The sequence below is a fragment of the Lagenorhynchus albirostris genome, chromosome 17 (genome assembly GCF_949774975.1).
Source record: "Lagenorhynchus albirostris chromosome 17, mLagAlb1.1, whole genome shotgun sequence".
NCBI classification, from domain to species: Eukaryota; Metazoa; Chordata; class Mammalia; order Artiodactyla; family Delphinidae; genus Lagenorhynchus; species Lagenorhynchus albirostris.
The window spans coordinates 38716323-38788411 of record NC_083111.1 but is presented as its reverse complement, the minus strand read 5'-3'; positions in this window follow the sequence as shown (position 1 = coordinate 38788411).

The following is a 72089-nucleotide window of genomic DNA, read 5'->3' as shown; positions in this document are numbered from 1 at the left end:
TTCCCACCCAGACAGAATGCAGGTGAAACATCAGTACAGCAGGATCCCAGTCAAAGGGGGACATGTGGAGTTTGGAGAGTTTTAGAAAATTTTATTGCAGGAACGCATGTGTTAGTGGAGCAGATGGAAGCAATTATGGCAGGAAAACTTTGCCCCATCCTTAAAACCAAATTCCAATAGTGTGAGCTCAGGCTAATGACTATCCTTGAGGACAAGTAAAATCAGACCACAGTGAATTTTGAAGATCGACTTCACATTGCATCAGGTCATGATCTGCCTGCTAAAAACTCATCAGAACTTGATATTATCTCTACCTCATTTCTCATTGGAAAGCGATGCGACCTCAAACTCACTCATCTAAGATTAATATGCTTTCCTGTAGTCTCTGTTATAAACCTCATCTGACATTGGCATTTTATACTCTGACTGGTAGGAAGTACAATTATGAATAGCTTGATTATTCCAGATAGGAGAAATTCACCTTGGATATTTCTGTGCATGTAGTCCTTTCTGACATGTTCTTCTCTATGAAGGAGACAGGCAGTTACCTGCCATCTCTCTTAATAAATAGTATCACAGGAGTTAAGATGAAGAAAATGAAGAAGAATGAGATTGAGTGCTAAATCTCTGACCTATAAAACAGAAGGTTTAGATATAAATCCACCTCCATGAACTCTCTTGTCTAAGGGTTTATTCTGCAGACTTGGGCACTAAAGTAATTTTTCTCCCTCTTTGGCATTGTCATATGATTGTCTCTCCTTACAGGTAACTCTTAAAAAGCCTGGCTTGTAATGATTATGGATGTATAGGTGATGTTTGTTTCATAGTAATATAGTATCACTTGCCAGAGGAGTTCAACTTCTTTACTCTCATGGAAACCCTGGCTGAATAATTTGCTGAAAAAGGAACAAAAGGACTAGAAAGCTATGAAAATTCAGGGTCCAGAGGAATAAAATAGATTTCTCAGTTTCTAAATTAGTCTTCTGTCAATATGCACAGTCTTCCTTCCTATCAAAAGATGAAGTAATTTAGATACTTAAGATTTGACTTTTTAAATATTTTAGTACTCTAAGTAGAGGAATGAATGATAGTGTAAGTAAGTGTGTCTGTATAACATTGCTTTTGAGCTATTTCATTTAAGACACAATGCAAAATTCCAGAGGTAGTTCAAACAGTCATGCCAGCTCATTGCATATACACAACTGGGAGGAAATGTGCGCACAGCATAGCAGAAATGGCACAGACCAAAAGTTAGAAAGTGCAGCTTCCATTCCTGGTTTTTCCAGAGATCAGGCTTGTTACTTTGGACAAGTGACTTAACTTTCCATTTCTCAGTGGCCTCATGCAAAATGGGAAGAATAAAACCTGCCCTATTTCCTTAGGTTAATTAAGTATGGAAATGAGAAAAATACATTTGAAAGTGTAAATGGAAGTGTGTTTGGCTAGGTGACCCAAACAGCTATGGTCTCCCTTAGGTGACTAAATCTGTAACTCTCATTTTCTAATCTACTTCATTAGGACCCCTAGATAATGATGTCTGTTTCATTTGGGTACACCAAATTGAGCTACCTCCTCTTAGCAAGATCTAAATAAATTATTTGGAAATATATAAACTCAGCAAATGCAATTGTTGGGAATAACCAAATCCTTACTGTGAAATTAACTACTATATTGAGTTTATTGGCAATTAACTTATACATGCATTCGTTCAGCAAATAATCCAGAGCACCTGTGATTTGTCATACTTTGTGTTAGATTCTAAGGATACAGTGATGAGGAAAATAGGGTAACCATAGCTGAAGTCAGAACAGCTGCTCAACAGCAGCTGGGGGCGAGTAGGAGAAGGAGGTGAGCAGCATCAGGAAACTCCCCAGGCTTGGTTGCTAACCAATGGGCTGAAGGGCCTCAGATTAAAATCATGTGGTCCAAATGAAAAGGCAGAGACTGATTTCTTGATTAGCCAAATCTGAAACACTGAGAAGTTATCCCATCATCCCTTTTGTAACTAGCAAACCCATTGGCCAGCATCTGAAGCCCAAGCCTACAAGGATTAGGCCTTATTATTTGCCAGCTGACTTTGTCACTTCTAATTCAAGAAATATTTCAAATCCATTTAAGTCTCCCCAACTCCCCAGTACCAACTCTCTGGTGTATGGTGCCATTATGTATCCACAGGGTTACTGAAGGTCTTCCCATTTCATTTACTGTACTCATGACCCAACTGATTCTTTTTTTTTTTTACAAGAGCTAGACTAAGGTATTTAATCAAAAAAAAAAAATCAAAACATATTAGCCCTCTGCTTTAAATCCCTTTCATAGTTTTCTATTCCTTGAAAAATAAAATATAAATCCCACCATGGCCTCCAAAGCCCAGCTTTCTTTTTAGTTTTATCTCCTTCCACATCCTACCCTTTAGTGAGCTGCTGCCACATTGACCTTTATTTTCTGAGAATCCAGCATGCTCTTTCTAGTCTATAAGCCTTCAGCCTACTTAGTCAGCCAGAACTATTCTTCCCCTTATTCTTCAAATAGTGGGCTTCTTCTCATCTTTCAGGTTTCAGCTCATGTTGCCTCCTCAGAGAGGCCTGCCTCGAATATTCTATATAAAGTAGCCTCTTATGCTACTCTCTGCTGGGCTTCACTCTGCTGACTTGCTTGCCGGATGCAATATTATGACATATAAGATATATATAAATATATGTATAATTCAGATGACCAAATATATATTTCTCATATACATATTGTCTTCATCCATGTTTCCTGGCTCAGAGCTCCTAAAACCCTAGGAATTCCCTCTAATAACAGCAATAAATGTGTCTTTTGTTATGTTAATGAGGTGACTTTTGGAAAGCCCTTAGGTAACCTAAAACTGGGGAACTAATTGTCAAGAGAACCAACCTTGTGATTAGAGGGTTGGAATTTACAGTCCTCTCACTACTACCTCTGGGAAGCAGAGAGGGGCTAGAGATTGAGTTCATTTGCCAATGACCAATGATTTAATCAATCATGCCCATATAATGAAGCCTCCATTAAAACCCAAAAGGATGGGATTCAGAGAGCTTCCAGGTTGGTGAACACATGGAGATTTTGGGAGAGTGGCGCCTGGAGAGAGCACGGACACTCTGAGCCCTTTCCCCACAACTTGCCCCTATGCACCTCTTTCAGCCGGCTGTTCCTGACTTATATCTTTTTATGAAAAACTAGTGATCTAGTAAGTAAAATGTTAGTCTGAGTTCTGTGAGCTGCTCTAACAAATTAATCAAACCCGAGGAGGCAGTGGTGGGAACCTCTGACTTACAGCTAGTTGATCAGAAAAGCACTGGTAACTACGTGAGCTTGCAACTGGCATCTGAAGTGAGGGAGGGCGGAGCAGTATTGTAGGACTGAGCCCTTAACCCGTGGGCTCTACTGTTATCTCCAGGTAGATAGTGTCAGAATTGAATTGAATTTAGGACACCCAGCTGGCATCCTGAGAACTGCTGACTTTTGGTATGGGAAACCTCCCCTCCACATGTTGGATATTTGGTCTCAGAACACCAAAAGAATGGTATATGCCATAATCTGTCATTTGCTTATCTTTCATCTCCATCTCCCCCATATTTTAGCTCCATGATGACACAGCCTTTGTCTATCTTCCACATTGTTTCATTCTCAATGTCTTGCACAGTGCCGTAAGCACTCAAAGACTGAAAGAATAACGTAAAACAAAATTTGTTCATAGTTCGTTATAAACAAGGGTGTAAGAATATAAAAGAAGGTGCAAGTAACAATGACTTGGAAATAGTAAGGACATAAGGAGGCAAGGAAAGAAAGCTTCTTGAAGCAGGAAAATTAACAGCTGGGTGCAAAATAATAAAATAACTGTTTCCAGATCAAAAAAATATATAGATATAAGGGACTATTCCACATTGTAACAAAAATGAGTAATGACAAAATGTGAGTAACAAAATGTGAGTAATGACAAGGCCTTATTCCAAGGACTCATACATTTTAGGTTCAATATAAATAGAGCATAGAGTGGATTGATGGAGTGTGGTCTATGAGGCCGAAATTGATCATGAAGAGTTTAATGCAACATGTTAAGATGTTTGTGCTTTATTTAATGGACAACAGGAATCAGCAAAATTAGAAGGCGAACATATAATTGCATGACTTTTAGGAAAATAGATGTGATAGAGGATGCAATGGAATGAGCAGAGACTGGAAAGAGGAAGATACTTGAGAAGTTTTCAGTGGAGCATGGAACAAGTGATGAGCACTTAAAGAAGGCAGTGGTGGCAGGAATCAAGAAGGGGGGTCAGACAGAGAGAAAGAGAGAAATAGGGAGGGAGGAGGTGGGAGAGAGAAACAGAAGACCAACCAAATGGGGTAAAATGTTAACATAGGTGACCCTGAGCATAGAGAATATGAAGTTATTTATACTATTCTTGCTACTTTCTATAAATTCTAAATTATCGTAAAATAAAATGCTTTAAAAAGTTAAAAAAAAAAAAGAAAGAAAGAAAAGGGGTCAGAAAGGAGACAAGTGATGGATGTGATGGCCTGTAGCGAGTGAGCCGAGAAGGAAAATCAGAGGCGAATCCTGGTTTCTAATTTATAAAATCTAGTGGATGGTGAGTTTAGATGTAATCTCAAAAACAAAGAGAAAAAGCAAGTTTCAGCAAAAAGAATGTGACATCAATTCTTTTTTCTATTTTATAAGAACTTTTTTTTTTTCCAGATAGGCAGAAAACTTGGAATACACAGGAGAAATGCAAAGGGAAAAAAAACAACTGGATTCCCATCTCCTAATTGCTATCATTAATAAAAGTTTGCTATGTGGCAGTATGTGCACGCAGACACATAGAAATTTTTGTTTGTTTTATGTAAATGGAAGCATAGCTTGTTTTTTCATATCACAATATATTACAGCATTTTACAAAATAAAAAGAATGTTTACAAAGTAAATAAAATGTTTTTCTACCCCATAATTTTTTAATGGCCTCTTAATATAATATATTGTCATATGGCTACACCAAATTTTACTTGACCAATTCCCCATCGCTGAACACTTAGTATTTTTCAATTTTTATTGTTGAAAATAATGTTACAGCAAACATTTTTTAAAAATTCACTTTGAAAATACTAAAAGAACCTAAAAGGCAACTATAATAAATAAATAACTTCTGTTTTTAAAGCACTATGTTCTAAATATTGCACTAAGAGCTTTACAAACATTATTTTATTCAATCCCCACTACTATTGTCAACCCCATTTCACAGGTGAGAAAACAAAGGCATAAAGGGGATAAGAAATTTGTGCAGGTTCACACAGTTAAGTCCCAAAACAAGGATTCCATTACAGCAGTGGTCCCCAACCTTTTTTTGCACCAGGGACCAGTTTCGTGGAAGACAATTCTTCCACGGACTGGGGGTGGGTGGGGGGGATGGCAGGGAATGGTTTGAGGATGATTCAAGCGCATTACATTTACTGTGCACTTTATTTCTGTTATTATTACACTGTAATATATAATGAAATAATTATACAACTCACCATAATGCAGAATCAGTGGGAGCCCTGAGCTTGTTTTCCTGCAACTAGATGGTCCCATCTGAGGGTGATGGGAGACAGTGACACCCGAAGTGTGTTGCTATGTCCAGTCTACTCTGTAATCTCATTTTGGTTGCTGTCACTTCAGAAAACCCTGCCTCACAAAGATAGGATGTTGGAAATGGAAGCAGGCTTCTCAGTGCTTTTGTGGCAATCTCAGGATATTCCGCCTTGACTTTAATCCAGAATGTATGGAGATTTGAAGTTGTCTCAAACATACCTTTAAAGGCACCGTCATATGTGATCTCAAGCAGTTGATCCTCTTCCAGCACGGGCAAAGTCAATTCACCTGGCTTATTCACAAATGGGTTGCAGATCCATTCCTTCCCAGTTGGGGGGTCTTTTGTGGTTGGGAAGTAATGCTCAAACTCTTTTGAAAGCTGAGATAGGTGATCATGCCCCAGCTGGGAGAAAGAAGGCCCTGGCTCCATCTCTTTCAAAATCTCTGCTAATGTTTGAAACATGACAAAAATCCCAATGTTCACTCATTGCCCCCATAATTCCAGTTTGGCTTTGAATGCCACCACTTTGTCTGCTGACTTGAACACAGATGTCATTCTCCCCTGAAGCGACAGATTTAGTTCGTTGAGCAGGTTGAATATATCACACAAGTAAGCAAGTTTTGTGACCCATTCTGTGTCACTGAAATGTGCTGCCAGTGGTGACTGTTTTTCTAAAAGAAATCTCTGGAGCGGCTCTCATAACTCAAAGACCCTGGCCAGTGATCTGCCTTTAGAAAGCCATCTCACTTCTGTGTATAAGAGAAGACGTGTGTGCTCTGCGTCCATCTCCTCACAGAGCTGCGTGAACAGATATGAGTTATGGGCATGTGCTTAATGTGGTTGATAATTTTAATCACATCCTGCAAAATGTTGTTAAGTTCAGGTGACATTTTTTGGCTAGCCAGCATTTCTCTATGGATGACACAGAAGCAACCTCTTTGAAATGAGTAGTGAAACCAGAAAGATGTCCAGTCGTGGCAGCCACTCCGTCCGTGCATATCCTGACACAGAATGACCATTCAGTTTTCCTGATATGTAATCATTCAAATAATTGAATAGTTCTGCAGCTGTAATGTTGGTTGGCAACAAAAGTGCACATAACATATCCTCATGCACATCCTCTTGAAAAATATATCGCACAAAAACAAGCATTGTTGCCTCGCTGTCAGCATTGGTAGATTCATCAACCTGGATTGTGTACCACGGTGACTCATTAATCTCTCTAATAATTGTGCCTCAATATCCTGCTATCTCATCAGTTCGTCTAGTTATGGTGCTGGCCAAAAGAGGAACATGTGCCACCTTTTGAACTGCAGCCTCTCCTAAAAGTTCACAACAAATGTCCTTAGCAGCAGGCAGGATCCACTCTCTTCACCAATAGCAAAGTGCTTCTTAGCTTTAGCAATGTGGTTAGCCACTAAGAATGATGCTCTCAGTGCAGATACATTTGATGAAGTGGTGGCCTTCAATAATTGCTTCTTTTCTTCATGTTCACATTTTTCTCTTATGAAAAACTCCAAAGGCTTATCTTTTAATGCAGGGTGCTTGGTCTCCCTGTGGCGAAGCAGTTTCAGAGGTTTCATGGCTTCACTGGATAGCTGGTCATTACATATTATACAAAGCAGGCTTGGAGAATGTGAATCACCTGTTGCAATGAAACCGCAATTTAAGTAGGACTCTTGGTATTGTCTTTTAAATGCACCTTTCTTTTTGTTGGCAGTCTTAGAGTCTTCTGCTGTCTCATCATTGAGACTTTCCCTCTTTTCAAAGAAGCTCTCCAGCGATGTTTGCTTTTTACTCATTTTGGCTAGGGTTAGCTCGTGGGCTTACCAAAACTGTGACTGAGACAAGTATGCAGTGTGGGAAAGAGGCACGGATGGAAGTGGTAAATAAAATATTGGGCAGGCCATGCACGGACTAGAATAAGTGTTGGATTCTGACTTGAAGCCTGCCAACAGATGCAGCTTAATTGCCACGTGTCACTCACTGATAGGGTTTTGATATGAGTCTTCAAGCAATTGATTTATTATGGTCTCTATGCAGTCAAACCTCTCTGCTAACAATAATCTGTATTTGCAGCCGCTCCCCAGTGCTAGTATCACTGTCTCAGCTCCACCTCAGATCATCAGGCATTAGATTCTCATAAGGAGTGTGCAACCTAGATGCCTGTCATGCACAGTTCACAGTAGGTTTTGAGCTCCTATGAGAATCTAATGTCGCTGCTGATCTGACAGGAGGTGGAGCTCAGGAGGTAATGCAAGTGATGGGGAGCGGCTGTAAATACAGATGAAGCTTCGTTCCTTGCCCTCTGCTCCCCTCCTGCTGTGCAGCCCGGTTCCTAACAGGCCACAGACCAGTACTGGTCTGTGGCCTGGGGGTTGGGGCATTACAGTACAAAAACACACATTCTCAATCACTGCCCTATGCCACCTCACAGATAGCATTAGGAAATATGATCTACAACTTAGTAGAAGGTAGAAAATAAATATTAAGTTTTGTGAGTCATCAGCATCTACATGAATAGATTGCAATTCAGCGGTTGATTATCACCTGGGGAGATTTCAGATCACGTGGCTGGCCCCAGAACACTTCAATCAGAATCTCAGGTCTAGAGAGAGTAGAGCCCAGGTATTAGTAGGTTTTAAAAGTTCCACAGGTGTTGCTAATATGCAGCCAGCACTGAGAATCATTGATCTAAGGCAATTGAAGCCTGAAGCCAAGGACTGGATGAGATTGCCATGAGGCTACACCTAGAATGGAAAGTAAAGACACTACAGAACAATTATAATATATTTAAGAGGCAAACAAGGTTTCAAAACAAGGTTCCAGTCAGCAATAGCAGACAGAAGTAAGAAGCTCTCCAGAAGTGATTATTCTGGGGGTTATGGAAGAGAGAATTTTAGCAATAATACATATATGAAATCTAACACATGCCCACAGCTGTCATTCAACAATTTCAAATAATTTGTTGTAGTGATCTCAGGGTGATATTGATATAAACTGCCAATCTTCCTCGACTTGCCAACTAAACTTCACCAGGATAGTTCAGAGTATGAGTCCTTTGTCATCCTGTTTCTGCATTGCTCTGTGGTAGCTCTGGTTAGTTCATTTCTATATCCCATAATGGTCCACTCTGACAAGGTTGCTTATAAGCTGGTAGAAAATACTGTATCTGAGTAAATAATTACTTTCAGTTCAATGCAGTGACTTTCTGCTACTTGCCTCAAATAACCATACATTTTGATATATTAAATCATTTATTATATTATATAAAGAATATATGTTATAGAATGGTATATATAACTTATTATGTAGTCATATAAGTAAATCATATATATGATATCACATATTTTATGTTAAATATTTTAATTAAACAATTATAAAATAATATGTTAATCTCCCCCTCTAACATTTCATGAAACAATTTTATTTCAGCTTTTCACCAGCATATTCAGCATCCGTCTTCATCATCATTAGGGACATTTTAGTCATCTAAAATATTCTTCGTAGCACAGCATGCTCATTTCTGTTTTTAAGTTAAAACAGAATGTATTTTGAAACTAGGTATAAGGCTGTGACTAGGAATTCCAAGCCATAAAATCTCTTTTCTATAACATCAATACAACTACTTTATTTATCCTAATTCTAATTTTTTAACTTATATCTTATAATTTTTTATATATGTTTTTTATTTTGTTTGGATCCTCATGCAGCCAGGGCTGAGACAAGCACTAGGGTGTAGAAAGTTTACCGTGAAGGTGATTCCAGGAAGCAGGAGTGGGAGAGCAGGGATATTGAGACAGGAAGGAGAAAAGATTTGGTGTCGCTATGGTGGGCAACAGGAGTGGGACTAGAAGGTCAGTTCCAGCAGGACCTCCTGAGAAGTATCCAGAGTATCTCCAGAATTATCCCCTGAAGGCTGACTCCCAGCCCCCATCCACTGACTCCCATCGCCCATCAATTGAGGGTAACCCTGGGGGTGTTTATTTCCCATTACTTGCTCTTCACAGATAGTCCTGTGCAGTGGTTCCGGTGGGCCCCAACAGCTTCTGAGAAGTCACTGGGGCAGAAAGTCTATGCTTGAGATTGGACCCTATTGGCATCAGGTGTGTTTGCCCTCCCAAGAAATGGCCAAAATTAGAGTTGAGCTCATGTGATGATGTGATACTGGCCACCAGAGACCTCCATCCTCATTCTAAAATTCAAATGGTATTGCATCGTTTATTCTGAAAATGAGCAATGAGTACCCTGCCTCATACTTCCTGATCCCTCATTTCCTGTAACCCAGAAAATCATTTTCAACTCATTTGACTATTTATAATTTTATTTCCAATAAAATGCTTATTCTACTATTTATTGATTTGTCATCACTTTTTGATATTTTCTTGTGACTTCCTATTACAAGTAATATTTACCCTCTTCCCAACATATGCTCTCCACATGTAGAAAATCCATTGCTCATCCTCCCAATAGATTTAGATTACAATTTGAGGTATTATTATAAATATTTTAAGTATCATTAAATATCAACATATATATATATATATATTATTCACAGCTGAGTACCATAGTGCTATGATTACATATCCTTTCCTGTCCAACTTCTGTTTTCCTAGAGTTACAGGGATTATTTTTTTTTCCAGTTGCCTTTTGCCATCAAAGATTTAGCCTTATAATTTCTATAGAACTAAAAATCTCCACTGCATGTTCTTTCAGATTTATTTTTCTTCATTGGAAGCACTACTCCTGGAGTCCTCCATTCCTTCTTCCAGGCTGGAAAAGCTGTCCTAGTTCATCCTGAACTTTTCTGCACAGTCATCCTGAGTTTCTCTTTTCTTCTTATCTGGGTTCTGGGTTTTTTTTCCTTCATCTCTTGTTTCCTTGAACCCATGTCTTCATCTTACTTATGTTCTCTCTGAGAAAGAGCATACAAGAGTTTTTATTTTTCGAGTCTTGTGTAACAATATCTTTATTTTACCTCACTGATACATGGTTTGGCTAGATATAAAATTTTAAGTTGAAAATTCTCTTTGCTCAGCATTTGAAAGCCATCACATTCTAGATTTCAGTTTTGCTGTGATACCCTAGAGTCATCCGGATTTCTAATCCTTTCAATATATTCTGCTGATTTTTTACTTACTTTCTTTTCTTACCCACAATAATTTACATGCAGATTTTCATACAATGTGTTGAGCATTTCATGGGTAATTTCAATCTGAAAATCCATGTCCTTCAATTCTCAGAAGCTTTCTTTTGTTATTGTTTAATACCATACTTTTATTATTGTGTTTCTTAATTCAACATTGTTTTGTTTTCTTTTTATTAATTAATTTTATTTATTTTTGGCTGTGTTGCATCTTCCTTGTTGTGTGGGCTTTCTCTAGTTGCTGCGAGCGGGGGCTACTCTTTGTTGCAGTGCGTGGGCTTCTCATTGTGGTGGCTTCTCTTGTTGTGGAGCATGGGCTCTAGGCACACGGGCTTCAGTAGTTGCAGCATGCAGGCTCAGTAGTTGTGGCATGCAGGCCCTAGAGCACATGGGCTTCAGTAGCTGTGGTGCATGGGCTCAGAAGTTGCAGTGCACGAACTCTAGGGCACATGGGCTTCAGTAGTTGTGGCTTGTGGGCTCTAGAGCACAGGCTCAGTAGTTGTGGCACACAGGCTTAGTTGCTCCATAGCATGTGGGATCTTCCCAGACCACGGATTGAACCTGTGTCCCCTGCATTGGCAGGTGGATTCTCATCCACTGCACCGTGAGGAAAGTCCCTGCTTTGTTTTCTTGATCTATTTCCAGGATGCTTTCCTTTTCCATTATTTAAATTTTTGTTTCAACTGAAACAAAAAAGTGTTTTCTCAGTCTCAGATTTGTCCATTGTGCATTTTTGTTGCTATTTACTGACTTGTTTTTTAGTATCCTACACTTGTTCATCCTGCCTTGCCCTGAGGCTAATAGTGTCTTTTGCTGTTAACTCTTTAGTGCCTCCTGAATTGCTATACAAAAATAAATTCTCTAAGGTTATACTTATGGATATTTTGGAAGTTTCCTTCTACTCCCTGCACTGTCTCTGTTTCATACAGATGTCCCTTACCTCTTTATTTAGGCTTGGATCTTTCTTGTTCGAAGCATGCCATGAACGTGTGGTGATCTTTGGCAATTCACTAATTCACAGTACCAAGTCAATAAAAAGTTGATTGAAAGGGTGTGTGTGGGAGCAGCATTTGTCACTCAGCGAGCTTCATTGTAGGATGGTTAGAAGGAATTCTGGACATTTTGGTGGGGACTTTAAATGTTGGAATCTCAAAATCTTATTTGTCTAACAGTTTCTCCAGGGATATATTCTCTAACCCCCCCGCTTATATCTTGAGGCTTGACTGTCCAATTGCTAGGAGCAAAGAGAGGAGAGAAGGCTTGCAGTTTCACTGTTCAATGTCTACTTTCTCTTGCTATTTCTTTTTCCCTCTAGCACTTCAACTCCACTCTTCATTGTGCCAGGGATCTAGAGACTGGTAATTCTGTGGTTTAGTTTCTCCAGAGAATATGGCTCTGCCTTCATAGCAGGATGAAGTAAGAGTTTCACTTTACTGGAGATGAGGCAAGGGGTGGGAGAGTGATAGGATCTGAGGGTCTGACTGCTTCTTATATAGATAATCAGACTTTCAGGTAACCTTCCTATTTTCACTTCACCTCTCACGCTCATCTTCTAGGGAAGAAAGCCAGTGCTTCAATCCTGGGTCTTTCTGACTTTCTTTTACTTGAATAAAGCTGCTTTCCATTGGTATCTGTTTCTGCGATGGTGTTTGGAGTTCAGCATTCTTTGGTCTCCTAAGTTAGATACTTCTCATCCATTCACTTCCCAGCTCCATATATGTGCCAGCACCTCTCATCCACTTTCACCTCCTCTCCTGTTCCCTTTGTATTTGTGAGATTTTACTTTTAAAATTCCTTTACAGTAATTTTAAAAGGGTTTCAGACATACAAATACATGTGATCATGCCACCACAGTTAGCCGAAAGTCCCAACTTCTGTTGCTTCTGTTTGTGCTGCTCACATTTTGTTGCTAATTGTTATTGAACAAATTCATAAAACAAAGGAGCTGTAGGGTGGGCAGTGGAAAAGAAATGACATTCATCAAGTTATGTCTCTATGACAAGCACAATGCTAGGTACTTCCCACATAAAGTCTTATCAGATCCTTCCAGTCTCCATGTCGTTCTATAATGGCCATTTTACAGATGGGAATCAAAGCTCATAAAAATTAAGTAATTTGGCGAAGATCACAAAGCTAGCCAGTGGAAGATCGAAGAATTCAATTCGAAGCCTATGTTCTTATCAGTGCATCAGCAATTGTCCTCCAAGTAATTTCTCTAAAATGCAAGGGAATGTCTCAGAATGTCAACTTATACCCATTGTTGAACAAAATTATAAGCATCTGATATTTCACAAAGATTCAAAGCTATTTTTATGCTAAGGGCTATCTCAAAGATTTTGTCTTAAAAATATTCCCTGTCTCTCTTTAGAAATTATTATTATTATTATTATTATTATTTTTTTTTTTTTGCGTTTCGCGGGCTTCTCACTCTTGTGGCCTCTCCCGTTGCGGAGCACAGGCTCCGGACGCGCAGGTTCAGCGGCCATGGCTCACGGGCCCAGCCGCTCCGCGGCATGTGGGATCATCCCGGACCGGGGCAGGAACACGTGTCCCCTGCATCGGCAGGCGGACCTTAAACCACTGCGCCACCAAGGAAGCCCTAGAAATTACTTTTGCTTGACTGATTGGTGGGGGAGGGCAAACCTCTCCTGGTTCTTTGCCCTGAGGTGTATAGTTTGGTTTTGTTGTTTAACTCTTTCATATCCACTGAGTTGCTGTATAATCATAAGGCATTCTTAGGAAACCAGGAAAGCAAGATGTTACCACCCTTAGGGATCTGGCTGAAGAACAAGAGCCTTCCTTAGATGAAATTCCAAGAAAGCAAAGCTTTAGTTGCTAATCCTCAAATCAGGGAGCCAATAGTCTAAACCCGGAAATGAAGGGGGCGGTGAGAACATCTAGTCCAGAGCCTGGGGGACTGATAAGACAGAGCTGAGAACAGAAATGTGAGGGAGACTCACTTATAATCTTCTTCATTAGCTGCTTTTTGCCTGAGGCCATGAGGGGTGTAATGTGCTGGGTTTTATGTTTGTTCACTTTTTCAACTATGTTTATCCCACTGGTTCGGTGATTTGCCACACACACTTACTGAAGGGTAGAGCTTTTTTCTCTTGGTCCCCTCCAAGTATTGTCAGCTGCCTTAGGAATACAGAGTTAGTGCCAGCATCCATTTTAGCCATTCATGTAGAATCTCCTTTAATTTGATAACTCATTGCCCCTCTGAGGAACCCTTATACACTTTATCTTTATACAGGTGATACATTCCTTTCTTGTGTATTTCTGTTTTTCTGTGTCTTACAATATCACCTCCTTACCTTATCCCTAACACATGTGAACACACACAAACTCACATATACAACAGAATGTGGATGTAAATCAAAAGCTTCATCCCCCAAGGCCCTAAATTATGCATAGGAAACAAGTTCCTTTCCCTAGTGGTAAACCTCCCATTTTCCTCAAGTAAAATCTCTTCTGAGTACAGCTATATGTCCTCATTTTCCTTCCATTCAGGGAGACTTCATTCAGAATAGCCTTTTTTATCTTCAGTGAATATGCTACTGGATTTGAAAATGCATTAGGGCTTTCATTATGGTTTGTAAAGACACATGCACAAATATAGTTAATATATTAAATAAAGACTATAATACACTTTTATAGACATTGTTATGGCATAGAGTTGAGAGGGTAATTTTATCTGACACTGTCTTTTAGCAGAGCAGAAATAATGTTACACTCAGCACTCCATGTGTAAAGAAACCAGGGTGGTGAAGATAAAAATACACAAGGGTAAGAATCTGTGACAGCATAGTCTCATGACATGTTGCTTTATTATTATTCTTAATAAGAATATTGATAGGGTAGGAAGTATTTCTGCACTGGAATATCCATATAATTATTTCTCAGCTGCATTATATAAAGAAAACCAAGTATTTAATATGTTTCATATTGAAAATAAGAGGAGGGAAAAAAAAACAAAAGCAGCAAAATAAAATAAGATAAATGCCCTGACTGAAGGCATTATTTCACCAAGTGTTATTAAATTGATGAGAAAATCTAATGCAAAATTCCCAGTGCTAAAGGACTAGGGATGCTCTGGGGACAGAAAGTGATTATGGTCTTTTCACCTTTGTGTTGTTGACGTTAAATGCAGAGCAGGTTTGTAAGTTAGAAACTGCTGATGCTGTGTGAGGCCAGTTGAGCGATCTCTGTGAAATGATTTATGGTGGTCTTAGGCCCGTTGTTTGTGGGCAAGAGCCACATTTCACGTGTGATTGGTGTAAGTAGTTCTTCATGACAGTACCTCTATTGGTTTTCCCCATTTTTGCATCATTATTCAACATTTTCTAAGAACAATTCTTTCACTTCCTGAGCAATAAAAGAAGCCGTTATTATTGATTGCCTATAATGTGCCAAGTTCTGTTTTTGACACTTGACTCCTGTTATTTCTAATCCTTAAGACAATCTTGCAAAATGGGCATTATTCCCATTTTACCCAAGAGGGGACTAAGGTTCAAAAGGATTAAACAATATAACTAATAAGTGATAGAAGCATATTTCAAACACGCTCACCACACTCAGAATCTTGCACAATTTCTAGTAAATTAACACATATTCTCATTTTAAATGCAACCTGGAAACTCACATTTTCTCACTTTCTATAATGATTTCTGTAAAATGCCATGATTTTGATCCTAGGGACCAGGGGACCAAGTATATCCAGATACCTCCCTCCACAGTGTAAGTAAAGATATTTGTACAAATCTAGCTGACCTCTTAAAGAAAATTAACTTTGGGTAAAAAAAAAAAATGAGTAGAAGTAAAAGACACATACAAAAATATAGACAAACTGAAGCAAACTTAGAGAAGGGAAATCAAAACAGTGAGTGGCCCTAAAACCATGTAACAAGAGCAGTTAGTGAATAAATCAGGAGTGTTTAGTTTGGAAAAGAGTAAATTCAGATGGCGTTTTGTCATTTCTATCAATACTTGAAAGGCAGACATAAGGAAAAGAACGTTGACCTGTGCATATATGTCCAAAGGGGTAAGAATGGAGAACTTGGGAAGGTCTAGGTCAGCAATAAGGAGGAACTTTTTAAGAATCAGTTTTTAGATGGAACAGGCAGCCTAGAAAAGTAGCAAATTCTCAACTTTTAAAGGTGGATAGGAAAATGCCAGCCTGTCAGCTAAAAGGAATTAAATACAAGGAATTCAAGAATCAGAATGGTGATTGAAATAGATTTCCTTTGAAGTTTTCTTTCAGTCTTGGATGAAAATTGGCAATCCTGATGCTTCTTGCCAAATATGTGCCACAAACACTTTGAGACACTTATACTGGCACATAACAGTGCACACAATAGTTTCTTCCTGATAAAATTGGATGACCTTATCAAAGTGCTCTGTATTTCTTTCCTTTTTCTTTTTCATTCATTTTCACATTCGTGTGTCCTGCCACAGGTTTTCAGGGCAAAATGGTTAATTAATGCTCAGTCAACACAGCCTCTGCGTTGATTAGTTAATTCTATATTTGTGTCAGTGATGAAGAAAGTGACAGATTGAATAGAAAATTCTAGACAGGGTTTTAAAAATAAGGCAGGATGTGAGCCCTACACCTGGTCCCGTCACAGGTCAGGACACACCCTTCTGCCTTCCGTTCAGTGATTCTTTTTTACATGCTTTCTGTGCATTTCTGCTTTGCTACACACAGCCTTGAGCTAGAGAGAGCAGTGCATGCTAAAATGCTTGTCTGCTACAGGCATTGCCTGATTTCCTTCATGTGTGACTGCCAGCTCTTTTAAAAAAAGAGGCAAAGTTGGAGCACATCGCAGAGTTCAAAACACGTAAGAGTGTTAGGTTCCTTTCTGTATCCTTGAAGGAGAAGGGCTAAGAATAAGAGAGAACAGAAGATCTAAGAATAGCTGAAACAAGGCAAACTAAAACTGGTCTACTTTTTAATGGGTCAGGTTAATTACGGTCATGAGCTGGATAGGCCCTGTTTTATGAAAGAATGAGGAACTTCTGCAGGTACCTTTTTTCCCCAATGCTGGGAACTGATAGAGTTGTTGGATCTACCTAAAATACATATTTCTGGTTTAGCACCACAGTGATACTGCTACAATATGTTTTTAAAATAAATTTATTGCTGGACATCAACACCTGTACTTAAATTCTTCTTAGGCAGAATATTTCTTTTCTGTGACTAAAAACTTTTCTAAAGCTGTTTCTGCCAGGATGACTCTTGCATTTGTTTGTGATAATTCTGGATAATCCAGTAACTGTGTGCACATAAATACATATCAAAGTCTATTTTTATGGAGAACACTTTGCCCTTCACCCTGATCAACTCTCACACGTGCTCCATATATTTCTGAACATGTAAATACTGTCACGGGACCTGTAAACTGCTGTTCTTCTAGGTGAAGAGACATCAATTATTTTCTCCTATTGTGTTTTTCTTGGAGAGAGAAATACAGCTCATCCAGAATGCAATTTATTTTTTCTTGACAGTAAATGAATTTAATGAAAAATCTCAAAATATTTTGGCCCAATTTTTGTATTTGTTTAATCGCTTTAGGATGCATACAGATTAAAGGCTGAATAAAACCATTAGCCAAAGAACAATAAAATGCTCTGGATTCTATAAGAATTGTTAAGAACCAACACATCCTCCTTTGTGTTTAAGAACTAGATGATGGGACCTTATGTTTGCTTAGATTGTGATCTCAGGGCTGATTCTTCACAGACAGAGAGGGAAAAAATTATGTATTCAAAAGCATTACTGAAAAGGTAAAATTACAGAGATTATATTTTTCCCCAGGAGGAGTCATTTCTACAGAAATATCTCCTGTCTTCTCCCCTCCCCCTTTCCCAAGATTTGCAGCATACTTTCAAATATGCTATCTTTTTCTTCTGAGAAATCACCTCCATGTTTCTGTGTGAGCCTGTGCGTGCGTGCGTGCGTGCGTATGTGTATATAAACCTGTGTCTTAAAAAACTATCTACACTATCAAATGAAATACAGAATTTTAATCATAAATTAGACCGGAGTTCCCACTTCATGAATGAGATGACCCTCCCTTGTGTGGTTGCTTAGGTACATGGTGAGATTCAATGAGACAAAGTAAATATTTATATGTGTACAGTGCTGTGGTTTGAACTGCTTTATTGAAAAACAACCGATATTTTAAACTATTCCTATCAGGACACCTGAACTTCGAATACACAGCAAACACTCAGAAGATCTTGAACACTACCCGCAAGATATCCTGCCCATTGGGAGTTAAGAAAAAACAAGGTATTTCTAAAAGAAAATTGTGCTGTTTTGACAGCGAGAATCCTCCAGGTTCTTAATCCCCACACTACTTCTACCCAGCATAAACATAACCAAACTGCTGTTCAATTATATACTGGCCATGTGAAGTATTATTTTGTTTAAGTCAAAATGCATATGAGCTCCCATAAAGCTAATTTGTATCAGGAAGGTAAAACAGGGGAGCTCCAAAAGGCGAGCTTTCCTGCAATGCCACAAGGGTCTGGGTTTTAAGGTGGTCCTCTGTTTCTCCCTGGTCAATTGGCAGGTCTCTTACCATTTTATTTCAATTATTACCAAAATCTATCCATGCAGGAATAGTTCCATAAAACTGAAAATTGCAGTTAAGTTTACATCTTAACAGCATTTCAAGTGCACATTGTAACAGAGACTCCCAGTAATCAAGTTGCAGGAAGGCTGTTATAATAGTCTTTCTCTCTCTCTGAATTGCAGCAGGAAAGGCAGATGTGGAAATTATGAGTAATGTAATTGATGATCTTAAAGCTTTTAAATACCCAAGCTCTCAAGAATCAAGATCTATTTGAGTTCAGAATCTAATAAGAAGTAAATACAATAGGTTTCAATAAGACATTTTATCAAGAGCTCTGCAGCACTCTCACTCCTTCTGCTTTTATGGGCAACATTATCATCTCATCAGCAGACAAGCTGGAGAATTTTATTGTGACACATAATCATTTTTAGTTCATCATATTTCTGCTTTTCCTTGTGCAGCTTTTTTAAAAAAATAAAGCTTGTTTATATCTATTTTATACCTATTAGATTTAATAAGAAAGGAAGCAGAGTGTTGTTAAAACAAGCTGTTTATTGACAACTAATTTATTGTGTTCCACAGTAGGAGGCTCTGTATCACACATCAATGTATTAAAAATAATGCCACTAAGATATCTTCTAGATACCTAGGTTCACAAAGCCTAGCTAGTAACAATTATTTGCAAATTCATCCTGCAATTTATTCACTACCCTGGCTCCAAAGAACTTGTATGCCATTAAGAGTTAATTCAAATGCCACATTAAATACACCTCAATATTATTTTCGTTAATATGCAAATCATTCATAATATCAGGGTGATCTTACATTCAGTGGGAACAGCAATAATGCCTGCTTAATGATGTATTCATCAGTGCTGTAGGTGTCTTCATACTATTACTATTATATATTGTTTTCAGAAACAGACTTGACTACAAAGAAAGTTGTATTGTCTCTGCAATAATGGTTTCAAACATTTTTTTTTTCTCTTTTGGTGGAAAAATATCTTTGTTAAGCACGCAGAAGTACTGGTAATTTTTCCAGTGCTATCATTTTCACATCCAGATATATTGCTACCAACTAACCTGGCTTCTGAGATCTGCAATTATTATCATTACATTTTCACCATGTAGGAAACATACACACAAAAAAACTTTTTTTGTTTACTTAGGAGAAAAAATCATTTCACCTTTCCATCGTTTTTTTCTCCTGCATTTTCTAATAAGACAATAGGGAAATTGTTTATAGATGGTGGTTTTTCTAGGCTGAAACAAAACAAACGTGTGTGTAAATGAATAAATAATTTCTTGTGAAATAACGTAAACTTTTTGTGACAATAACTTAAATTATAAATTAACGTTTATTTTTCTGAACATGTTTTGTCACTTTCCAATGGAGCAAAAAAGATAAAAATAGTTTATGGAGAGGGAAATGTGAAATTTGGTCGTGACTGCTCTGTCCTCTAAAAACTTGTATGTGTGGTAATCAGGTAAATCAGCAAAAACCTCAAGAAGGCTTTTACATAGCTCTCTCTCTTGCATTTATGACTTTATTTTATACAAAATTTAATAATTAAGTATCCCAAAATTCCAAAGTTTTCTAAATATATTTTTTAAAAAAACACTTCTTGTTATTGTAAGCCCCAGGTTAAACCACGAACCATGTCAAACCTTAATGCCTTTCATCACAATGTTGACTTTCGATCAAAAGCCTTCCTGCCTTGGTTGTGTACTCAGCTATAGATGACAGGAAGAGCACATCGATTGATTATAAATAACATTCAAATTAAATGTACAGTTATGAAAGAGAAAGATAAAACAAATGGAAGAATCTCTCCCCTTCCCAAGCTCACCGTCCCAGGATTTCCCAAGAATAAGAATTAAAGCTAACCAAAGAATCTTTTGGAAACAGGATTGTTTCGCCATGGATGAGGGATTACTGATTGGCTTTTTAACTTCAGCTTTTCCAAATAGTTTTTCAGTTATTTAATTTACTCTACATGGAGTCTATTGATTATTCAAGTTGGCAGTCAATTTTATAGGGCACCCCGCTGTTTCTTTGCTTAATGTAGTCAATGATTGTAATTGCTTGATCAGTGCAGCCCATGAAATAGGTTTTGTGTCTTTTTTACAATGCATTGATGGCTTTATCTGATGCAGCCTTGGCAGGGCCGGGTTTTACAGCACTACCCGGAACTCCCAGAGGTCTCTAGATTAATGGCTATGGTGAGCTGCTGATGCTACTCTCCAGAATGTATTCACACATCTGGCATGCCACACTTGGCGTCGGCGCCAGCTTTGTGTTGTGCAGCTACAGAATCTCTCACCAGTGCCTAGTTAACTGTTTTCACTAAGGGAATGAGATAAAAAGCCATCCAGAGAGCTGTTGGCACCCATTCTCTGTCACTGTAGTCACACATTAAAAAAATTTTTTTCAGTCTTTTTTTTAAGAGGCAAATGATGTATGGAAGCAACAAATTACGTGGAATGTTTATGTTTTGAACTCTGTTTGGATTCTGAAAAGCATCCCATGGGTGTTCAGATTTCCTGTAAACCAACAAGCGGCCCCCCTCCTTCCCTTCACCACCACCTTCCCTTGGATGAGAACATGATACTATTAAACACATCCAAGTTTTCTGTACAAGCTGACAGGGGCTTTAGATTTCGAGAGAAAGGTGGAGAGCAGAACCACAAATGTGAAAAAGCAGCCTGAACCACCCTCCACAGCTCATTACAATGAAGGTAATTCTCCTGTCCTTCAGTGAATCAGGTGAAATTGCCCAGGCATCATTTCCCTGGACCTGGGTGTCAGTGTTTCATATTTGGTACAATCTGAATTGCATTATTAGACATGTAAAATGTAGTTTTAATAAGTAGAGCAAGCAAAAGTAATGAAATATGCAACAGAGTTGCATGAATCCATGGACAATATAATTATATAGTACACATGCACGATTTACAATGCCCAGGATGACTTCCACCAAAAAAAGCAGAAGTGTGATAGACTTTTTTAGACCAGCTGGACTCTGAGTTGATTTTCTCGGCAGAGTCTGACATCGAAACAGGACAGGTACAGTTTCTTTAGTAATACCTTTCTCTCTGAGTAATAAACTATAAATGAATAATGCATCTCTGAAAAGTCTACTTAGAAGGCAGGAAATAATACTTTAAATTCCTAGGTCTACATGGAACTGAAATTTCCATCAACGTAAGCAACTGTATAAGAATACCGTATATATGTATGTGCAGTATTAATCTGCAGCCTGTAAAATATTGCACTTTCCTGAAAGTAACCATTCTCATGTTTAGACTTTACAGTCATTGTGTGATGTCATTGCTAGGATAATTTCACCATTAATTCAGATTTTAATGCCTTTACAATAGAAGTGTCTCCAGCAAATTTCCCCTCTCCATCTTTACTTTCTTGGCCTTTAGACACAGTCTAAATATATTTTATCTATTTCATGCATAGCCTTATATATTACACAGCTCTCCTTATACAGAATGTTATTATTTAATAAGCTGAACGGAAAGAAGCCAAGTCAGCAATTTATACCAGTTTACTGCCAGTCCAGGCTTTAAAATATGAAGAAATGCCTTTTTCTTAAGGACTGTGAAAAGCATCTTACTGCTCTTCCACTCCTAATTTCATTTTACCTTGAAATGTTATAAAAATGAATGACAGTCATTTTGAAATGGATGTATGAGTCACTTTTCCATTGCTATATGCATCGAGGGGGTCTGCGTGACTGCAAGCCTGGCTCCCACTCCCAGTGTCCTCAACACACACACATACGATGAGTGGCACCGCAAAGAATGACATAATAGCTAAACATAATACTCAGAGGAACTGAAGGACTCACTAATACGACAGCTGATGAAAAGCCTTGCTTCAAACTGATTGAAGATAAGTCATGATGGTGGATGAGTAAGGAGACTGGGCATACCTAAAATCTGAGGAGATTGTCACTGTCCAAGTTAGAATGGCCACATCCCACCCTCCACCATCGTTCCCTCACCGTGACAGAAGCTCAGCTAGTCAGTCCCTGAGGGAGACCCTGTGTATTCATTCGGGACCATCCTGTGCTGGGACTAGCTTAATTCTGTGTCTCCAACCATTTCTCAGCCTGCCAAGCACTTATTTGAGGGCTGGGTCCCCCTTCCATACCTCTGGCCCATCTGTTATTGATTGTAAATTTCCAGAGGGCAGGGCCTTTGTCATTTTCACTTGCATTTTATTGTTCCTTCTGGTAGCAAGGTGTTATGCAGATGTGGACACTTAATAAATACTACAGTGCAGAGCTTTCCTGTTCTAAACGAAAGGAAACACGGCCCAAGTGCAAGGCAAGTGAGCTTATTCATCCACCTGAAAAGATAGGGGAAGTGTTTGAACAACAGCAGATGTTAATGAGGATGACAAGGCTGCCTCTGTGGTTTACTTCTTCCCAAGGTACAAACTGTGGAAGGGGCAGCCGGGATAGGCACAGTTTCGTTCAACAGAGGTAGATTCGAATTCCTGCTCTGGCAGTTGTTGCCTATGTGACCTTGGGCAAATTACTTCATCTCTCTGAACCTCAGTTTCCTTTGAGGTAAAGCACTCAGATTGCCCAGGGCTGCTGAGAGGATGAAACAGACATCACACTTCGCTCAGGTTCTGCCACATAAAGGTGTTCCGTAAATGGTAGTTCCACCCAAACTATGCTTAGGAGAGAATGAAGTCCAATCCCTTGCTCTTCTAAGCCTGAGCGTCCGTGGTGTTCCTCCATCTGTGGTCTCCTCTGTTTCCTTTTTGCCTTTGGTCTTTATTTTAATCCAACTTTCACTTCCATGCTTTGATTATACCAATTGCTCCCTGAAGATATAATCTAAATGTAATTCAGAACAACAAATCTAATACAAAATACGATAGGTAAATATCATCAGGTTTGGGAGAACATTACTGTTTCTCCTCTACTACATATATTTTAGAAAATATTTAATTTTTTTTTTAGTTTACTGCAAATATTACTGTATTTTTATTTGTCTCATTTATGGATGTTCCTTTGTTGCGGCAGCTGCTAGGGGAAAGAGAAAGAAAAAGGGGAAATTCTCTTCATAAACCACAAAGGTGGTGATATTGACCGAAGATGGCGAAATTTTTCGATGTGCTCACACCGGCTCAGGCCTGCCTGCGGTGAACCTTGGACAGAAGCGAATTCCAATGCCTGGAACCGGCCCAGCATGGGGAGTGAGGAATCCGTCCCCTCGCCGGTAGTCGTACCTCGCCCAGGGACATTCAAGAAAAATGTTGCCGCGTCCCTGTTCCATGAGACGCGGCCGTGACTGAGCAGAGAAACGTGCACCAGGAAGATCGGGTCCGGCAGAGTGCCCGCCACCCACCGATCCCGATGCGTCCCGCTCACTCGACGGCCGGTTGTGCTAGAAAATATTAAAATTTAATTGATTTTGTGCCAGTACCACACTGTCTTGATTACTGTAGCTTTGTAGTATAGTCTGAAGTCAGGGAGCCTGATTCCTCCAGCTCCGTTTTTCGTTCTCAACATTTCTTTGGCTATTTGGGGTCTTTTGTGTTTCCATACAAATTGTAAAATTTTTTGTTCTAGTTCTGTGAAAAATGCCAGTGGTAGTTTGATAAGGATTGCATTGAATCTGTAGATTGCTTTGGGTAGTAGAGTCATTTTCACAATGTTGATTCTTCCAATCCAAGAACATGGTATATCTCTCCATCTATTTGTATCATCTTTAATTTCTTTCATCAGTCTCTTATAATTTTCTGCATACGGGTCTTTTGTCTCCTTAGGTAGGTTTATTCCTAGATATTTTATTCTTTTTGTTGCAATGGTAAATGGGAGTGTTTTCTTGATTTCACTTTCAGATTTTTCATCATTAGTGTATAGGAATGCCAGAGATTTCTGTGCATTAATTTTGTATCCTGCCACTTTACCAAATTCATTGATTAGCTCTAGTAGTTTTCTGGTAGCATCTTTAGGGTTCTCTATGTATAGTATCATGTCATCTGCAAATAGTGACAGCTTTACTTCTTCTTTTCCAATTTGGATTCCTTTTATTTCCTTTTCTTCTCTGATTGCTGTGGCTAAAACTTCCAAAACTATGTTGAATAAGAGTGGTGAGAGTGGGCAACCTTGTCTTGTTCCTGATCTTAGTGGAAATGCTTTCAGTTTTTCACCATTGAGGACGATGTTGGCTGTGGGTTTGTCATGTATGGCCTTTAATATGTTGAGGAAAGTTCCCTCTATGCCTACTTTCTGCAGGGTTTTTTTAATCATAAATGGGTGTTGAATTTTGTCAAATGCTTTCTCTACATCTATTGAGATGATCATATGGTTTATCTCCTTCAATTTGTTAATATGGTGTATCACGTTGATTGATTTGCATATATTGAAGAATCCCTGCATTCCTGGAATAAACCCCACTTGATCATGGTGTATGATCCATTTAATGTGGTGTTGGATTCTGCTTGCTGGTATTTTGTACAGCTACATATAAAAGTATGAGATTAGATCACTCCCTAACAGCATACACAAAAATAAGCTCAAAATGGATTAAAGACCTAAATGTAAGGCCAGAAACTATCAAACTCTTAGAGGAAAACATAGGACACTCTATGACATAAATCACAGCAAGGTCCTTTTTGACCCACCTCCTAGAGAAATGGAAATAAAAACAAAAATAAACAAATGGGACTTAACGAAACTTCAAAGCTTTTGCACAGCAAAGGAAACCATAAACAAGACCAAAAGACAACCTTCAGAATGGGAGGAAATATTTGCAAATGAAGCAACTGACAAAGGATTAATCTCCAAAATTTATAAGCAGCTCATGCAGTTTAATAACAAAAAAACAAACAACCCAATCCAAAAATGGGCAGAAGACCTAAATAGACATTTCTCCAAAGAAGATATACAGACTGCCAACAAACACATGAAAGAATGCTCAACATCATTAATAATTAGAGAAATGCAAATCAAAACTACAATGAGATATCATCTCACACCAGTCAGAATGGTCATCATCAAAAAATCTAGAAACAATAAATGCTGGAGAGGGTGTGGAGAAAAGGGAACACTCTTGCACTGCTGGTGGGAATGTGAATTGGTACAGCCACTGTGGAGAACAGTATGGAGGTTCCTTAAAAAACTACAAATAGAACTACCATATGACCCAGTAATCCCACTACTGGGCATATACCCTGAGAAAACCATAATTCAAAAAGAGTCATGTACCAAAATGTTCATTTCAGCTCTATTTACAATAGCCTGGAGATGGAAACAACCTAAGTGTCCATCAACTGATGAATGGATAAAGAAGATGTGGCACATATATACAATGGAATATTACTCAGCCATAAAAAGAAATGAAATTGAGCTATTTGTAATGAGGTGGATAGACCTAGAGTCTGTCATACAGAGTGAAGTAAGTCAGAAAGAGAGAGACAAATACCATATGCTAACACATATATATGAAATTTAAGAAAAAAAATGTCATGAAGAGCCTAGGGGTAAAATAGGAATAAAGACACAGACTTACTAGAGAATGGACTTGAGGATATGGGGAGGGGGAAGGGTAAGCTGTGACAAAGCGAGAGAGAGGCATGGACATATATACACTACCAAACGTAAGGTAGATAGCTAGTGGGAAGCAGCCACATAGCACAGGGAGATCAGCTCAGTGCTTTGTGACCGCCTGGAGGGGTGGGATAGGGAGGGTGGGAGGGAGGGAGTCACAAGCGGGAAGAAATATGGGAACATATGTATATGTATAACTGATTCATTTTGTTGTGAAGCAGAAACTAACACACCATTGTAAAGCAATTATACTCCAATAAAAAATTTAAAAAAATATTTAATTGATACTGTTTGTTGCCTGGATTTTTTTCATTGGGACCCTCCCTGGGGTACCAGACAGCAGACAGAGCTAAGAAATGAGAGCCAAAGGTCCAGCCAAAGCATGGCGTACTGGCCAAAAGACTCTAACTTGAAGTGAAAAGAGCCACAGAGATGAGTCTTAACTACAATTCCAAAAATAAAATAAAAGCAAGGGAAGCCAATAGCAAAGTCGAAGGTATGAGATATGGGGGCTAATGTGCTGGTGGACATGGTAATGGGAAAGAAATGAGGCAGAGAGTCCTGGATATTGAACTCTGAGTCAGACTGCATGTGACTCTGCCTTCATAGAAAGCAACTTGGACGTGGTCCTGGATGATGAGATTCCCTGTTTCCTATGCGGGTCAAAGAGGTCCTTCAGTGAAGGGAAGTGCCTGACCCTCTCATACCTTTTGACAATCCCAGGATCTAGCACAGATTCCATGGTAGTCAGAGAAGTAGTCTACTGTGTCTTCTATCGGGTCTTCTAGCTTCTTAGATGCTATGTATCTCCAAATTGACTGCCCATGACAGCAGTTTTCTGAAAGTCCATATTTCCTAGTATTTCTCAGGAGAGTATACCTCTGTCCACAGAGAATTTGGGGGAAAACTCTTTATATATTCTGACATCAATGGTTATAATATTCTTGTATACAGAGTAATACCGGCCCCATTCTCCTAGATTTGTTGTAACCACTGGTGAATATCACAACATGAATATATTTTTATATATTTTTATATTTAATAGTAAACTGAAGTTTTACCCGTTTTCTGTGAATCACATTGTTGGTGGTATTTCCATCATTAAGTCAAGGGCATTCACACTGCATCAGGAAAGGACAAATATCAACAAGGTCACAGAAGACAGGGGTGTAATAGGGCTACATCTGCAGTCACGACAAGTTACAAAAATTCTAATTGTAACCAGATGCCATTTTTTAAATGGGGAAAGAGATGTCATTGAGAGAAAACCACCTTAGTAAGGAATAAATTTTAAATTATTTGACTAAAAATTTATCAAAAGTGGCTGTCATTTTAACTGCCCACTTTGTCATCATTCCACATCAAGCAACATCAACCATTCCTCACACTAGCCACCCATTTCCACCACAACCAACAAGAACAGGGACTGAAGAACAGGAGAGGCAGACTCAAAAGTGAGGAACTTACTTTTCCCACAGTTCTGAGTCATAGTGAATACACTTCATTTTTACAATAAAGGCCAGTCAGTGAGAGATCTACAGAAAGAATGACCCTTTCTCTCTTACTTTAATTCTGGTCCTAATAGGATACTCTACCTCATATTCCAACAGAAAGGAAGGGAAAGGATCTAAACCAGCATTTAATGATCACTTAGCATGTTCAAAAGATAATTAAATATGCATACATGCTACACATACACCTATGTGTATGTATGTAGGTATATGTGTATATTCTCTGAGTTAAGTTCCTTTCAAAACTATGAGATAGATGTTATTACATCCACATTATTGATGGGAAACTGAAGCTCAGATGGAGGCTAAGTGACTTCCCTGAGGTTACATAGCTAGTAAGGGATAGATGCATGATTTACACCCAGGGTGGTTTACTTCAAAACCGTGTCTTTCACCCTTCTTCTTGCTGCCTTGTGTTACCAGTAAGTGGTGAAGTTGTGATTCAAAATGAGTGCTTGAGCTCTAGATCATTTGAGAACTTCTTTGTGGGTCTGATTCCTGAGTATGATAAACATGTCTGCTATGTAAGTCTTGGACATACTTGTGTGGATATGTCCTGAAAGGAGGTGCCTCAGTTGTTCTCTGCTGTGACCTGCTCTCTGTGTTGTCATGTGGAACTCCCATCTTGACATGAATCAAGTACAGTTTGGACATTCTGGACTTTGAATATTTAGGGAAAAAATATCTATTTATAAAGAAGTTTTTTAAATATTCAATATACAATTACAGAAGACCTAGTATTCAGATATTACTCAGAGAATAGTTTCATTCCAAACACGCTCACCTCAATTTTTAAATTTAAAAAGTTTATTATACATGGACATAATGCATCTGATACAAAGCACATATATTTAATGTGAATTAAATATTTTGAAATTCTTTGCACAATAACTTAAACATTGTCCCCAGTTCTTGAAAAATTTCTTCTCCCCTCAAATCAAAGAATTCAAACTTATTTTTAATCAAGATGATATGTTTTTTATTTGGGTTGAATGTCTTGAAGGTGGTTTCAGCCTTCTGCAACCTGTGGGTTGAAAGAGTCATACTGTCTTCACGTTGGTGGTGAGAGTATTTGCTCACACTTTGGTTTCCGAAAACATCATGTCCCTGAGTCATTTACCCTGGTGGCACATTCATCCCCACTGTGGAAACTTACCCTGACTGAAACTCAAACAGTCTTCATAAAGGGCTATTAAAAATATGTTGTCATAAAAAAAAATGTCATGGCAGAGGAGACCTTCAAGATGGTAGAGGAGTAAGATGTGGAGATCACCTTCCTCCCCACAAACACATCAGAAATACATCTACATGTGGAACAACTCCTACAGAACACCTACTGAGCACTGGCAGAAGACCTCAGACTTCCCAAAAGGCAAGAAACAACCCACATACCTGGGTAGGGAAAAAGAAAAAAGAGAGACAAAAGAATAAGGATGGGACCTGCACCTCTGGGATGGAGTTGTGAAGGAGGAAAAGTTTGCACACACTAAGAAGTCCCTTCACTGGTGGAGACATGGGGTGGGGGGTGGCAGGGGGAAAGCTTCAGAGCCACAGAGGAGAGTGCAGCAACAGGTGTACAGAATACAAAGCGGAGAGATTCCCGCACAGAGAATCAGTGCTGACCTGCACTCACCAGCCTAAGAGGCTTGTCTGCTCACCTGCCGGGGCAGGCGAGGGGTGGAAGCTGAGGCTCAGGCTTCGGAGGTCAGATCCCAGGGAGAGAACTAGGGTTGGCTGTGTGAACACAGTCTGAAGGGGGCTAGTGAGCCACAGCTAGCCAGGAAGGAGTCCAGGAAAAAGTCTGGAACTGCCAAAGAAGCAATAGACCATTGTTTCGTGGTGTGCAAGGAGAGGGGATTCAGAGCACCACCTAAACAAGCTCCAGAGACAGGCACAAGCCATGGCTATTAGTGAGGACACCAGAGAAGGGTGTGAGACATTAAGGCTTCTGCTGCAGCCACCAAGAAGCCTGTAAGGAACAACAGGTCACTATCCACACCTACCCTCCCGGGATCCTGTGCAACCCGCCACTGCCAGGGTCCCATGATCCAGAGACCACTTCCACGGGAGAACACACAGTGCACCTGAGGCTGTTGCAATGTCATGTCAGCCTCTGCCACCACAGGCTCGCCCCGCATTCCGTACCCCTCCCTCCCCCGGTCTGAGTGAGCCAGAGCCCCCTAATCAGCAGCTCCTTTAACCCCATCCTGTCTGAGCAAAGAACAGCTGCCCCCAGGCGACCTACACGCAGAGGCAAGGTAAATTTAAAGCTGAACCCCAGGAGCTGTGCGAACAAAGAAGAGAAAGGGAAATTTCTCCCAGCAGCCTCAGGAGCAGTGGATTAAATCTCCACAATCAACTTGATGTACCCTGCATCTGTGGAATACCTGAATAGACAACAAATCATCCCAAAATTGAGGAGGTAGACTTTGTGTGATTATGTCTGTATAGCTTTACTTTTACCTAGGGTCCTAGGGTTCTGTCTGTCCATTTTTTGTTTGTTTGTTTGTTTTAGTATAGTTCTTAGCACTTGTGATCATTGGTAGATTTGTTTTTTGGCTTGATGCTCTCTTCTTTCTTTCTTTCTTTTTTCTTTTATTACTTTAAAAATATTTTATTTAATTTTTTTTTTATTTTTTAATAAATTTCTTTCTTTCTTTGTCCCTTTTCTTCTGAGCTGTGTGGCCGACAGGGTCTTGGGGCTGTGGCTGGTTGTCAGGCCTCTGAGGTGGGAGACATGAGTTCAGGTCACTTGTCCACCAGAGACCTCCTGGATCCATGAACTATCAAACAGCAAAAGGTATCCCAGAAATCTCCATCTCAATGCTAAGACCCAGCTTCACTCAATGACCAGCAAGCTACAGTGCTGGACACCCTATCTCAAACAACTAGCAAGAGAGGAACACAACCTCACCCATTAGCAGAGAGGCTGCTAAAATCATAATAAGGTCACAGACACCCCAAAACACACCACCAGATGTGGTCCTGCCCACCAGATAGGCAAGATCCAGCCTTACCCACCAGAACACAGGCACTAGTCCCCTACACCAGAAAGCCTACACAACCAACAGAACAAAACTGACCAACTATGGGCAGACCCCCAAAACAATGGGAGCTACGAACATGCAGCCTGAGAAAAGGAGACCCCAAACACAGTAAACTAAGCAAAATTAGAAGACAGAGAAACACACAGCAGATGAAGGAGCAAGGTAAAAACCCAGAAGACCAAACAGATGAAGAGGAAATAGGCAGTCTACCTGAAAAAGAATTCAGAGTAATGATAGTAAAGATGATCCAAAATCTTGGAAATAGAATGGATAAAATACAAGAAACTATTAACAAGGACCTAGAAGAGCTAAAGAGCAAACCAACAATAATGAACAACACAATAAATGAAATTAAAAATTCTCTAGAAGGAATCAATAGCAGAATAACTGAGGCAGAAGAATGTATAAGTGACCTGGAAGATAAAATAGTGGAAATAACTACTGCAAAGCAGAATAAAGAAAAAAGAATTAGAATTGAATTGAATTGAGGACAGTGTCAGAGACCTCTGGGACAAAATTAAACGCACTGACATTCAAATTACAGGGACCCCAGAAGAAGAAGAGAAAACGAAAGGGACTGAGAAAATACTTGAAGAGATTATAGTTGAAAATTTCCCTAATATGGGAACAGAAATAGTAAATCAAGTGCAGGAAGCACGAAGAGTCCCATAGAGGATAAATCCAAGGAGAAACATGCCAAGACACATATTAAGCAAACTATCAAAAATTAAATAAAAAGAAAAAATATTAAAAGCAGCAAGGGAAAAATAACAAATAACACACAAGGGAATCCCCATAAGGTTAACAGCTGATCTTTCAGCAGAAACTGTGCAAGCAAGAAGGGAGTGGCAGGACATACTTAGAATGATGAAAGGGAAAAACCTACAACCAAAATTATTCTACCCAGCAAGGATCTAATTCACATTCAGTGAAGAAAATAAAACCTTTACAGACAAGCAAAAGCTAAGAGAATTCAGCATGACCAAACCAGCTTTACAACAAAAGCTAAAGGAACTTCTCTAGGCAGTAAACACAAGAGAAGGAAAAGACCTACAATAACAACCCACCAAATTAAGAAAATGGTAATAGGAACCTACAAAAAAAAAAAAGCAGGAAACACAAGAGAAGGAAAAGACCTATAAAAACAACCCCCCAAATTAAGAAAATGGTAATAGGAACATACATATTGATAAAATCCATTTACACTTAAAGTAGTGTGTACTACTACTTAAAGTAGTATGTGTAAATGGATTAAAGTGTACTTTAAGTGTAAATGGATTAAATGCTCCAACCAAAAGACATAAACTGGCTGAATGCATACAAAAACAAGACCCGTGTATATGCTGTCTACAAGAGACCCACTTCATACCTAGGGACACATACAGACTGAAAGTGAGGGAATGGAAAAAGATATTCTATGCAAATGGAAATCAAAAGAAAGCTGGAGTAGCAATTCTCATACCAGACAAAATAGACTTTAAAATAAAGGCTATTATAACAGAAAAGAAGGACACTACATAATGATCAAGGGATCAATCCAAGAAAAAGATGTAACAATTGTCAGTATATATGCACCCAATATAGGAGCACCACAATACATACAACAAATGCTAACAGCCATAAAATGGGAAATCGACAGTCACACGATCATAGAAAGGGACTTTAACACTCCATTTTCACCAAGGGACACAAGATCCAAAATGAAAATAAATAAGGAGACACAAGCTGTAAATGACACACTAAACAAAATTGATATATATAGGACATTCCATCCAAAAAGAACAGAATACATTTTCTTCGTAAGTGCTCATGGAACATTCTTCAGGATAGATCATATCTTGGGTCACAAATTAAACATTGTTAAATTTTAAAAAATTGAAATCTTATCAAGTATCTTTTCCGACCACAACACTATGAGACTGGATATCAATTACAGGAAAATATCTGTAAAAATGCAAACACATGGAGGCTAAACAATACACTACTAAATAACCAAGAGATCCCTGAAGAAATCAAAGAGGAAATAAAAAAACACCTGGAAATGAATAACAATGAAAACACAACAACCCAAAACCTACGGGCTGCAGCAAAATCAGTTCTAAGAGGGAAATTTATAGCAATACAACCCTACCTCAAGAAACAAGAAACATCTCAAATAAACAACCTAACCATACACCTAAAGCAATTAGAGAAAGAACAACCCCCCCAAAGTTAGCAGAAGGAAAGAAATCATAAACAGATCAGAAATAAATGAAAAAGTAACAAAGGAAACAATAGCAAAGAACAATAAAACTAAAAGGTGGTTCTTTGAGAAGACAAACAAAATTGATAAACCATTAGCCAGACTCATCAAGAAAAAAAGGGAGAAGACTCAAATCAATAGAATGAGAAATGAAATAGGAGAAGTAACAACTGACACTTCAGAAACACAAAGGATCATGAGACATTACTACAAACAATTATATGCCAATAAAATGGACCATCTGTTAGAAATGGACAAATGCTTAGAAAAGCACAACTTTCTGAGACTATACCAGGAAGAAATAGAAAATATAAATAGACCAATCACAAGAACTGAAATTGAGACTGTGATTTAAATCTTCCAAAAAACAAAAGCCCAGGACCAGGTGGCTTCAAAGGCAAATTCTATCAAACATTTAGAGAAGAGATAACACCTATCTTTCTCAAACTCTTCTAAAATATAGCAGAGGGAGGAACACTCCCAACCTCATTCTACGAAACCACCATCACCCTGAAACCAAAACCAAACGAAGATGTCACAAAGAAAGAAAAAAACAGGCCAATATCACTGATGAGCATAGATGCAAAAATCCTCCACAAAATACTAGCAAACAGAATCCAACAGCATATTAAAAGGATCATACACCATGATCAAGTGAGGTTTATCCCAGGCATGCTAGGGTTCTTGAATATATGCAAATCAATCAATGTGATACACCATATTAACAGATTGAAGGATAAGAAACATATGATCATCTCAAGAGATGCAGAAGAAGCTGTTGAGAATTCAAAACCCATTTATGATATAAACTCTCCAGGAAGTAGGCACAGAGGGGACTTACCTCAACATGATAAAGGCCATGTATGATAAACCCACAGCCAACATCATTCTCAATGGTGAAAAACTAAAACCATTTCTACTAAGATCAGGAACAACACAAGGTTGCCCACTCTCACCATTATTATTCAACATAGTTTCAGAAGTTTAGGCCACAGTAATGAGAGAAAAAAAAGAAATAAAAGGAATCCAAATGGGAAAAGAAGAAATATATCTGTCACTCTTTGCAGATGACATGATACTATACATAGAGAATCCTCAGGATGCCACCAGAAAACTTCTAGAGCTAATCAGTGAATTTGGTAAAGTAGCAGGATACAAAATTAATGCACAGAAATCTCTTTCATTCCAATACAATAATGATGAGAAATCTGAAAGAGAAATTAGGAAACACTCCCATTTACCATTGGAACAAGAAGAATAAAATACCTAGGAATAAACCTACCTAAGGAGGCAAAAGACCTGTATGAACAAAACTCTAAGGCACTGATAAAAAAAATTAAAAATGATACAGATTGAGAGATATACCATGTTCTTGGATTGGAAGAATCAACACTGTGAAAATGACTATACTACCAAAGCAATCTACAAATTCAATGTAAACCCTATCAAACTACCACTGGCATTTTTCACAGAACTAGAACCAAAAATTTCACAATTGTATGGTAACACAAAAGACTCCGAATAGCGAAAGCAATCTTGAGAAAGAAAAACGGAGCTGGAGGAATCAGGCTCACAGACTTCAGACTATACTACAAAGCTACAGTAATCAAGACAGTATGGTACTGGCACAAAAACAGAAATATAGATCAATGGAACAGGATAGAAAGCTTGCAGATGAACCCACGCACATATGGTCACCTTATTTTTGATAAAGAATATACAATGGAGAAAAGACAGCCCATTCAGTAAATTGTGCTGGGAAAACTGGAGAGGTATATGTAAAAGAATGAAAATAGAACACTCCCTAACACCATACACACAAATAAACTCAAAATGGATTAAACACCTAAATGTAAAGCTAGACACTATAAAACTCTTAGAGGAAAACATAGGCAGAACACACTATGACATAAAGTACAGCAAGATGCTTTTTGACCCACCTCATAGAGAAATGGAAATAAAAACAAAAATGTACAAATAGGACCTAATGAAACTTAAAAACTTTTGCACCGCAAAGGAAACCATAGACAAGATGAAAAGACAACTCTCAAATTGGGAGAAAATATTTGCAAATGAAGCAACTGACAAAGGATTAATCTCCAAAACTTACAAGCAGCTCATGCAGCTCAAGACCAAAAAATACAAACAAGCTTATCCAAAAATGGGCAGAAGACCTAAATAGATATTTCTCCAAAGAAGTTATACATATTGCCAACAAACACATGAAAAGATGCTCAACATCACTAATCATTAGAGAAATGCAAGTTAAAACTGCAATGAGGTATCACCTCACACCAGTCAGAATGGCCATCATCAAAAAATCGACAAACAATAAATACTGGAGAGGCTGGAATTTAAGAAAAAAAAAAAAAGGTCATGAAGAACCTAGGGGTAAGACTGGAATAAAGACACAGACCTACTAGAGAATGGACTTGAGGATATGGGGAGGGGGAAGGGTAAGCTGTGACAAAGTGAGAGAGTGGCATGGACATATATACACTACCAAACATAAAATAGATAGCTAGTGGGAAGCAGCCGCATAGCACAGGGAGATCAGCTCGGTGCTTTGTGACCACCTAGAGGAGTGGGATAGGGAGGGTGGGATGGAGGGAGACACAAAAGGGAAGAGATATGGGAACATATGTATATGTATAACTGATTCACTTTGTTATAAAGCAGAAACTAACACACCATTGTAAAGCAATTATACTCCAATAAAAAAATATATATATATAAAACTAAAAAAAAAAAAAAAAAACAGAGGAACCTTCTTGCACTGTTGGTGGGAATGTAAATTGATACAGCCACTATGGAGAACAGTATGGAAGTTCCTTAAAAAACTCAAAATAAAACTACCATACAACCCAGCAATCCCACTACTGGACATATACCCTTTGAATATGGGAAAACCATAATTCAAAAAGAGTCATGGGGCTTCCCTGGTGACACAGTGGTTGGGGTTCCGCCTGCTGATGCAGTGGGCGTGGGTTTGTGCCCCAGTCCGGGAGGATCCCGCGTGTTGCGGAGCGGCTGGGCCCATGAGCCGTGGCCGCTGGGCCTGTGCGTCCGGAGCCTGTGCTCCGCAGCAGGAGGGGCCGCAGCAGTGAGAGGCCCATGTACTGCAAAAAAAAAAAAAAAAAAGGAGTCATGTACCATAGTGTACATTGCAACTCTATTTACAATATCCAGGGCATAGAAGCAACCTAAGTGTCCATTTACAGATGAATGGATAAAGAAGATTTTGCACATATATACAATGGAATATTACTCAGCCATAAAAAGAAACAAAACTGAGTTATTTGTAGTGAGGTGGATAGACCTAGAGTCTGTCATACATAGTGAAGTAAGTCAGAAAGACAAAAACAAATACCGTATGCTAACACATATATATGGAATCTAAAAAAAAAAGAAAAAAAAGTGGTTCTGAAGAACCTAGGAGCAGAACAGGAATAAAGATGCATACGTAGAAAATGGACTTGAGGATACAGAGAGAGGGTAGGGTAAGCTTGGACGAAGTGAGAGTGTGTTGGACATATATACACTACCAAATGTAAAATAGATAGCAAGTGGGAAGCAGCCACATAGCACAGGGAGATCAACTCAGTGCTTTGTGACCACCTACAGGGGTGGGACTGGGAGTGTGGGAGGGAGATGCAAGAAGGATGAGATATGGGGATATATGTATATGTATAGCTGATTCACTTTGTTATAAAGCGGAAACTAACACACCATTGTAAAGCAATTATACTCCAATAAAGATGTTAAGAAAAAGAGTATGTTTTCATGGCAATCTTAACCAATGCTTTCATAAAATAATTCGTTCATAATGCAATGGCCATTTTAATACAATAGAATTTTTAACCAAAAATAATGTCTGTGATTGGGGGTAATTTGTTGGATAATTTAGAAATAAAAAGGAAAAGTTTGATTTATCTGCACTTGCATCTTTCAAGTAACTATTAGTATGTTAGCTCTATATTTCACTTACTATATTTTATCAATGTCTAAAATGATACTTATATGCTTAAACTCACTTATTAGTGAGCAGCTCTTTGAAAAATGCTGCCTTTATAGAAAAAATTCTATTTTTTAATACCAATAGCATCTCTTTAAAAAATATCATAGTTTTTAATAAATTATTTTATTTTTTTAAGATCTTTATTGGAGTATAATTGCTTTACAATGGTGTGTTAGTTTCTTCTTTATCATAAAGTGAATCCACTATACATAACACATATATCCCCATATCTCCTCCCTCTTCTGTCTCCCTCCCACCCTCCCTATCTCACCCCTCTAGGTGGTCAAAGCACTGAGCTGATTTCCCTGTGCTATGCAGCTGCTTCCCACTTGCTATCTATTTTACATTTTGTTGTGTATATATGTCCATGCCACTCTTCACTTTGTCCCAGCTTACCCTTCCCCCTCCCTGTGTCCTCAAGTCCATTCTCTACATCTGCATCTTTATTCCTGTCCTGCCCCTAGGTTATTCAGAACCTGTTGTTTGGTTTTGTTTTTTTTTTAGACTCCATATATATGTGTTAGCATACAATATTTGTTTTTGTCTTTCTGACTTACTTCACTCTGTATGACAGACTCTAGGTCTATCCACCTCACTACAAATAACTCAGTTTTGTTTCTTTTTATGGCTGAGTAATATTCCATTGTATATATGTGCAAAATCTTCTTTATCCATTCATCTGTCAATGGACACTTAGGTTGCTTCCATGTCCTGGTTATTGTAAATAGAGCCGCAATGAACATCGTTGTGGTACATGACTTTCTTTGAATTACTGTTTTCCCAGGGTATATGCCCAGTAGTGGGATTGCTGGGGTGTATGATAGTTCTATTTTTAGTTTTTTAAGGAACCTCCATACTGTTCTCCATAGTGGCTGTATCAATTTACATTCCCACCGGTGTTTACTATTCTTTCAGTTTGCCAATCTGTCTTGTTTGTGCTAAGTCAGCAGTCTTTAATTTTAAAGTTTTTTCCCACATAGATTGCACTGAATCAAAAGTTGATAACTGTAAGTCTATATGGACATCCCATATATTCTGACTTAAAGACCTGTGTTGACAATGAATCATGGAGTGTTGGCTGGGCATCAGTTATATCATCAGGGAAACTGTGCTCATATGGTCAATGTTCTCGTGGATTCTAGCCTTGTTAAATGTACTCCCCCAACATAGTTTGTGGTCCCGATTTGGGACTTTTCAGTCAGTTTCAATTTCTATGTCCCCCTGCATGTCCAGATTCTGGATGTGCCTTACAGAGGAGGTGCCAAAATTCCATGAGGAAAACAATCCCTATGGAAATTTTGGCTTGACCAGAAGCAGGAAGGACAGGAAACATTATTTTTAAAATCCCAGTTTTCACATTGTTGATGTCTGGAGAGTCAAGATAAGCTTTGAGCCTACTTCCAAATCTTTGGGTGCCCCTCCAAGCATGCTCTAAATGGGGTGTGAAACTTAGCTTGCTGGGGGGTTGGGAATTGGACAGCAAGCAAGATGAGACAGAATTGGCAGTAGGTCTTTTCTCCGTTTAGTTTCCAGGATGATGGAGGTGAAGCTGGAGGTTTCCCATCCTTAATGCCTTATCTAGGAGACAGCTCTGTGAATACTGGCCCAAAATGTTACTTTTCTTTTTCGTAAATATTATACTTTGAGTTTTTGAGTTTTAGTGAGCCAGAGAGCACATAAATAGTCTTTATTCTTGAAATATTTATACATAGAAGCATTACTGAAATAAGAATGTATGATTCCTTGGATTGCATTACAAAGTTGTGACATAATTACTTTATTTTTAGCTCTTAGTGCTTAATGGAAACACAACATGGAAGGGACTGTTGGGGCAGAAACCAAATTGTGGAAGTGACTGTGAATGGTTAAGAAACTGTTATTGACTTCCCCAAGGTTCTACATCCTTTTGCTTCATCAAATTATCAACTAGAGTCTTAATTTTACCTGTGAATTTGGAAAAGATGTAAATCATCGCATGTTTGGCAAGTGCCTGTGATAAAGTACTATAGTGGGCTCTACAGAGATTTTTATTTAATACATGAGTATTTCCAAACCTGAAACTATATTGTATATATCTTAGAGCTGTTAAAAATCTATCTCATATATATATATATATATATATACACACACACACACATATGAGGAGGGTAAAATGTTCTTCCAAGTTTGGTAAAGAAAAGCATCACATACATAGCTCAGTTTTAAATCGGAATATTATCCTTTATAACAGGACACATATATTTACCTACTTTATAACCAATGTTCTTTAAGCAAAATGGAGAGAAGTACATTACTCCAGAAATGTACAATTCTGCAAATAATGCTGGAAGTGGTCATTTACTTTCTCTAAAAACATACTGGATTTATGAACATTTTATTTTCAGTTGTCTAGAAATTCATGAGAATAGAGAAGACTCAAGAAGGATTTGAGACATTGGACACTGTTGCATGGCAATAGTTAAGAAAAAATTTCATCCACCTCTGCTAATATCCAATGCTACTCACTATTGAATTAGCAAGTGGAGTGATTGAGTAATTCAATGATAACATTTACTAAGTGGAATCCTCACAGATGCCCATGCTTAGGGCTGAAATAAAGGACAATTTCTTACCATGGGCAATGTGAAATTGAATACTGTTTTTAATTTTCTCCTCATTTTTCTACTCTTCAATCAAAAGGATAGATTTCTTTAGTGTTTCCTTAGTATGTCCAGTCTCTGGGCTTTAACTTGGTTATCTATAATACACTCTCTTATATTTTCTCTGAATTCTCAAGTCATATTATGATAGATGATAGATAGATAGATAGATAGATAGATAGATTGATGTGTGTGTGTGTGTGTGTGTGTGTGTGTGTGAAAGAGAGAGAGAGAGAGAGAGAGAGAGAGAGAGAGAGAGAAGGAACTGATGATATTGCATCTTAATAAATCAGGAAACAATAAAACCCATAAGGTCAGTTTTCCTATGGATTTATTACCATAGTTGAAGAAGATAGTTTCTGTAAGCAGAGGCTTAAGTTTTATCTACTTAATGTTTTCACGATGAAGTCATTTAGGAATAGTCCGTATTGAGGTCACCTTGTCCATTACTTGAAAAGAAAAGATTTTAGAATCCAAGTAAAACTACAAAGTTTGCCTAAATATTTGATGGCAAAGTCCTGATTTTCAGAAGCAAGGAAATGCTAAAGGTACAGGTTATTGAGGAGGTCTCCTTCTCTGCAAATGCAATCATGTCAGCACCATCAGCCTGGTTTACTCAATGACTCACATAGCGTTTCCCTTCTTTGTGAATATTAAATGTACCAATGTTATTTAATAAACAAGTTTGTGATCATGGACAATATGAAAGATAGAGAATAATGAACACAGAATTAATTTCTTATAGGACAAAATGAGTGCATGAGAGGTCTTACTTCTGCAGCTGGACATTAGCATGGTGTATTTGGGAAGAAATCTTTCCAATCAACTATAACTTGAAATACCACGTGATTTGAGACATAAGTACATAAATGCATAAACAAGATGGCCTGATAGTTTTTGAAGTGTTTTATAATCTTTAACATGCTTTCACATACATGTGCCTCAAATGCATGAAAGGGAAGAGTAAAGTTTATAGAAAACAGAGTCTGAGAAGTAATTAACAGAGCTGGGTCTAGAGTCAAATTTCTTTAACTCTCATTATTTTCCTGTTTCCATTTCACCATAAACCTTCTCATTTGAGAATGACTAGGATAAAAACATGATTCTGAATTTCTCAAGGGCAACAGAAGTAGTATTAGCATAAGAACTGCATATAGTTTTAAAAAAAAGAAATGATTGATTCCTTTGGTTTCATAGCAGTGACATTTTTAGGTAAACCCACACAAGAGTGCACCCTTGAAGAGTTTAAAATGAGTTACTGCATTTATTCGCTTACCTTGGCATCAGTTGCAACATGACTTAAATGCAGTGACCTGTGGCAGAGAGAAATCAATAACTAGAAAGAGTTAGCTATGCCATGGCTTTAGTTTGAAAGGTCCATCATTTCATTTTTCTTTGGTATTTCATGGACTTTGTTACTCTAAATTAAAAGAAAGAAGAAATCAAAGTGGATGTTAAAGTTTAGTATATATTTGAGAACTTCTTATTAGAGTAGCTAGCAGTCTTCCCTGTTTCTTGTTTTTAGTCTATTGTGTCCAGTTGTGAGTATCATGTACATTTCACAAGAACTAATTCTGTGATTTAGGAAGAACTCTTAGGTTTATTTGCTTGGCCTTGATTAGATTAGACCTGGCCATAACGGCTGGGTCATTGTGCTTAACTCCTTATACTTATGTTTTATAACATTATAATAAAAGAATGAGCACTGCCCATCAGTGCCTGTTCACAATCATTTATCCTTAATGTGCCTGAAAGAAACAGAGAGAAATGAAAGGAGACACTTTCTCATTCATGATTCTTTTAAAAACTGTTCTCTCGTCTTCCCCCCTCCCATCCTGATATCGCATGCATGGCTTGTTCTCAGCCTGCTCTGAGACAAGCTAGGGCAGACCCTGTAATATGATTCAAATTGCAATCTCATGTCTTGCATCCCCCAAACACCTCATCTCCGATGCAACCTGGAACCTTCATTCCAGTCCCCAATTAGACTAATATATCTGCCCAGCTCCGATTGGGGGTGATGGATCGGCTGGGAGAGTGGGGGGAGACAAGGAGATTTTCTCAGCTCCTCTGCATTCCCATAGGCACGCAGCATTTGACAGATTGAGCAGAACTGCCACGAAAGAGTCTGACACAGATGGTGTAATTAGAAAATGCGAAGTGCGAGTGTGAAATTTATCTTTGATCAGCACCTCCTTGCCAGATTGTCATCTATGTTAATATGATGATGGCTTCTTGGAGATGGATAGAAGGAAACAGCAGCCTTGAAGAGGAAAGGGAGACTGTTCACTCCATAGAGAAGATTTTATATTTACTTCTGAAATCCAATCAATTTCAACAGGCCAGAAAGAAGTAGTATTTATTTAATTCATATGGAAAGTGAGCCTAACCTGATTCGCACACTTTATTAAACCTATGATCAATGTGGTAAAACTTGAACTTTAGTTGGAAGGGAGATGTTAATTTTTTATGGAGTAATAAATAACAAAATACAATCTATAACTGTAGGAGCTGTTAAAGGCAATGTTCATCTCTGTTTATCAAGACTCTATGAAAAATGTATAGAAAAAAATCACTACACTCCATAGCATGAAAACTTCACACATTGCCAGCAAAGTTTTATTTTCCATCTTTCCTCTACTCATTCTGCTCCCAAAATAATACCTATGATTTTTATTCAGTGAAAAGTACACAAGCTTTATCTTCTCCAATGTTTTAGATTTTATACTTATTTTTCTGTATTTAGCAATTTGAAAAAATTAATAAATTCATTGCTAGTCAGAACTTGAAGAAATTGCTTCCTTTGAATACTATTTTTCTGAAAAATCAGGATATTTACCCTGAGGGGGGCCAAGTGTAGCCATAACCCATTTCTTAAGTTTGCTGTATCCAAGAACAGTAATATTCTCTCTGGATGGATCAGAAGGTTCAGGCTTACAAGCAAACTATGATAGACTACATTTTGCCATAATCTGCTCAAATGTTCACATTGATGGTGCTAACTTTCAGTAAGGTAAATTAGCATAATTAATGACCAGCCAAATTTGGGGGTAATACAGTATGTAATTAACATTAGAGAGTTCTGTTGTACCACCTGCCCTCACATTTCATTGTTGCAGGGATCGAACTGTACAGGAGGAAATTTTCCCCTTTGCTGCACTGAGCAGAAAGCAGCTTTCTTCATCAGAATAAGCCATTAGCTGTAATGGCATGTAGGTGTAATGGAATGTGCTCGAAACATCTGTGCTGAGAGCAGGGGAGAAATTGCTGCATGCAGTCGTAGGCCTTTGGGGAGCTTGATTAAGGGTTGCTTCAAAGAACTTGAGATCTGGCTTGGGATGAAAAAAAAAAGAGAGAGAGAGAGAGAGAGAGAAAGGAAAATAATGCTAATAGATTTACGGATGTACTGCAGGGAGAACAAAGGATTTTTAATTTTTTTCTTCCTTTATTGCTCTTACATTACATCTGTTCTCTGTTGGGTTTTCACTTATTGAAGTGATCTGGAAAAAATGTTAACTCTAAATGCAGTTTAGAGGGAAAGATCATAGCTGTAGAAATAAAATAGTTTGATTATTTTCCCTTTTGGGCAGCTAATGGAAAGTTTCTCAAAACCTGTGAAGAAAAATTCTAAATATTATTTATGCTAAGTGTTATCTTAAAATTCATCTCAGAAAATGAAACGAAAATCCAGATTTAGGGTTGGGAATAAATTTTTGGTTTTCATCAGTCTACACACAGCAGTTCTTACACTGTATCAACTAACTGGCTGATTCATTTCAGTATTTCAAAGAGTGCCCTGAAATGATTTTTTAATTAACCTTTTCCACAAAAGTTTCATAAATATATGTATTATAGGTAATAACATTTTAACTTCTGAGGACAATGGGGAAATTTTTTGAGTCATTTGTTTTTTTAGCAAATACTTATTGAGCACTTGCTATGTGAAAAACACAGTTTCTGTACCTGGTGTTTGGTCACCATTGATGGGAATATAATAAATTACATTTGGCAACCAGCATGGTCAATTGTATCACCTCAGCCATCTCCTTATTCCATGCTGACTGCTGAAGTTAAATCCATCATGCAGTGATACATATTGACTGCTAAAATAACTCAACTGAATGCATTGATTCTGATGAGCTTTGACCATTTAGAAGTGTTTAAAAAAACAAACAAACAAAAATAAAAAAAACTAGCTTTTAACCACAGCCTTCATGGTAAAGATTAGCCAGAAGAGAGTTATATTTAGATAATGGGTAAGAAAAGGGTTAAACATTTGTAAGACTAATGCATCCAAAAGGGAATTAGCATTCTGCATGGGACAGATGTGAATGTATTGCTTAGAAAATTAGAAACAAACCTGAAAATATTGGGTGATTTTATGATTAGGTAAATCTTATACTTTCTAATTATAAATGACAATGAACCACTCTATTCGCTGGAATCTATCTTCCTTATGAAATAAGAAACTTGCTGAGCTGGTGCCAAAAATTCCTTACACTGAAGTTTAAAATATGTAGGGAGGCAAGAATGTAATAAAAATTCAAAAGCTAATAATATTATGGTGACTGGCATTGTTTACAATGTAGAGCACCTGCTGTTTGGGAAAAAAAAAGGAAGAAGAAAAAGTGAAATCATCAAACTGTTCCTAAATGGAAAATCTGGGCTCTCTGCCAATTACACAATGTGTTTCAGGTGCACTGTAAACAGGAACAATCAAAGGTGCAGAGGAAAGAATATGAAATGTTAAATCTCAAAGACATGAGAATATTAATATGATGTTTCTTGAAAGAAAATCTTAGGGCTCTTCCAGTGTTCTCCTGTGGAAGGAGGGGCTTTAAAAATTTTACACAGCATTATGTAAAGTTCTAGAACTTTTAATTACCTGTATCTTAAAAAGAATATATATGAATGCAAGACCACTTGCTTCAGCAGCATTGCCTTCAGTTGTTTTAGGCAGAAAGATCCATCTAGACCTGCAAACATGAATTGCATTTCTTCCAACCTCTCTTTATTACTTTGCACGTGTGTGTGTGTGTGTGTGTGTGTGTGTGTGTGTGTGTGTTTTGTGGTTGGCAGTGTGGAGAATTAAATCCTGAGAATAAGAAGATAGGAAAAAGTAGCTTCTGTTGCTTATTGTTGAAAACCAACTTTCTACATCAAAATTAGCATTATGAGCCACTGAAAAATATCAGACACAAACGGTGGTGGGATGTTGTATTTCTATTTTCTCACTATGAAGCACTTAATAATGGATTCCTCCAGAATTAGACACCTATTTTTACCAGCTAACAACTCACACGTGCCAAATTTCCCTTTCTAGTTCAAATGTTTTCCCTTTCTCAATGAGGCATTTTAAAATCAAGTCATCTTTGGAATGTCTATTACATTTTCAAATGCCAATCCTTCACGAATCAAACTGAAACATCATCTTAATGCATATCTTTTAAAAATAATTTCTAATTATTTTTAATTATTTCTAAAATAATTATTAGAAATAATAATTATCTAGAAATAATAAATAAAATAATAAAATAAATTATAAATAAATAAATATAAAATTTATTTATATTTATAAATATAATAAATATAAATAAAAATAAATTATAAAAAAATAAATTATAAATAAAATAATTATCTAGAAATAATTATTTCTAATTATTTTTCTAAAAATAATTTCTAATTGTGTCTAGGTGACACAATTGTCTTACGGTGATAACTGGAAACTAATCTTCAAGAATCAAACACCTTTCAAATATCCAATGTTTCAGAAACTAGAAATAAAATGTGTTTCTCAGACACTGAAAATTGCTAAGAACTAAACAGTTACAGAATATTTGAAATAAATTTTGTTTCTTTTGAGTGGGGAAATAAATGAAACCGTGGGAGACCTCCCAAATGTCCCTAGCAGAGGTAACTATTAATACAAAGAGATGGGTCCTCCAATGAAACAAAACTTGTAAGAACAATCCTTGCCTTTTTACACAAGTTCCATATGGAAACATATTTACTTTTCACCATTTACTGTGTCATCCTGATGAATTTACTTAAACTAGGTTTCTCATCCTTAAAAATGGGTTAAAATAGTAACTAACTTGTGTGATTTTTATGAAGATTAACTGAGATAATTAAGGTAAAGCACTTCGTCTAATGACTTACATACAGTAAGGGTTTTAAAGATTTAGCTAGTTTAGCCAGTGTTATTACTATTATTATTTCTTAAATATTCTGAGTTTTCTGTGTCACAGCTGTCAAGATAGAGCATTTGCAGTTGGCACTGTTTCAAAGATCTCCAGCAATGGAATATTATGAAGAAATAGAGATCAACTCTATAGAGAGTTCCTTGCAGAATATGAATCAGAACTGTTAAGAAGGTGAAGGAACTAGCAGAATAGGAAATGCACATACTGGCCACAAGAATCTGGAAGTGCACAGTGTAATATGGTAGAAGATTAGAAAGGAGAAAGATTAGAAAAAATTAGAAGGTTAGAAAGAAGATTAGAAAGTGAGCTTTGCTTTAGAGAGACTTGCATTTGATTCCTGATTCTATTTCTTCTATCTATGGGCCTTTGGGTAAGCGATTTATCTTCTTTTTAGCCTCAGTTTTTCATTTGTAAGATGGGGGTTTTGATACACAACTCACTGTGAGAACGAAAGGGCAAAATGGCTGGTAAATTGCATGACAAAATATGCACATGAATATTCCTTCCTTTACCTTCAATTGTCTGTGACCACACCTTCTTTTCTAGATTTATTTTCACAATTCTACATGCATATACTACCTGCACAAATATGTACACAAAAGCACTTTTAATAAAGGGTCTTCAGCTCTTTTGATGAAAACCAATCAGGAAATTTATTTCAAAAATAGTTACATGACAAAGGTTTAAAATATCAGGCCTTCACCATGTTCAATCAATATATTCTGATTCTACAATCTACAACAATTACACTACATCTACATATTTCATCATGTGAAAATGTTAATATAACTTGACAATTTACTTCTTCCAGACTTGGAAATAGTAAAACAACAACAACAAAAAGATATTCAAGACAGCAATATTTTAAAAATATACAGTAACGACCATGGCATTAAACTTCTCACTATAGACTTCTAAGTGGGCATGTATTTTTTTAAACATTTTTATTGGAGTATGATTGCTTTACAATGGTGTGTTGGTTTCTGCTTTATAACAAAGTGAATCAGCTATACATATACATATATCTCCTCTCTCTTGCTTCTTCCTCCCACCCCTCTAGGTGGTCACAAAGAACCGCGCTGATCTCCCTGTGCTATGTGGCTGCTTCCCACTAGCTACCTATTTTACATTTGGTAGTGTATATATGTCCATGCCACTCTCTCACTTCATCCCAGGTTACCCTTCCCCCTCCCTGTGTCCTCAAGTCCATTCTCTACGTCTGCATCTTTATTCCTTCCTGTCCTGCCCCTAGGTTCTTCATGAACTTTTTTTTTTTTTAGATTCTATATATATGTGTTAGCATATGGTATTTGTTTTTCTCTTTCTGACTTACTTCACTCTGTATGACAGACTCTAGGTCCATGCACCTCACTAAAAATAACTCAATTTCCTTTCTTTTTATGGCTGAGTAATATTCTATTGTATATGTGTGCCATATCTTCTTTATCCATTCATCTGTGGATGGACACTTAGGTTGCATCCATCTCCTGGCTATTGTAAATAGAGCTGCAATGAACATTGTGGTACACGACTCTTTTTGAACTATGGTTTTCTCAGGGTATATGCCCAGCAGTGGGATTGCTGGGTCATATGGTAGTTCTATTTTTAGTTTCTTAAGGAATCTCCATACTGTTCTCCATAGTGGCTGTATCAATTTTCATTCCCACCAACAGTGCAAGAGTGTTCCCCTTTCTCCACACCTTCTCCAACATTTATTGTTTGTAGATTTTTTGATGACGGCCATTCTAATTGGTGTGAGGTGATACCTCAATGTAGTTTTGATTTGCATTTCTCTAATGATTAGTGGTGTTGAGCATTCCTTCATGTGTTTGTTGGCAATCTGTATATCTTCTTGGAGAAATGTCTATTTAGGTATGCTGCCCATTTTGGGATTGGATTGTTTGTTTTTGTGATATTGAGCTGCAAGAGCTGCTTGTAAATTTTGGAGATTAATCTTTTGTCAGCTGCTTTGTTTGCAAATATTTTCTCCCGTTTAGAGGGTTGTTTCTTCGTCTGGTTTATGCTTTTCCTTGCTGTGCAAAAGCTTTTAAGTTTCATTAGGTCCATTTGTTTATTTTTGTTTTTGTTTTCATTTCTCTACTAGTAGGGTCAAAAAGAATCTTGTTGTGCTTTATGTCATAGAGTGTTCTGCCTATGTTTTCGTCTAAGAGTTTGATAGTGTCTGGCCTTACATTTAGGTCTTTAATCTATTTTGGGTTTATTTTCTGTATGGTATTAGGGGGTGTTCTAATTTCATTCTTTTACATGTAGCTGTCCAGTTTTCCAAGCACAACTTATTGAAGAGCCTGTCTTTTGTCCATTGTATATTCTTGACTCCTTTATCAAAAATAAGGTGACCATATGTGCATGGGTTTATCTTTGGGCTTTGTATCCTGTTCCATTGACACATTTTTTCTGTTTTTCTGCCACTACCATGCTTTCTTGATTACTGTAGCTTTGTAATACATTCTGAAGTCAGGGAGTCTGATTCCTCCAGCTCTGTTTTTCTTTCTCAAGATTGCTTTGGCTATTCTGGGTCTTTTGTGTTTCTGTACAAATTGTAAAATTTTTTGTTCTAGTTCTGTGAAAATTGCCATTGGTAGTTTGATAGGGATTGCACTGAATCTGTAGATTGCTTTGGGTAGTATAGTCATTTTCACAATGTTGATTCTTCCAATCAAAGAACATGGTATATCTCTCCATCTGTTTGTATCATCTTTAATTTCTTTCATCAGTGTCTTATACTTTTCTGCATACAGGTCTTTTGTCTCCTTAGGTAGGTTTATTCCTAGGTATTTTATTCTTTTTGTTGCAATGGTAAATGGGAGTGTTTCCTAATTTCTTTTTTGGATTTTTAATCATTATTATAGAGGAATGCAAGAGATTTCTGTGCATTAATTTTGTATCCTGCTACTTTACCAAATTCATTGATTAGTTCTAGTAGTTTTCTGGTAGCATCTTTAGGATTCTCTATGTATAGTATCATGTCACCTGCAAACAGTGACAGCTTTACTTCTTCTTTTCTGAATGGATTACTTTTTTCTTTTTCTTCTCTGATTGCTGTGGCTAAAACTTCCAAAACTGCATTGAATAATAGTGGTGAGAGTGGGCAACCTTGTCTTGTTCCTGATCTTATGGAAATGGTTTCAGTTTTTCACCATTGAGAATGATGCTGGCTGTGGTGTTGTCACATATGTCCTTTATTATGTTGAGGTAAGTTCCCTCTATGCCTACTTTCTGGAGAATGCCATAAATGGGTGTTGAATTTTCTCAACAGCTTTTTCTGCATATCTTGAGATGATCATATGGTTTTTATCCATCAATTTGTTAATATGTTGTATCACATTGATTGATTTGCATATATTGAAGAATCCTTGCATGCCTGGGATAAACCCCACTTGATCATGGTGTATGATCCTTTAATGTGCTGTTGGATTCTGTTTGTTAGTATTTTGTTGAGGATTTTTTGCACCTATATTCATCAGTGATATTGCTATGTAGTTTTCTTTCTTTGTTACATCTTTGTCTATTTTGGTACAAGGGTGATGGTGGCCTCGTAAAATGAGTTTGGGAGTGTTTCTCTCTCTGCTATATTTTAGAAGAGTTTGAGAAAGATAAGTGTTAGCTCTTCTCTAAATGTTTGATAGAATTTGCCTTTGAAGGCACCTGGTCCTGGACTTTTGTTTGTTGGAAGATTTTTAAGCAAAGTCTCAATTTCAGTGTTTGTGATTGGTCTGTTTGTATATTCTATTTCTTCCTGGTTCAGTCTCTGAAACTTGTGGTTTCCTAAGAATTTGTCCATTTCTTCCAGGGTCTCCATTTTATTGGCATATAGTTGCTTGTAGTAATCTCTCATGATCCTTTGTATTTCTGCAGTGTCAGTTGTTACTTCTCCTATTTCATTTCTTATTCTATTGATTTGAGTCTTCTCCCTTTTTCTCTTCATGAGTCTGGCAAATGATTTATCAATATTGTTTATCTTCTCAAAGAACCAGCTTTTAATTTTATTGAACCTCGCTATTGTTTCTTTCATTTCTTTTCCATTTATTTCTGATCTCAAATTTATGATTTCTTTCCTTCTGCTAACTTTGGGGCTTTTTTTTTTCTTCTTTCTCTAATTGCTTTAGGTACAATGTTAGGTTTTTTTATTTGAGATGTTTCTTGTTTCTTGAGGTAGGATTGTATTGCTATACACTTCCCTCTTAGAGCTACTTTTGCTTCATCCCATAGGTTTTGAGTCATCGTGCTTTCATTGGCATTTGTTTCTAAGTATTTTTTGATTTCCTCTTTGATTTCTTCAGTAATCTCTTGGTTATTAAGTAGTGTATTGTTTAACCTCCATGTGTTTGTATTTTTTACAGATTTTTTTCCTGTGATTGATATCTAGTGTCATAATGTTGTGGTCAGAAAAGATACTTGATACAATTACAGTTTTCTTAAATTTACCATGGCTTGATTTGTGACCCAAGATAGGATGTATCCTGGAGAATGTTCTATGAGCACTTGAGAAGAAAGTGTATTCTGTTGTTTTTGGATGGAATGTCCTATAAATATCAATTAAGTCCCTCTTGTTTAATGTACCCTTTAAAGCTTGTGTTTCCTTATTTTTTTTTTTCATTTTGCATAATCTGTCCATTGGTGAAAGTAGTGTGGTAAAGTCCTCTTGTATGATTGTGTTACTGTTGATTTCCACTTTTATGGCTGTTAACATTTGTCTTATGTGCTCCTTAGGTGCTCCTATGTTGGGTGCATAAAAATTTACAATTGTTATATTGTCTTCTTAGATTGATCCCTTGATCATTATGTAGTGTCCTTCTTTTCCTCTTGTAATAGTCTTTATTTTAAAGTCTATTTTGTCTGATATGAGAATTGCTACTCCAGCTTCCTTTTGATTTCATTTACATGGAATATCTTTTTCCATTCCCTCACTTTCAGCCTCTCTGTGTCCCTAGATCTGAAGTGGGTCTCTTGAAGACAACATATATATGGGTCTTGTTTTTGTATCCATTCAGCCAGTCTATGTCTTTTGGCTGGAGCATTTAATCCATTTACATTTAAGGTAGTTATTGATATGTATGTTTCTATTACCATTTACTGAATTATTTTCGATTTGTTATTGTAGGCCTTTTCCTTATGTTGTGTTTCCTGACTAGAGAAGGCCCTCTAGCATTTGTTGTAAAGCTGTTTTGTTGGTACTGAATTCTCTTAGCTTTTGCTTGTCTATAAAGCTTTTAATTTCTCTGTTGAATCTGAGTGAGATCCTTGCTGGGTAGAATAATCATGGTTGTAGTTTTTCCCCTTTCATCACTTGAAATATGTCCTGCCACTCCCTTCTGGCTTGCAGAGTTTCTGCTGAAAGATCAGCTGTTAATCTTATGGGGATTTCCTTTTATGTTATTTGTTGCTTTTCCCTTGTTGCTTTTAATATTTTTTCTTTGTATTTAATTTTTGATAGTTTGATTAATATGTGTCTTGGTGTATTTCTCCTTGGATTTATCCTGTATGGGCCTCTGTGTGCTTTCTGCACTTGATTATTTCTTTTCCCATATTAGGGAATTTTCCACTATAATCTCTTCAAATATTTTCTTAGTCCCTTTCTTTTACTCTTCTTCTGGGACCCCTATAATTCGAATGTTGGTGCTTTTAATGCTGTTCCATATGTCTCTGAGGCTGTCCTCAATTCTTTTCATTCTTTTTCTTTATTCTGCTCTGCAGCAGTTATTTCCACTATTTTATCTTCCAGGTCACTTATCTGTTTTTCTGCCTCAGTTATTCTGCTATTGATTCCTTCTAGAGAATTTTAAATCTCATTTATTGTATTGTTCATCATTGTTGGCTTGTTCTTTAGTTCTTCTAGGTCCTTGTTAAATGTTTCTTGTATTTTCTCCATTCTATTTCCAAGATTTTGGATCATCTTTACTATCATTACTCTGAATTCTTTTTCAGGTAGACTACATATTTCTTCTTCATTTGTTTGGTCTGCTGGGTTTTTACCTTGCTCCTTCCACTGCTATGTGTTTCTCTGTGTTCTCATTTTGCTTAACTTACTGTGTTTGGGGTCTCCTTTTCACAGGTGCAGGTTCGTAGTTCCTGTTGTTTTTGGTGTCTGCCCCTAGTGGCTAAGGTTGGTTCAGTGAGCTCTGTAGGCTTCCTGGTAGAGGGGACCAATGCCTGTGTTCTGGTGGATGAGGCTGGATCTTGTCTTTTTGGCGGGGAAGACCACATCTGGTGGTGTGTTTTGGGGTGTCTGTGACATTATTATAATTTTAGCAGCCTCTCTGCTAATGGGTGGGGTTGTGCTCCTCTCTTGCTAGTTGTTTGGGATAGGGTGCCCAGCACTGTAGCTTGCTGGTCAATGAGTAGAACTGGGTCTTAGCGTTGAGATGTAGATCTCTGGGAGAGCTTTTGCCGCTTGATGTTATGTGGACCCGGGAGGTCTCTGGTGCATCAGTGTCCTGAACTCGTCCCTTTCACCTCAGAGCTGCAGGCCTGATACCCGGCCAGAGCACCAAGATCCTGTCAGCCACACAGCTCAGAAGAAAAGAAAGAAAGAAAGAAAGAAAGAAAGGGAGAGAGAGAGAAAGAAAGACAGAAAGAAAGAAAGAAAGAAAGAAAGAAAGAAAGAAAGAAAGAAAGAAAGAAAGAAAGAAAGAAAGAAAGAAAGAAAGAAAGAAAGAGAGCAAGAAAGAAAGAAGGAAAGAGAGAGAAAGAAAGAAAGAAGGAGAGAAAGAAAGAAAGAAAAAATCATTAGAATAAAAATAATTATTAAAAATAAAAAAATTAAAACAAACTAACAACAAAAAAATAAACAGACAGACAGAACCATTGGACAAATGGTAAAACAAAGCTATACAGACAAAATCACACAAAAAGATAAAAAGGAAAAAATATGTATATCATTTCTCCCAAAGTCCACCGCCTCGATTTTGGGATGATTTGTTGTCTATTCAGGTATTCCACAGATGCAGGGTACATCAAGTTGATCGTGGAGATTTAGTCTGCTGCTCCTGAGGCTGCTGGGAGAAATTTCCCTTTCTCTTCTTTGTTCACACAGCTCCTAGGGTTCAGCTTTGGATTTGGCCCCGCCTCTGCTTGTACGTCACCTGAGAATGTCTGTACCCTGCCCAGACAAGACGGGGTTAAAGGAGCAGCTGATTAAGGTGCTCTGGCTCACTCAGTCCAGGGGAAGGGTGGGGTACAGAATTCGGTTCAAGCCTGAGGCGGCAGAGGTCGGCATGACGTTGCACCAGCCTGAGGTGCGGTGTGTGTTTTCCCGGGGAACTTGTCCCTGGATCACGGGACGCTGGCAGTGGCGGGTTGCACAGGCTCCCAGGAGGGGAGTTATGGAGAGTGACCTGTGCTTGCACACAGGCTTCTTGGTGGCTGCAACAGCAGCCTTAGTGTGTCATGCCCGTCTCTGGTGTCCGGGCTGATAGCTGCAGCTCATGCCCGTCTTTGGAGCTCGTTTACGCAGTGCTCTGAATCCCCTCTCCTCGCACCCCGAAACAGTAGTCCCTTGCCTCTTAGGCAGTTCCAGACTTTTTCCTGACTCCCTCCTGGCTAGCTGTAACACACTAACTCTCTTCAGTCTGTGTGCACGCAGCCAACCCCAAGCAGGGATCTGGCCTCCGAAGACTGAGCCTCAGCTCCCAGGCCCCACCCACCCCGGCGGGTGAGCAGACAGACAAGCCTCTCGGGCTGGTGAGTGCTGGTCGGCGCTGATCCTTTGTGCGGGAATCTCTCCGCTTTGCCCTCCACACCTCTGTTGCTGTGCTCTCCTCCGCGGCTCCGAAGCTCCCCCCCTCCACCACCCACAGTCTCCGCCCGCGAAGGGGCTACTAGTGTGTGGAAACTTTTCCTCCTTCCCAGCTCCCTCCTAATGGTGAAGATCCCATCCCTATTCTTTTTTTTTTTTTTTTTTTTTGCAGTACGCGGGCCTCTCACTGTTGCAGCCTCTCCCGTTGCGGAGCACAGGCTCCGGACGCGCAGGCTCAGTGGCCATGGCTCACGGGCCCAGCCGCTCCGCGGCATGTGGGATCCTCCCGGACCGGGGCACGAACCCGTGTCCCCTGCCTCGGCAGGTGGACTCTCAACCACTGCGCCACCGGGGAAGCCCCCCATCCCTATTCTTTTGTCTCTGTTTTTTCTTTTTTCTTTTGCCCTACCCAGGTATGTGGGAGTTCCTTGCCTTTTGGGAAGTCTGAGGTCTTCTGTCAGCGTTCAGTAGGTGCTCTGTCGGAGTTGTTCCACATGTAGACGTATTTATTTCTGATGTGTTTGTGGGGAGGAAGGTCACCTCCACGTCTTACTCTTCCGCTGTGTCTTGAAATGCCTTTCCTAAGTGGGCACATATTTTGGATCAAGTTTTTCAATTTTGTCAAATCATTTAAACAAGTTGTGGCTTTAGACGCCCCCTAAATACTTGGTAGGTATACTGGATGGGGTCCCAGTCATCTTAGACTCGATTATTAAAATTATATTCTTATTAGCTTTCCTCCCCTTCTCCAAATACCTTTCAAAATCATCCTTAGAAGAGAGTGATGTTATAATTGTCCTCCCTCTTAAATGATCTTCCCTTTTAAATTCTGAAAGTCACCTCATTAATCATAATCACAAAGGATGAACACAGTTAAATATTTCTTTATTAATATGATGTATCATTTGACTACACTTTTCTACAGATATTAGCCCATTTACATTAGTGCAGCTTACTGAAATTATCCTCAGTATACAATATTGCTTTTTAAGTACACAGCATAAGTTCTCAGAAGGCAATGATAGCATTCAACACCTTGAGTGAATATGATCTCGTATTGATTATACAGATGGTGATTACTTTGATGATGGTACTAAATATATTCCATGTGCAGAGTAGAGTAGGAACAAACATTCAGGATGAGTGAGTGATGAACTCTGCCTGTGGTCAAAAGAAAACAGCTCTCTCAACTCTACAGCCTGGACCTATCCCTAAGTATTATTCCTGTTTTTGTTGGACTACCTTACTAATGACATTGGAATAAAGATTATTAGGACAATGAGCAATCATTAACGATTTATACCAATGATTATTGTGGTCACAGTAAGAGCCAAGGGATATTTCTTTGGATTATAAAGGCATATCTGAGCCTATCTCCATTGAAAGACACTTGACACATCTTCTGCATACAGGAAACAATAAATATTTGCATTCATTTAAAAAAATAGCTTTTTGATTAAGAGTCAAAACTCTTTCAAGGTTTTCTTAACTATTCATGGCAATTTCCCTAGATTTTTGTGAATATAGGCATTGGAAAAATTATAGCTAATTTTAATTCCTTGCCAGATACTTAAAGAAATGGCACAATCTACTACTTTTAACAATCTAAGTTAAACCTAAGTTAGTCCCAGTATTGGAACTCTGGGAATCAAATCACACACTTACAAAAATAACAAATCTGCTTAAGCAAATAAGGAAATTTATTGGATCATTAATGGAAAACCCCTGAGGCATTATTGGCTTCAGGTGTGACTTGGCTCAGGGCCTCATACAGAAGAAACTAGGGTGCAGGTTCTCTCTATCTTGCCATTCTTCTCTCCTTAATGTTGGCTTTATACTCAAATTTCACCTAGTGGCCCATTGGCAGCTTCAGGCTTAAAACCCCCCAAGTTCAAATCCAATGGAAAAGCAAAAAAGCCTTCCTGTGTCTCCATTATAAATCCTGGGTTTAGGCATGATTTTCTTGGCTTGGGTCCCATGCTCATCTTTGACTATCACTGCACCTAGGGGCATATGATGTCTCAATTGTCCAATACTACTTCAATGCCTCCCACATTCCAGATTCAGGTATGGAAAAAATTTACCCAAACATGTCGTCTAAAAGTAGATTTCCATCCCCCAGAGGAAAACATGATTGCCAAAGGAAAGGAAAAAGAATAATGCAGGCAATAGTACAAAACAGCAGAAATCTTATTCACTGTTGTCACTCAGACTCTAGAACCCAGTCTGGCACATAGAAAGTTCACAATTCTTACATGTTGCCATTCCAGATAGTCATGCATCAAAATAAGTACACGAATAAGACAGTGCTTTAATATTGATGTTTTTACTCAGATAACAATTATCAAATGCCTAGATTTTAATGAGGCATTTATCTTTTAATAATAATTAAAATAATAATTATTAAATGGGCTATAATAGTGGAATAAACAAGGGAGAGTGATGTGGATGACAATTCCATATAAAGCTTATGGTATAAGAGGAAATGCCTTGTGTGAGAAGGTTGTGAAATTCTATCAGGCTCCATCACAGGTTGCATGGTTTTACCAAATTACAACAGTGAGATCCCAGAATACAGAAGGAGTAAGCATTGTATAGATAACAAAATGCCTACAAAAAATTGTATCATTTGCCTATATATTTACTCATTACTTCTCTGAAATCTTTTCTGTGCTCATCATGTATCACATCATCTAGAGTATGGGTGGTCTTGAATGCCTTATTAAGGACCTTAGCTCTTCACATCATCTAGAGTATGGGTGGTCTTGAATGCCTTATTAAGGACCTTAGCTCTTCTCAGTAGGCAAAAAGGGACTTCAAAAAATTTAAAGAGGGTCAAATATAATCTGACTCAGGATTACTGTTGAAAAACAACAAAGTAAACTATGAGGAAGGGAGGGAGAAGAAAATTTTCAAAAGAGTGTTGAGGGCTTCCCTGGTGGCGCAGTGGTTGAGAGTCTGGCTGTCGATGCAGGGGACACGGGTTCGTGCCCTGGTCCAGGAGGATCCCACATGCCGCGGAGTGGCTGGGCTCGTGGGCCATGGCCGCTGAGCTTGCGCATCCGGAGCCTGTGCTCCACAATGGGAGAGGCCACAGCAGTGAGAGGCCCGCATATCGCAAAAAAAAAAAAAAAAAAAAAAAAAAAAAAAAGAGTGTTGAGAAGCTCATATTTAACTCGTTTTTTTTTAATTTTTGCCAATATTATTGGAGAAAATGAAATTAAATTTTGATTTACTTTTCCCTGATTATCTCATTTAATCCTCATTATAGTCATGTGAGGTATGTATTATCATTCCCCTCAACTTGCAGATTTGAAGACAAGATTCAAAGAAGCTTTTGTTTTGCTTCAGGTCATTTGGTTTTATGGCTTCTAGTGTTCAAAGGCTGGGGAAGCTACTGCTCAAAATACATCTACAGCTGGTGGGGTAGGTCAGAAGAGATGGCAAGTCCAATGAAGAAAAATATTTTGTCAACTTTTCACTTAACTCTATTCTGTCTGTTGTGGTTGATGCCACTGAAGTTAAAAAAGCATTATTCTAAATCTTATATTTGGGTCTTCTTCACAACTATGAATAACTTGTGAGGCAACTTAGATAATTCTCTTGTGAGCCTAGGTGGGGAAAAGCCAGCTGTTGAGTTTTATCTCCCTCACAGGAGGCTCCTGAATATTAATGAGAGGCAATCACTAGTATTTTCATATTTTTAGCAATTGGCAAAGTAATACCAATTAGAATAGATATGTCAAGTGAACAGGTTAGATTAAAACACAACTAAAGGACTCCGGTTCTCCTAAGGAAATTGACACACACCTTGCGCAATTCCTGGGGTCCAGATTAAAAGAACAAGTGGTTTTCTCTGGCATTCCACCTGCCCGTGTTCCCAGATGTCATCCCCAGGCCCCATAGGCATGCCTTAATTGCCAATTAAAACACACGCCACCTTTAGATAAGTATGATAATAAGCCTTTTTAAAAATTTGATTGCAGAGATTCTATTTTGACTCCAGTTGGTAGTTACTGAAAATCATTTCTGGATTTTGAGTTAATTTCTTCTGCTTGGGTAGCAGGCAATGCCCATTTCCTAAATGTGACTACATTCCTACCACCAAATGACTAAGCATGTCAGATACCTAACACTACACCTGTCACATATTAAACAATCAATATATGTATCAGTTCATCTTCCATTTGCCTTGCCTTTTCTCTTTCTAGAAAGTGAGCACAAAAACTAAATGGATCTTTGAAGCTTAACTGGCTTTTCACCTTTCTATCCTGTCCACATATGTTTAGGGTAGTCTGATAGAACAATATTCTAAATTTTTAGCTGCCACTACCAGCATTACAACAAAAATAAGATCTAGATTCCAAGATGAGCTTCAACTTTATTTTTTCTGGTAAAGACATTTATTATGCTTTCTAATAATAAAATAATTCATGTTCATTGGACAAAATAAGGAAAATGTAGACTTCAATAGAATGCAATAAAACCTTTATATAACACCGCTGTACAAAGGAAACCATTGGGAACATTATAGAATATATCACAGTTATTATTTTCTAAAGAGGAATCAAACCACCACTATTTGTGTCTTTCTTTTATTATATTCTTTTCATGTCTATAAAATTATTATTCCTCCTTGTATATTGTTTAATTTAAACACTTCTAATCTTTAATTGAAGTACATTATTCATATTTTTGATATTAAGAGCTAAGTTTAAGTTAAGAGACACTGACTACTATGTGTAAAATAAATAAGCAACAAGGATATATTGTATAGCACAGAGAAATATAGCCATTATTTTGTAATAACTTTAAATGGAGTATAATCTATAAAAATATTGAATCACTAAGTTGTTCACCTGAAGCTAATATAGTAATTGTAAATCAATTATACTTCAATGAAAAAAAGGTAAGTTTGATCAATATTCTTGTGCATATATTTTTGTTCACTTAACCAGTTATTTTTAGGTAAATTCCTATAAATCAAATTGCACGATCAAAGATTGATATGTCTTAACCTTTGATATGTAATGTCTAATTGCCCTTAAGAGAGGTTGTATCAATTTACATGTCCACCAAAAGATTACAGCAATTGACAGTTGCTCGTACACAGGGCTATTGTCCCATTTTTTTATCTTTGTCAATTTGATAAATAAATATTACATCATTTGTAATATTTTTCCTGACTATATATTTTGCATATATATTTCATTATCTGACTATATATTTTGCATATTCTACTCCTCACATATTTCTGTTACCAACCAGGGTTCTTGGCCTCCTTAATCAATAGAAATTGATCAGAGGCAAGAAATTCAGGCAAGGCTTTATTGGGGTGCCTGCTGAAGCAGGGGGTAGCAAGAACAAACAACAGGTTCCCTTGCTTGCTCACTCCCTGAGTGGGGGTGAGCTTGTTCCTTATATGGGGTGAGGGTGGGAGTGTGTCCAGGGGTCACGCCAGAGGGATGGCTTAGGTGGTTTGCCCACCCCTTAGGTGGCATTGTGTGCAGGGGGCATGTGCAGTACCCTGTCTTTCCTCCCGACCTCCTGCTTTTGCTCCAGGCTCTCCAAAATTGGCAGCTGGGTTTTTTGGTCTCTTTGAATCTTTTGTCCAGAATTTGTCGCAACTGCGCATGCACATAGTTAATTTTAGTTCCATATAGTTTCTTTGTATTTTGTTGCTCAAGGAGAGGTGTGTCCACGTGCAAGCATTTCAGCACTACAGCAAAGGGTTCCAGGTCCCAGCCTGTCTCGTTTCTATTGTGATATACATGTTTTTCATATATGAGCTCTTTTTATCTTAAAGAGCATAGTCATATATGTTGAGTATTTACCAGCCTATTGTTGTTTTATTGCTGAATGATTTTCATTAAACAAATTTTTTTGTTTTAATTCTTATGTGGTCAAATTTATCTGCTCTTTATCTTAAGACTCTTGAATTTAGTATCACTCTTTAAAGAACTTTCCCAGCCCAGAACAGCTATATTTAATTTTTAGAATTTTTGTCAAGTTTCTATATTTAATTCATCTGAAATATTTTTACAGTATAGGGTATGAGAGGAATATGATTTAAAATTTTTGCCAAATGCTTAACCATTTATCCCAACATCAGTTATTGAATAAGCCATCATCTCCAAATTAATTTTAGTGGCTCATTTATCATATATAAAATTTTATATATACTTGGTCTAGGAATCTGACATTTTCAAAAGCAATGAATTGACTTATTTTAGAAAGAAAGCATAGAAACACTCGAATTCTCAATTTAAAAAATGTATACAGCATTGTGAACAAAGCATATAACAGGTGAGATTATGGGTGAATTTTTTTCCCCATAAAAGTTACAAATTTCTTGTGAGGTTATTGTTACTTATGAATTACATTACACTGTGAATAACATTCAAGCCTAAATTGTTAACTTAATGAATGGATTATAGTGTCATTTATTGACACTGAGAATATAGAAAAAAGAGAAGATTAGATGGAGGGGAGATTTCATGTAACGTGTGAGCATTTTTCTGAGCATGTAAGGCAGCTGTGGGTGTAAGAATGGAACTCGGGAGAAAGATCACAGAGAAAACCAAGGCTGTAAATGTGACTCGGGTCTCTACTGGTGCTGGAGGAAAACAAGCACAGTTTGAGACCACTCAAAGAAACTATGCCCCCAAAGAAACTCTATAGAGCACAGTAGATAATTTGGATTATCATTCAGACATGCATGGGGAAATTTTTTGTAAAAAGTAAATATCCATATGTTCTGAATCAGAATTTCTAGGTAGAACCCTGGCACCTGTATTTATATAAAGCACAGATGAGCTTGATTACAGACAAGATTGAGAACCACCAATATAGAGAAAGGGACACTGGTTGACATAAAATTTGAGGGTTGAGGTGAAGAAATAAAAAATTTACCATAAAAAATTATATATATATATATATACACACATACATATAGGTATATATATATATAATTACACACACACATATATATATATATATATATATATATATATATATATATATATATACACACAAATACCCTGGATGTAAAGCAGCTTGTCATGGACCAGAAGTTGGGTGAAAGCAGGGGTTTAGATATGAATATTAGCAAATGATAACCTGCTGCTATTTATTTATTTATTATTTATTATGCCAAATACTATATATTTATCTATCTACATGGATATGTAGATAGCTATACAGATTGATAAATATAGATGTATAAGCTTACCTAAATTCTTAAAGTAAGCCTGGGAACTAGATGTAATTATAACCACTTACAGAAGAGTAAATTGAAGCTCAAAGAGATTAAAGATCCTGACCAAATTTATACATTTAATTAGTGATGAAGACAAAACTTAAAATCAATATTCTTAAGCACTAAGGTATTACTTTAAAATCCTCGCTCTGGCAGTGCTATGGATGGAAGTAGAAACCAACCTGACAACAGAGAGATCCAGTAATTAGGGTGAGAAATGTTGGTCTATTATATTTCCTGTCTTCCAGGGACTTCTGTCTGCATTATATTACGCCTACTCAGTTAAACCTCTATGCCTCTTACTTTTGTCATTGTATTTTCCATCCATTTTTCTCTCATTTTCTTCTGCCATATATTCCAGTCCACTAATTCTCCCTCTAGCTGAATCTGCTGTTAAATCTAATCATTGAATTCTTAATTTTAAATACTTTAATTTTTAGTTTTGTTTCTTTTTTTAATAGTTTCCCATTCTCTAGTGAAGTTTTTAATCTTTTCTTATGTCTTTGAACATAGAAAAGTTATTTTAAAGTTTGTGTCTCATACTCAGATATCTGGAACTCTTGTGAATCTTTTCCTATTGTCTATTTTTCCTTATTGATTTTCATTCTTGTTATCATGTTTCTTTATATCCGTGATTACTTTTTATTGATGATTGAAATTGTATTCAAAAAAATTGTTCAGAGAAATATTTTGAAGCCTAGGATAATATCTTTCTCTAGACCAGATTTACATTTGTGTCTACAGAACACTTAGGGGCACTAACAATGACCTCAATTCAATTTCAGTGATAAAGATGTCTTAAAGCTGAACTGTTGTCTCTTCCATTTCACATTTACTCCTGTTGTGCAGTTTTCAGAGCTCCAACACAAAGCAAGGGGATTCTCTCTGTTTCTGTGACTCACAGACTGGCAGAGTTTTTGTTGAACCTCTCAAACTCTCAGCTGTCTTCTCAGGTATGAGCAAATGTCCCAGGAAAGCAGCCCCAAACATGAAGCTCATTCTCTATACCTGTCTTAGGTAATTCTTCACTACCTTTTCACCTCTTCAAAAATTTTGTTCTGGAAGAAGGAATCAAAAAGTAAATAAGACAAATTCAAGTATTAAGAGGTACAGAAGAAGTAAAATAATATAGACAATTACTGAAGCAGGGAGGAAAAATACTTTGTTGATAAGAAAAGTATCTTCATGGAGCTGGCATTCAGTTTGAGATCAGAATGGTGATATGGAAACAGTCACTTGAAGATCTAAGCAAAGAGCATTTTAAGAAGAGATGAGAATGAACTTGTCATGTGTAAGACATAGAAGGAGGCTGCAAAGTGAAGGACCGTGGGCACAGCAAAGCAGTGTTATAGAGGTAGAAATGGGCCAGGCCATGAAAATTAGGAACTGAGGTTCATGCGTTCTGGTTTCTATTGGGGAACCACTGGAAGATACTCAGCTAGAGATATATACCTTAGAAATATTACTTGGTCTGTGATGTGGTGATTGGACTGTGAGGAGTTAAGAGCAGAGCCGGGAGATCAGAGAAGAGGATGCTTCAGAAATCCACTGAGTGATTATGTGGTTTGACAAAGGGGGCAGCAATGGACATGGTAATAAGTGGTAGGAATCAGGATATATTTCATCTCCCTTTTGAAATGTCTGTTTGCTCCCTAGTCCTGTGTGCATCGATACGAATTCCAATGACTTTCTGGCTCAGATCTGCTCAATAAAATAAATAGCTTGACTTTTGTCTATGTAAAACTCAGCAGGGACAATGTTCCCATTAAAAATAAATAAGTGAATAATAAAACTAATGCAGATGTGGCCAAACACTGTTCTATGTGCTTCATAGTTATTGACTTACCTAATCTTCTTAATTACTCTGCAGAGAAGGTACACATATCATTATGTCCATTTTAGAGATGAAGAAGCAGGAACAAGGTCTAGACAGTTTGCCCAAGATCACCCAGCTAGTGAACGGACACATGCCTGCTGCTATTGTTGGTATTTTGCTTCATCATGTTCATTCCCTCATTTTGTTAACAGCACCCTGATTTCCTTCTGAGAAATCACTCTTCTCACCTCTTAGTCTATGCATTTCCTACAGTGCTGACATCACTCACAGCTCCAGGGGAAGCCAGGAGACTCTAGCCCAGGCAGTCAACACTGCCATCCTCTAGACAGAAGTAATGGTCCAGGATGAGTCAGTCAGAAGGAATGACAATGCTGTGGAGTGGGAGGTCTGGTGTCCTGGTTGTCACCATGAAGTGAGAATTGTCTAAGTATGATTGGCATAGAAAGAGTGAAACTAACAGAAAGAAATTATATTCCAGACCCCATGTTTGAGCACCTGGGACCTTGTACTGCCTCAGCTGTACAATTACATTACTCATTAAATTCCTTATTTGACTAGTTTTTTTCTATTACTTGCAGCTGAAAAAGAGTTAAAACAAAAGTACTCATCATTTGAGGACTCCTCTGTACCATGTAAGGAATCTGCAAAGAGGGAAAATCATAATTTCAGAAAAAGTCCATATTTCCCCAGAGCACTGAGACTCTTGCTACACCACAAAAGATTGATCTTTCTCTCCCACAAATTACACAGCTGGACTGACAAGGAGTCAGTCTCAGTAGCCCTACCTAAGACTTTGCAATTAAGGTTGCCAAAGGAAACTATTTCAGACACTGCTGTGTGGTGTATGTAAAAGTTCTTAAGGGAGGAGATCCTAAGAGTTCTCATCACAAAGAAAACACATTTTTTTCTTTTTCTTTGTTTTTTCTTTTTGATATTTATTTGAGATGATGGATGCGAACTAAACTTATTGTAGTAATCATTTCATGATATATTAAGTCAAACCATTATGCTGTACACCTTAAACTCATACAGTGCTGTATGTCAATTATATCTCAATTAAACTGGAAGGAAAACCTAACTTTCAAAACTGTACAAAAACAGAATATCTTTGTGTCCCTGGAGTAGGTAAAATTCTTAAATAGGACCCCAAAATAATACTAAACATAAAAAAATAAGTTAGACTATATTAAAATATAGAACTTCTATTTAAAAAAAGAAAGAAAATAAATGCTTAAATTCCACATTTAATTCCCAGTTGTAAATCCCACCTTTGTTTCCGTGCCTCTGGAAAAGGCTTGCAAATTGTGAAAGACAAGTTTTGGTCCATACTATTTACTTAATGGTAGGTTTTTGTTGTTGTTTTTTTTTTTTTTCCTTTCTCTTCTAAAGGAAGCTACCCATGGGTACTATTGGAAATGCTTCCACAGGGGGAAAGTAAAAAATCCTAGCCAAGATCTAATTTTTAGTTAGAAAAAAAGGAGGGGCCTTTTATCCTGTCTATGGCAATCTCAGCTTGTGGCAGACAGGCAATGAACACAGGAGACTCCAAAGCCTACCAGAAGGGCAATGTTGTACGAAAAGAAGCCAGAGTTCCACAGTCTTTTGTGGTGGAGCATTGAGATTGATGGAAATTCGGTGTAGGAAGTGGCAGGCCCTAATATGTGTGAGGCAGAAAAGCAGCAAGTTTGAGTGCACAGTGTAACCTCACTCAGAAGAAAAGGAGGCCTGCTGGGACCCATGAGTGGGGCAATAAGGAGCATAAAAAGAAAAAGGCCTGACTGATTTCCAGCCAAAGACCTGACATCTGTGTAATGTTAGACCAGCTATATCTGGGCCTGAGATGCTGCCTTGGTGCCACTGCCCCTATTTCAACCCAGACATGTCTCTCACATTGCCTTGACACTAACACCCTGGCCCAGCTCTCAACTCAGACTTTCCAGCCACTCCTGCTTCCACATAGAAGGGACAATCTCCAAACACCTCATCTTTCACTGCCAGGATCTTCTAGCCTTCTCACCCAGAAAGTTATAAATCTTTTGTCACTCCTCTGCATAACACTCTCTAATGGCTTTCCATTGCAAATAGAGTGTAGCAGGTTGAATGGTGCTCCTCTCTCACAAAATATGTCTCCTGAGAACTTGTGAATATAAATTTATTTGGAAGAAAGGTCTTTTTAGATGTAACTAAGTTAAGAATATCTTGATGAGATCATCCTAGATGATCTGATTATCCAGGTGGACCATAAATCCAATGACAAATATCCTACAAGATGAGGAGAAGACAGAGAGAGAAGAAACATGGAGAAGACTGTATGAAGATAGAGGCAGAGACTGGAGTGATGTGTGTGCAAAGCAAAGGGCAGCAAGGATTACCAAAAGCCACTAGAAACTAGGACAGAGGTACAGGACAGATTTTCCCTCAGAGCCTCCAGAACGAACCAACACTGCCAACACCTTGATTTCAGAATTCTGGCCTCCAGAATTGTGAGAAAATGGATTTCTGTTGTTTTAAGCCATCTGGTTTGATGTAAGTTGTTCACAGTCCTGGCAGACTAGTACGTCGAGTACAACCTAACATGATTAGGATATTCTATTTCATGCGCTCCTTCCCGCCACTGAGATTAAATCTTTCACCACTCCCGACCTCACTAATAGTCTCTCTTCACATTCACCCTCCTGTTTCTGTAACACACACGTATTTCCTTCCTCAGGGACTTTACCTATTGCTGTTGTCTGCTTGGAAATCTCCTCTCCAACCCCACAGTCTTCTCACAGAGGGCTCCTCCTTGTCATGTGTCTCTCAGCTCAAATACAACTTTCAGAGAGGCTTTCCTGAATCTCTCACCACCTCCCCTCCCAGTTCAGTCTCTATCACATGACATCATAACACTTCTTTCCTTCACAGAACTCATCATGAACGATAAACATCTTTTCATGTACTTACTAGATTGTGAGCTCAATGAAGGTAGAGTTTTTGTCCACTCATTTATTCAAAAATTATTAACTGATCATCAATTATACATGAGGCAGCATTCTAGGCATTTGGGAAAATGCAGTGAACCACACAAAAACTATCTCTGTTCTTATGGACTGACATTCTGGTCCATTTTCCAAGGCTATCTCCTCATATCTGAAACACTCTGCTATCTATTGGTCATTCATTCAATATTAATTGAATTATTGATGAAAACACTAAGTTCTAGTCACTAATTCTCTTCCCTTTTCCAGCAAAAGCTTGGTTCTACTCGTTAAACTATTTAATAAGGCCAGACAATTTTGAAAGAACTTCAAACTTGCCATTTCCAAGATTTTTTTTTATTACAAAGACCTTGGAACTTCCTCAGCAGTCTTGTCTCATCCCCAGGTTTTTGACATTTCTACTAGTGTGATTGGAAGTAAGATTTCCCCTTGAAAGATATACTGGGAAACCAAACAAAAGATCGAGCCACATTGGACTTGCAAGGCTTTGCCAAAGATGGCAGACCCCAGGGCATTTGGCTCAATTAACCACTGACATGTATAAAGGTCAGCCTCTGGGACTGTTTAATTGTGGCCATTAAACGGCTTGAGCAGATGTTTCAAAGGAGTAATTTGGAACCCAGGAGAAACCAGAGGCAGCATCAACATACCAGGTCATTTGAAATAAAGCCAGCTGGGCTCCACATACAGCTTGATAACAGTTGGGAATTTCCACAAGTACTTAACCTGGCTTAGAGATCATGACCTAACTAAAAAAAGACCTCTCCTCATCCCAAAATGAAATTGTGAAGTGGTTCTTTGCCACTCTCCTCCCCTGACCATCATTCATGGCTCCATGTTTTACATCCTTGACACTGAATTCCAGAAACCTTGTTATTCATCATTTAATGAATCAACATGTAGTAACTTAGCAACTGTTAGATACAAAGCAAAGGCAAGGATGCTACCACATTTCCACCCCCTCCAGCCCAGGCCTGCACCTCAAAGATGTGGCTGCACATCAAAGATATGGTAGCTCATCATGGGCACGCTTTCCCGCTGAGCCTAGTTACTGGCTAACAGTTTTTCTCAGCACCACTCTCCAGGCAGTCACTACCCATTGCTCAGGCCTGGCATTCATTTTTGTCCAAACTCTTCCCTTAACCAGTGAGCTTCAGTGACTCACTGAAGCTATACAGCTGGTTTGTGGTAGGCTCGGAACCCAGGTATCCTGTCTTCTTGTCAGGGGTCTTTACTGGGTTCAATATAAACAAGTTAAATGACAGGTCAAAGCTAACTAGATTTATTAGCCAAAACAAAAATGTAATCTATGTTAATAAGAAGTGCAAAATAAAGTAATATATGGCATTATATTTAAAATTTAGAGTATAATATTATACATTACCTGTTTAATATACATATGTAATCATAGTTACCATGTACTTTGCAGACAAACTTATTGAATCCTTATAGTATCTCTACATGATAGATAATATCCTCTCTATTTCATAGATGAGGAAACTGAAATTCTGGGAATTTAAGTAATTTCCTTGAAAGATGCTAAATAATAATGGTGGAGCTGGATTTGGCCCGAGGTTGATTCACCTACTCTCCATGTGCCTTGTTTCTAGTACACATTGCCACCATTGTTAGAAAATAATTCTCCATGGATCTCTGAAATTTCTGCACATCTGGCAAACAGAAACATTGACCATCTTTTGTTCTAGGCTATCTTTTCAAGGATGCCAGTGAACAGCTTTGAAGGGTACAGCTAGTATCTCACTCCAGAGAAGAGAACAAATTTGTCTGTTGTCCAGGATAATAAAGATAATATCTCCTTTGGGGCAAAGTTTAGACAGGTTTGCTTACAACTTATTACAGATTATTGGAATTTGCTAACTTCAGGGTCACTCAGATATGACCAAAACCCACTTGCATGTGTAGTCTCCCCATGAGACCTGGGTGACAAGAAGAAACAATGCAAACCCAACAGCTCCTGCTGTTCCATGAGTCAAAAAGTCATTTTTCTCTCACTCAGGAATCACATGTCTCTTGATAGCTTACAAGTAGGGCAAAATCTCAGACTCTTCCCAATTCTTAACAACCCTGAGTTCGGTGGTATGAAAGATTGCAGAATGTTGGGTCGCTCCTGGCTGCCTACTCCACGAGGGCCCCAAGTTGTTTGTTCATCCTATTTTCCACTGAGTTTAGTCACCCAGGGTCCCAAGCCCTCACTGACTGAATAAATATGCCTGAACGTTAGTCTGAAGTAATATCAGTCATTGTTATATTTACCTCTCATAGATAAAATGGCATTTTCACAGTGCTTATCCTTATATATTAATATAAAAGTATATTATATTATTATATAATAAATGTGGCTGTTTCAGGTACCATTGTTAGGAAATAATGAGAAACCAGAAGAAGGGGTGTTATTAACAAGAGAGGCTTCTCCCTGTATGAATTAAATCAGAGCACATCTGGACTGCACTATTCCTCCCTACCTGTGGCGCTGCCCATGCATCAGAGAGGTCAAGGATTAGCATTATTCACCTGAGCCTCCCAGGCCAGCTTCACTTGTCATTCTTTCTCTTGTAATGAATTCTCAGCTTTGCTTTGACTATGGAAACCTATTCATTCTGCTTATTGTCAGAATGAAGATTTGAATATTCCTATTCTGTTTTTTCCCTTCTCGGATCACATAAGTCGTTATTAGGTCAAATCCTATAACAAGGTGGAGAAATTTATTCACTGAAAATGTTCTATGAGCATGGTTTACAAGAGAAGCTGTTGGAAGAAATTAGAACCACACTTTCAAGGGGTGTGCACCTTCCTCCAAGAAGTAGGAGGCAGAGCCTGAGGCTCGTGTCAGTGTGTGCGCTGTTCTGGCAGTGGGTGGGGCCAGAAATTCCTTCAGTCATCTCCCTGCAATAGGGAAATGGGAAGGGGATGTTCAGCTGGAACAAACCCCATCCCTGACAGAGGGCCAGGGCCAGGAAAGAAAGGGAAATCCAAGAAGATGGCCTTCAGAAGCTCTTCCAGAAACTTGTGCTCAAAAACTTGCCCAGAAATATTATATGATTGCTTAAGTGGCTCGTGTTAAGCATTATACAAAAAAAAAAAAAAATCCCAGTTTTATATGCAAATACTTTTTCCTCTCTACAACTGAAAGCCACATGTGATTTCCAGTCCGCCAGCACAAACAGACTGACAGACAACATCCCTCAGGAAATGCTTGATATGCCATCAGGTTTCAACACTCTTCTCCTTCCCTCTCTGGAACAAGCCTATAATTCTGCATTTGTGTAAATACATATGTGTGGCATATTTATTCACATGCTGCTGGGTAGAACAAACATCCCTGCATTCTTTCCTGGTTATGCACTCATGAAGTGACGGCATGTTCCCTGTGTTGTGTTATTGCCCACAGTGGGGAATCCACAGGTGCTCACAAAATATCAAGCAGCCCAAGGCTAGAGCCTGCCTTGCAAGGGTCACAAACAATTCCTGACCACCCATCCCCACTCCCAAGGAGAGCTGGGATAGGTGCTTCTTTCTCCATGCTCCCTCTTCAGTGTTCCCATGGTTCTGGATTCAGCTTTTGCCATTCGTTGTACTGTAAATGTTGTTTACATCTGTTCTCAAGTCTATGGGCAATCCATCCATTTTAGAACCTAGTGCAAACTATTACATATAATAATTCTGTAAAATTTTCTTGGATAAATAATTAATGAAGAAAAAGTTAGAATCCTGAACAACAGCTTGTGTTAACAATTCAGGGGCCTAAAATTTTACATATAATGATCACTAAGTGTTTTGGTTCCACCTAAAACCTTAAGCATTTTATAAACTTATGTAGTTACTGAAATGCTTTTCAGCTTGAATCATGGTTAGAAATTTAAATGTAATTCTTTAAATTGTGAGCTGACTTTTCTGAGTGGATATTATGTTCCACATATGCACTGTTCCTCTCTATCGCATGCATGAACTTATTTAATCTTGACAACAACCCTATAAAGTAGGTGCTATTAGTATCCCCATTTTACAGATGAGGAAACTGAGTCACAAAAAGAATAAGTGTCTTGCCCACAGATACATAGATGCCAAATGTCAGAGCTGAGACTCACTCAGGAAGACTAGCTCCAGAGCTTGAGTCTTAATCACTATGCTAAATTCATTCATTTAACAGCAATTTCTTGATATCTAATGATGTGCTCAATTAAAATAAATTAATTTCAAATAAGGTTAAGCGGTCTGAAGAAAATGGTCTGATATGATGAGAAAGAGGAGCATTAGCTAACAGGGCCAGGGAAGTTCTCTGAGAGGTGACCTTTGAGTTGAGCCTTGTTTGCTGAGAAGTGACCAACCAGGTGAAGCTGCAAGAGGAATGTGTTTCCAGCAGAAGATACTGTGAGTGAGAAGTCCACAAAAAAAGACAGCTTGCAATGTTGAGGAACAGGCCAGTGTGGCTGGAGGATAGTGGGCAGAGGGAGGGAAGTATAAGATGAAATCAGAGAAACTGGCAGAAGCTAGATCATGAGAGTTATCATTAGATTCATGATCAGTGCAATGGGAAACCATAAGTAGGTTTTAATTATTCTGATTCTTTTGTGTGGAATTAACTGGGCTGGAGGATTATAATGGAAGAAAAGGGACTAGTAGGGAGGCAGCTGCAGTAGTTCAGATAAGTTCAGGTAGGAGCTGATGGTGGCTAGGACTAAGATGGTAGAGGTTGGGGAAGTGTAGCTAGTACCCAGATACAGTGGAGATGATGAGAGGAAGCATTCAGAAGATATTTTGGTGAGAGCTCACACATAGGACTTCATAAATGGAAGCACCTATCAGGAAAGGGCTATGCCTGGGAATCAACTCTTATCTTAGTCCACCTGGAGTAGGCATCAGGGGCCCAGAATATGGGATAACTTTTCTTGATCAGTAGGCATCTTCAGTCCTCTGGTTTCTGACTTGAAGTTGTGCTGTATAGAGTCTCTTCAATGAGAGAACATCATTCAAAATCTATTAGACTGATATCCAGGAGCTGTCAAGGCTGTTTACCTCCCCTGCCATCAGGGGATCTGTGTATTCACATTACACTGAATGGCATTCACTCATGCAGAGTGGATGGGAATTTGATAGGTAGATATGTCCCCAAGCAGAGGGAACAGGTGGAGCAGAATGTAAAGTCAGGAAAATACAGAGACAATTCAGGGCAAGTGTGGAGAGAGAGAAAGCTGGAAAGAGTATATTTATGGTGTTGAATCTTTGTGTACTTTTTTTTTTTGAATTTTATTTATTTATTTTTTATACAGCAGGTTCTTATTAGTCATCCATTTTATACACATCAGTGTATACATGTCAATCCCAATCTCCCAATTCATCACACCACCACCATCACCCCCTGCCACTTTCCCCCCTTGGTGACCATACGTTTGTTCTCTACATCTGTGTCTCTACTTCTGCCTTGCAAACCTGTTCATCTGTACCTTTCTCTAGATTCCAAATATATGTGTTAATATACAATATTTGTTTTTCTCCTTCTGACTTACTTCACTCTGTATGACAGTCTCTCGGTCCATCCACGTCTCTACAAATGGCCTAAGTTCGTTCTTTCTATGGCTGAGTAATATCCCATTGTATATATGAACCACCCCTTCTTTATCCATTCGTCTGGCAATGGGCATTTATGTTGCGTCCATGACCTGGCTATTGTAAATAGTGCTGCAATGAACATTGGGGAGCATGTGGTTTTTTGAATTATGGTTTTCTCTGGGTATATGCCCAGTAGTGGGATTGTTGGGTCATATGGTAATTCTATTTTTAGTTTTTTAAGGAACCTCCATTCTGTTTTCCATAGTGGCTGTATCAACTTATATCCCCACCAACAGTGAAAGAGGGTTCCCTTTTCTCCACACCCTCTCCAGCATTTGTTGTTTGTAGATTTTCTGATGATGCCCATTCTAACCGTTGTGAGGTGATACCTCATTGTAGTTTTGATTTGCATTTCACTAATAATTAGTGATGTTGAGCAGCTTTTCATATGGCTCTTGGCCATCTGTATGTCTTCTTTGGAAAAATGTCTATTTAGGTCTTCTGCCCATTTTATGGTTGGGTTGTTTGTTTTTTGTAATATTGAGCTGCATGAGCTGGTTATATATTTTGGAGACTAATCCTTTGTCCGTTGAGTCATTTGCAAATATTTTCTCCCATTCTGAGGGCTGTCTTTTCATCTTGTTTATAGTTTCCTTTGCTGTGCAAAAGATTTTAACTTTCATTAGGTCCCATTTGTTTATTTTTGTTTTTATTTCCATTTCTCTAGGAGGTGGTTCAAAAAAGATCTTGCTGTTATATATCTCAAAGAGTGTTGTTCCTAATTTTTCCTCTAAGAGTTTTATAGTGTCTGGTTTTACTTTTAGATTTTTAATCAATTTTTAGTTTATTTTTGTATATGGTGTAAGGAGTGTTTTAAATTCATTCTTTTACATGTAGCTGTCCAGTTTTCCCAGCACCACTTATTGAAGAGACTGTCTTTTCTCCATTGTATATCCTTGCCTCCTTTGTCATAGATTAGTTGACCATAGGTGTGTGGGTTTATCTCTAGGCTTTCTATCCTGTTCCATTGATCTATATTTCTGTTTCTGTGCCAGTACCATACTGTCTTGATTACTGTAGCTTTGTAATATAGTCTGAAGTCTGTGAGCCTGATTCCTCCAGCTCTGTTTTTTTCC